Raw genomic sequence first — 68,763 nt, 5'->3', positions numbered from 1 at the left:
GTGTCCCAGAGAGTGTAGTATGTGTGTGTGAGGGTGGAAAGTTGAGGGGGGGAAGGGTAGATCTGAAGCCCGCAGCACTGACCCCAGCTTTCCAGGACCCCTCCCCAGTCCCTGCTCCTCCCCCTCTCTAGTTCTTTCCTTTTCGGTCAAGCGGGGCTGGGATTTCGACATACTGAGGGATGTGAGAAGTGCCTGGCTGAGGAAAGGAGACGCGGGGCCTCAGCCTCCTCACCCTCGGCTCCGATTATCTTCCCTTCTCCTAGACTGGACTGGTCTGTAAAATCCAAATTACAGCAAGAAACAGAATTTCTCTTTGGCCTTGATGGAGTCGGGTTAGCTGTCAATCAAAAATTCTCCCTCACTAGTTCAAGGAAAAGACAGGAGGTTCCCGTTCCCCTGCCGAGGCTTTCTCCAAATCCCCAGCACCTTCAGCACCGCTGGCTGGGGACCCTGCCCAGCTCTTTGACAGGCCTGGGGCAGACTGCAACCAAGAGGACATCAGGGGACAGAGCCTGAGAGAGACTGAGCCCGAGACAGCCTGAGATAGAACAACTGAAACACGGCGCCAGGCCCATAGAGGGAAGAAAGGAAGGAAAGAAGGAAGGAAGGAAGGAAGGAAGGAAGGAAGGAAGGAAGGAAGGAAGGAAGGAAGGAAGGGAGGGAGGAAAGAAATGGAGGATTAGGATAAAAAGGAGAGGGGAGAGTTAAAGAAAAGAGGGGAGGCAAGATGAAAAGAGATAGGAGAGCAGGGGAAGGAAAGCATGCAGAGAGGAGCTGGAGGAAGGGCGGTGATAGGCAGGCAGGATGGGGTAGGGTGAGAGCTGGCGGAGCAGCCGTGGCATTGTGCAGTCCGCTGCTTGCTGGGCCTTTGCCGGGGACCGGCTCAGGCGCAGCGGCCACTTCTGTCCGGACACAAAGGAGGAAGAGGCCTCCTCTCTTGCCCCTCCCGGGCAACCTGCTCCTGTGGGTACACTAGGCCTCAGGGATGTAGAACCCCATCTCAGCCCAGGCAGCCACCCAGCAGCTTGGGACTGAGCCGCGCTCTAGTCAAAGAGCAAAGAAGACATGACTGAAGGAGAAGGTTTTATGTCCTGCTCCACTTTTACGTCTTCACCAGGCAACAGGGCCCATCTGCCCCAGTCATAGTTTTCCTAGAAGAAAGATACCCCTTAAAGACCCTCTTCTATGGGCCTCTACTATTTGGGAGAGCTCCTCAGACACAGTGACTGTAAAGAGATGCCCCTTTCTCTCCTTTGGTCACTGCCTTCTTTTCAACTCTTGAGCAGCCTGCCCACTCGGTCTGCCCACCCAGCAGAGGCAACAGGAGCAGGGCAGCCAGCATCACTCAGCCCACACTCCCTGCTGCCATCAAATTCTCCGTGAAACTGAGGGGAGATTGTCACCTTCGTTTCAGAGGGTGAACTCAGACCCTCCCCACCCCAGCACAGGCACAGCTGTGGATCAGGAGGTAGGCCTCGCCCACAATCCCCTCCCCACCCATGCCCCATTTTGCCAAGGCCTTGCTGAGAGAGGCAGCCTTGGGGAGGGGGGCTAGAAGAGGCTGGGAGCCCCTGAGTTCAGCAGGCCAAGGTTCCTGGGGTTCCACAACTACATGTGGCTTGTACCCCCTTCTCTGCATGTGGAGGTGGGGTAACAGGTCAGGACTCTGCAGCAGACCTTCAGGCTCCCCCAGATCCAGACCTGTAGGTATGGGGGCGCACGGATGTGGACGCACAGGGATGTGGAGGCACCAAGGTACACCTTGTCTTCCCAGGTTCAGTTACTCCTGCTGACTCTCCTGCCAGATTCCAAGACTCCCTCTCAGCCCCACCACTGCCTTCAATTTTCCTCAGCGAGGATTGGGAAAACCGGAGAGACTAGAGGCCACTGGGAGTCCCTGTTAGGGAGGGGGGAGCCCCAGTTTTAGCTAGCCGCTCTGCATTTACTCTGGTTTTTAGAACTCCCCTCCACCCCCAAAAGATTTCACTGGGCACAGGAGAGCCCCCTAAAGGAGAGGAACACCCTTACTCCATCACCTCAAACCTGGGCAGCTGTGACCATAACCAAGCTAGCACCACCATGGGAAGGACAGACAGAAAGACTGACAGGTTACAGTCATCCCCTCCCCTTGCCCCGCGCCTCCTTTTTAGTGATTTAAATTCCCTTCGGTTCAATCCACACCGTCAAGTTCGGATTAAATTTAAAACAGGCTTTCCCGGGTGCCCCCAGTGGGCCATCCCAGCCGCCGCAGGCAGGGAGCCCGCTCCGGGGCTCGTCTGCACCCGCCCGCGCGGAGGAGGCCGTGCTCCATTTGCTTTCATTTTCCTTCTCCCCCTGAAATGGGCTCATTTCACCCCTCCGCTGCCCTCTCCCCCTCCCCGCCCCCTCCCCGGTTCCCCTCTACTTTCCCCCCTTCTCTCTCCTGATCCCTCTTTGTTGGGAAAAACACACCCACACACAACTCCTCCTTGCTAAGGCCTGCGCTGGAAGCAGAAACTGAATTCTCCTGGCCTGCCGCGAGGAGACCCGCGTCCTGCCCCCACCCCAGGTGGGTATCCGGGATCCCTATACACCAGGAGTCAGGCCCCTAAGCCCAGCAGGAGTGAAACCCCTAGGGCCTGTGAACGTGGCCCTCTCAACGCCACGGCCTGCATTCCCGCCGGCCCCCTGCCCTGCCGCCCGGCAGCAAACGGGGCTATTTCCGGCTCCCCCAACCGGTCTTGTTTCCCAGCCTGGGGAGTGGCTGGAGGGGGAGGGCCCCAGAGCTAGGGGTGCTCTTTGCCTGGAGCCCCCATGGCCCTGGGCGCCTTATTACCTGATCTTTGTGTGTTGTGTGTGTCGCAAGGAAATTTGCAGTGACTTTGGAGCCCAGACTGAGGAAGCAGAGGTGGCGAAAGGAGAGACAATAAGGTTCCGAAGTACAATTAAGGGACCAGAGCCGCTAGTCTCTCCCCCGCCCTCCTTGCGCGACTGGAAGCTGTCTGGCCTCCAACCTCAGGGCAACCCGCGAACCTGGAGCGGGAACTCAGCCCATGGCGGAGGAAATCAGAGGATCAGTCTTCCAGGAGGCTGGAGGCAAGCTACCTTCCAACTTGGGGGCGCAGCAACCAGCCCCGCTGAGTTGCATAGAAGCCAATGAATGAAAGTGCACATTCCGACGAATTTTCTCGATTTTTTTTAGCCTTTGGAAGGAGAGCTTAGGGTTTGGGACGTCTCAGACAGACAGACAGACAGGAAACCGCATCTCTAGAGGCAGACTCACAACATGAGTGTGAGCCTGAAATCAAATACAGGTTCAACATTCCCCGAGGCCTCTCTGGCAAGCCGGCGGGCGCGGATCTCCCTACCTTCTCTCCCCTCCAAGGCGTTGGGCAGAGACCCGGAAGACTCGGTCCCTCTGGCTTGGTCCAATCCCGCCTCGGGAAGCGCCTTCATTACCTGCTCCTCGGCTCCCCACGGCCACAGATGCAGGGCAGCCGCCTCCCTCCGGGGGAGGGAAGCCCCGGCCACCGCAGCCGCCGCTGCCCGCCCTCCTTCCCTCCCTCCCTCTGTCTCACCCTCCCTCCCTCTCTCCCTCCCTCGCGCGCTGCCGCTCGCGGGGCCCTCCCGCGGGCAACCTGTTCTGGACCAAATCCAGGTATCTCCGAAAAAAGAAAGGACCTCTTATGTGGAAAAGAAAGACCTTTAACTGCTTTTCTTTTTCATGCTCTGAGCCTGGGTGGGCCTCGCTTCCCACGTCCTGGCCTCGGCTCTGCCCCTGCAGAGGTGTGCGGGGCCTGTTGCCTCGCCCACGCGGACCGCCGCGCCCTGCGCACTGCATGCTGCACACTCTGGGCCGTCACCCCCGGCAGCCCAAACACCACTCAGACTCAAGGTCCTTCCTACAGACTCAACATCCGGTTGCCCGCCACGCTGCGGGCCTCCGCCCGCAGCCCGCTCCGCTCCGTCCGCAACCAAAGTCCACAGGCAATCCACCTCGTCCGTGCTCTCGTGCCCGGCCCGGACACCCCTCCCCGCCAAGGCGCCAGCCGGGCCACACTCGGTTTGCGGTCCTGCCCGGGGCTACCAACCTCCTCCCCAGCATGGAACCCACACAAAGCCCCATGCCTTGACACTCCCACCCGCAGCTCCAAGTCCCCGCCGCCGCTGCCCTTCACCTGTTCCTGAGAAGGGCTGCATCTCCGTGCCGAGGCCAGGCCGTGGGCCCAGGAGGAGGGTGCTGGGGAGCTGAGCTCCCAGGGAGGCCATAGAACCATTGAAGATTGGCCGGTTTCAGCCGGAGCCCCCGCAGCCGGCGAGATATCTCAGAGACCAAGGCTCCCCCTTGGCGAGCTCTTGCCTTTTCCTCCTTCTCCCACAAGTCTTAAACACTCACACGCCGAGAGTTCAGCTCTATAAATCCTGCTCCTCTTTCTCTCATATCATAATTAAAAAAAACCAGTAGGGGAGGTTTTAACTTTTATTGCGATTTCTGGAGTTGGGCTGCGGAGCATATATTAAGTTTACGCTTATGCGCTCTCGGCGGGGAGGGTCCTTTAAGAAATAAAAATCCATCTTAATATCCACAGACGAGAGAGATAATTTTTCCCTCCTCTTCACGCTGTTTCTTTTGAAGACTCCCTTCCAGCGAAGCGAATAAATAATTACCACTGCCTTTGCTATGATCCGTGGCCCCAGAACCCCAGGGTGGACGCTGGCCACCAGACTGGCCCTCACCTTGGCCCTATGAGAACTCGCCCCATTCCCCAGGGTTTGGGGGGGACACCCAGACCCATGGTTCTCTGGACACCCCCCTCCCATAAGCTCTCGGGTCTGAAAAGGAAATGGGGGCAGAGAGACCCAAAGCGCAGAAGTCGTTCATTGGTGAATTTCGGCCCACCAGGGACCCTGTCTCCAAGCCAGGCACTTCTAAGCACCCCGCCCCTGCGTGGGACTCCCTTCACTCCAACTGGCCCCATTGCTTCTGATTGCCTTAAAACTCAGAGACTGAGAGGGGCTCCAAAACCTGGGGTGCCCCTGCCTGTCTTGCACCAGCTGGCCTTCCTCTCTGAAAACCTCTCCATTTTCTGGGGAGCCATAGAAAGATATGAGAACTTCCGTTCAAGGGAAGAGATTTTTTTTTCCCCCTACAAAAGGATGAGGGACAGACAGAAAGACAAACTGACAAATTCAGCTGGGGAGAAAAGCTCTATTCCCATTTTCTCCTCTAGCCTCCTTGGAGGCAAAAGAAATCTCTTTATGTAAGAGAGAAAAATAAATGAGTATGGTGTAAATATATACAGGGGATTTGAGAGATACTGGAGGAAACAGAGATGTAGAAATAGAGATCCATACTCATACAAGGTTACATATATCTCCCAGTAGACAATTGCAAGAATATAGAACTCCATGTATATATTTTGTTACATGATTTTATTTCCTTGTCTGAAAGTTTATAATGTTTTAATAATCATAATAATTCCAAAGAGAATCAAGAACCTGTCCTTCTCCTTTTGGCTATCTCTTTCCCAGTCTCTCTGAGAACAGAAGTGTATCTCCCAACTCGCCTTGACACCCCTCCTGCCCCCCCCCCACTTTTCTCCGCAGTCAGAGAAACCTCTTTTGAGAGCTTTTCCCTAACAACCAGGGCCAGAATTGAGGGACCCGGGCGTGAGGAAGGAGAGGAAGAAGCTTTGCAAATTTTCACATTGCTCATATTTCTTCTCACCCCATTATCGTTCCCTCCTCCCCCTGGCATCAGCCAACAACCATCCCAACAATATGGTAGTGGTGGGCGCTGGCAGCTTCAATTCACCTAGACATTTCCACATTGCGCAAAGACAAGCAGCTGCCTGACAGCCACAGACACAACAGACCAAGGCCTATGGGCCACAGACAGCTAGACAGAGACCAGAGCCAGGTTCTTGCCTTGATGTTTCCCAGTAGGGTGTGTGTGGGGTGGTGGTATTTCTACTTGGACTTGATGGCTTTCCTCTAACCTACTAACACCATAAATATGCCCTTCTCCTGGGGATGGAGCTATAGGAGGGGAAGGGGATGTGGCTGAGCTGGAACTCAGAGTTCCCTAACTCATGGGACCCCCCAGGCACCCCACTTTTCTAAGGGGAAGCTTCAGCCTCTGCCGTCTGGAGGCATAGTTTTTCCTTGGAAGTGGCAGGTGAGAGAAACCAACGCTTCCAGAGATTCCCTTATCTTTCTGTGCTCTTCTCTCTCCAAATGATCCTGCCCCACCCTGGCCGGCCCGCCAGGCCACCTCTAACACAAATTCCTGAATTTCCTTGGAATTGGCTAGAGACCTTCTTTGTCTGTCTCCATCAGCTGAGTCCAGGAAACAATAGCTGTAGGAGAAACTCCTCTCCCAGAGCCACAGGGAGTGGGACAGGCTGAGGAGTGGACAGTACAAAGAGGGGTTCTCCAGACTTGTCCTATGGCCCCACTCACAGCTTGCCCTCCTCACTCTGTACCCACTGTGCCCTATCGGGAAGGGGGCTGTGGGGCAGTCTCACTGTGGAGGGACATAGCAGGATAGGTGGGTTGGGGCCCTCGACGAAAACCGACTGATGTAACTCAGGCAGTTTCTTGTTGCCGAGTTCAAAACTCAATCCCAACAACATGAAACTACCTAAGCCACAGATCAGCTGAGCAAGCAGGGCGGGAGATTCGGCTTTGCATCTAGCGGGAGGAGAAGGGAAGGGGGTTGGTGAAGGAAGAAATTCAGCCCCGTCCCCCTTTCCACCCCCACAACCTCCCTAAGGACTAGAGAGTAGACTTTGGGTGGCTGGGTGGGTAGGAGATCTGACTGCCTCTTCAGCTTCTGGTCTAAGCAAATTGCTCAGGAAAACTCTGGTGAAATGGGACCTCCAGCCGCCGCCAACCCCCTGCCCAGCCCCCCATCCCACCCCCCCGCACCGCAGTGGACCTATTCCCCTGCCTCTGGCCCTGGGCGAAGCTGAAGTGTCCTTCCACTCTTGAGCTGGGTCCCCTGTCCTATCCAGCTGGCTCTCTTGCACTCCTCCTAGATTCCCTCTGCTCCTTTCCCTCTCTCAGCTCGACTCGGGCTTCCCTGCATCTAAGGGTGGCCGAACCACAGAGCCTGAGCTTCAGAGCCTCTTCCAGTCAGGCCACTTGCCTGGCAAAGCCCCACAGCCAGGGAGCATGGGGACCGAGAACCTGGATAAGGCTTGCATCCAAACCAGCAGAAAGCAGAAAAACCTAAGCTTCAAGCTCCAACCCTCTCGAACCCACCCTCCCTCTGCTCCCCCAGGCAGACAACCAGACTAAGCAACAACTAGACCCATGTGTCAACCTCGAGGCGACCCTAAGTGCCCGTGTAGAGAAAGAAGCCAAAAACCACCAATTTACCCCTTTAATCGCCAAGCCCCACAGCAACGGGCGGATGAGGGGAGGAGAGGGAGCTCACAGCCACTGCCCTCCACTGCGAGCCGCCACAGGCAAGCCTGGGCTCTCAGCAAGCTCCGATGTCCAAAACACCTTCCTTCCTGTTCTGCCCGCTGCGCCGCCGGGCACCTGGGGACGCCGCTACTCCCCACTCTGCCGCCAAGAGAAGAACAAGAAACCGCTTCTCTTACCTTGTCGCCGCTGCCTCCGCCTGCCACTGCCCGCGCTTCTGCTGCTGCTGTCGAGGGGAGGTGGCTGAGCTCCTCGTCCCCCTCCGGTGGTTAAGTTTATTCCTCTCCTTGGATAGGTGGGGAGCTCTTGGGGTTCCCCCCAGCAGTGGTGGGGGTGCGCCTGGCCCAGCACCCCAGGCAATCAGATCCGTCTGCTCCTCAAGATTGCAGTTTGCTCTCTGCCTCTTTCCCTCCTCCAGTCACCTTTAAATGCATCTTTTACTGCAGCACCACATTATATTTGCAGATCATAAAATCCACCTCTCGCGCGCACCAAGACCGTCCTGACATTACTGTTTTATGACCTTGACTTATTGTGGTCACCTGGATAATATTTAAATCAACGTTATGGTCTCTCACTTACATTAAACCCGCCAAGAGACGTTCTAGAAAGGCTCTAGGAGATGAGTCAAACACAAAACACACACATCCACACACTCAGCCTCTTGGGGGGTGGTGTCGCTAAAAAACACTAAAAACAAAAAACCACCCATTTGAGGATTATGATTTTGGAAATTTATTAGGATTTTTTTTCTCCATTAAGGAAGCTACATGCAAAAGATACAACATACAGAATATCTTTAAATAACACAACTGCCAGACAGGGACAGGATGATATTGGGGGGGGGGGTCTGTCTTTGCTTCACTATGTTCTATTTTTAATTTTAATTTTTTAGTTCCTCTGGATGGAATTTCTGAGATGTCAGTGAATGGGGGGTGTGGGGGTGCTGGGAGATTGGGAGAAAAGCAGAAAGCAGTACAAATACGAGACTTCAAGCAGATTCTCAGAGCAACTGGGAGGTAAAGACACGGAGAGGGTTTGGTGGAGGCGCTGGGCGCTACGACAAACACACAAACACTAGCCGAACTTTCCAAAAGGTCTATTTTTCTAAGGAGGAAATGTAGCAAGGAAGAAGTATTCTGACTGTGCTCTGCGAGATTACAGACCTACTCGGGTTGATTTTTATCCTCTTCCCCCCCTCTAATCGGGTGGATTCAACCTTAACTTTGCATGGAGAACAGGGTGTTGTGTATGAGTGCGTGCGTGAGTGAAGGGTTGACACACACACCAGCCACACTCCCACCCTTGTCTATGAGAGCACACCACACCCAAACTCTGGCACCCCATTTCTCATGCTTTAGGTGGACGCATCTTCGCAGCATGAGCCATTGGTCCCTTGGAAGGAGAGTATGAGGTCTTTGCCTTTTTTTTTGCAGGCGCGTTGCATTTATACTCAGGGAGGAAAAAATATATACCACCAGGCACAAAGGGAGGAGGGGCGGGGAAAAGAAGGAGGGGGAGAGAGGGGAGGGGGAGGGGAAGCCCCGCGCTCAGGTGAAATTAAAATTGGAGGTCAGTTCCCGGATCCGATTCTCTCGGTTCATTTTCTTGAGTTTCATTCTGCGATTTTGAAACCAGATTTTGACTTGTCTGTCTGTAAGGTTAATGGTCTTGCTAATCTCCAGGCGGCGCTCTCGCGTCAAATACATATTGAACAGAAATTCTTTCTCCAATTCCAGCGTCTGGTGTTTAGTATAGGGGCACCTCTTCTTCCTTCCGCTCTTTGCTGTCAGCCAATTTCCTGTGGTGTTTTCTGCCTTTATCTCCTCTGTTAAAAATAACATTATTTACATAAGTATCGCTGAAGAGGCAAACCCTCCAGCTTGCTGCAGCCTTTGCCAGCCTGCTGTTGGGAGGCTGACCCAGCACGGGGGAGCTGCTCTCGCCCCCACAGGCCTGGCTGGTGGGGGTCCTCTCGGGCTCAGGGCTCTTAGAATCTCTTTGGGGTCTAGACTTACAGGGGAGAAGGACAGAAGGTTGTTGCTTCCAAAGCATTATTAAACTGAAATTACCCCAATCCACCTTGACCTAGCAGATTCTGAGTACTCCCTGCTCTCCCTCAGGTTGCTGACCCTGGTGGGCACTCAAACCCTCACCAGGCCCTCCCTCCTTTCTGCTCCATTCCAGTTTTGGAAAACTCCAGAAGGAAAAGCATTTTTCCAGGCCCCAGACTGGGTTGCAGAGTCCACCCCGCTCTCTAGAGCAATTCCCAGAGAGCTCTGACTTCTTTCAACTCAGTGGAGGGATGCCGCCCCAGTCTCTGCAGCCAGAGGCCATTGCAGTTGTCCCTGCACCAGATCTCTAGCCCTTGCTCACACCTGAAGTGCCACAGAGCAACACTACCCCCTTATCTCCCATTGCCAGCTCTTTCTCATTGCCACTTCCCCCAGGTGTGAGTAGCTGAGGTAGGGGAGCTTGTGCAAGCAGCAGAGGTCAGTGGCAACAGCTGAGCGGTCCTCAGACATCTGCCCTAGCCATAATACCTAAGGTCAAGGGAGAGAGCTATCCTGAGGAAATGCAGCCTTTTGGAAATTTCCTGCCTAGTCTATGTAGACATGTATGCCTGCATGTATGCGTGTATTCTTGCGGATGCACACTCCTACATATATGCACACACACATAGATATGCACACGTGTTTATCTAAGGATATAATATAAGTATAGTGTGTATTTCCCATTATCTTATTGACAGTTTCTCTCCCTGGACCACATTCTTGCTGAAATGGACCGGCCTTGCTCCTCATGCAGCAGAAGAGACCTTGGCCATCTTTTCTAAGGAAAAACCCAGAGTCCAGACACCGGAGAGGGGCATCCAGCAAAGGACTCTGCTGGTGGCTCTGCGCTCTATCTCCCCCCTGTGCCAAATGAAACTTCCAGGTTTCTGGATCTTATTTTGAGGAATGGGATGGCGGCTCTAGGGGAACCAAGAAGCACGAGAAAAATACAAACTTGAGTCCGCAGTTTAAAACATCCAAATGTCCTTAATTCTGCTCTCACCTCTGCACCTGCAGCCTCCTGCCAAATTGCTTAAAGGCTGTCCACATCTAACTGTAACTCTGTCCCATTTATTTTCTTATTAGGGTTTTTAGGTTTTGGGGGGAGAGGAGAAATTACAAATGAGGAAGTCTGGCTTGGTGGAGACACCAAAATGGGAGAGGGGGAGGCAAGAAGGGCACAGGCAAAGTGCAGACTGAGAGGGATTAGTTGGGGGTGGGAAGGCTTAGGTTGTTGTGGGGAGGGCATGAGAGAAAGGGGAGCCTACCATGGGGGGCAGCAGATCAGTTAGGAGGTGGACTTGTTAACCTTGACTTTGCTTTGGTGGGGCTTTTCCTACCCTAAATCTGCACCCTAACCAAGCCCAGGGTCTGGGGAAAGGGCATAACATTAAACTTTCATGTTGCACACATGCCAAAATGAAGGCTTTGTGGTTTTGTGTGCCTTACTCTCTCCCTCACCCTTATGAACACACCTCATCTTCTGGCCAGGGTCTCCATGAGCTGATTTGCCAAGGCCAACTTTTCAGAGGAGATCCAAGAGGGTGAGGCTCTGCCCTTGCCCGCCAAAAGAATGCATGTGCATGTGTGAGTGGGCATATGTGAGTGTGCGCAGAGCATGTGAGAGGGGTGTGTGTGAGTGTGACACAGGTCGCTGCCAGGCATGCATGTGCCCGCATCCATATACAAAGCACCAAAGATCCAGGCTGCCCCCAGTCCTCTCTGCTCTCACTATTCCATCTGCCTCTATATCCACTGAGCCCCTCTCAGATACAGCCTCCAGTAGCCAGTGCCAAGGGGAGCAGCTTTATTCTTCCCCTCAAGTTGGGCCTTTTCTGATGTTTTTGGCTCCAACTTTTCAGGGAAAGTCAGTCCCCTCAGCTTCAGTCCACTCACTCCTGTTTCCTCCACATTATTTCTCCAGGTGTCAGAGAGAGGTATAGAAGGCCCCCAGTTCCTGCAGCAGAAATGGATCTTGAACCCTGAGCTTGAATTCTGGTTAGGTTTTCTCTCTCCAACCAAAATCACAATGAAATCCAAATAAAGCCACACTCCCGTTCAGGAGAAAACCGCTTGCCATGCACACAGAAATTTCCCAACCACTCATTTGTAAGCTGCTTTTTGGAAACCAACGAAAAAAACATTTTTAAAAAATTTAATTAGAAAAAAAGAAAAGAAAAAAATGTTTAAAGGGAGAGAAAAAACTTACAACATTTCCAAATGCCCCTTTCCAACGCCATACCCAAGCTAGGCGTCTTGGGGAGGGAGGGACGTGGTGGGCAACCCTTCACCTCTACCTCTTCCGGCCCCTGCCCCGCAGCCTGAGGCCCCTGGCCAAGCCAAAAACCGCAGGAGCCCAAACCAAACGCACAAATAAGACCCACAAACAACAAATCGCGCTTTGCAGGAAACAATTTCAACTGGGAGAACGCAGTAAAGCGAAATTTCCTTTTTCCGCAGCCTTCCCTTGTCCCTGGCCCAAGATCGCCATTTTAAGCTTTTTTCAAGCTTCGAACCTGAGAGGGGACATCAGCCCCCCAGGACAACAGCGTGGAGCAAGCAAGCCAAGGCCAGCACGCGCCCAGGAGCGGTCACCCGCCCTGGACAGCAAAAGGCGCCTGCAGGCTGTCCGCGGTGCGCACCGCCCCCGGATCTCGGCGCCCACGGCTGCAGCCTGCCCCGCACCTCCACTTCGCCGCTTACCTTCCCTAGCCAAATAACGCTCCACCAGCCTGGCGCTCAGCAGACACGAGACGCAAGCAGCGGTTGCATTCCCAGGACAGTCCAGGGCCTCCTCGGCCCAACCCTCTCCCTTCCCCCGCCCCGGCCAGGAAGACCCAGCCGGGCCACGGCCCAGGCGGCCTTACCTTTCGCTTCGTTATCGGAGGTGTCTGGGCTGCAGTCGGTGGTTTTGGCCCGCTCCTTTTCACTCTCCAAGGGGCTGCCTTTTGGGCCCGCCAGGCTCTGCTCGGTCTTGATTTCACTGGGGCTGGGAGTCTGGCTGTCGGACTTGGGGGTCTCAGGGAAACTCACTTTGCCACCGAGCTGGGGCGACTCCAGATGTTCTGCGCGCGGGTTGAGACTGGCCCGCTGCTCAAAAGGGGCTTCGAAGTCGTTGGCCCCGGCACAGTGGGGAGGCTTATCCAGAGCGGAGTAGCTTGGGCTGGCGCGGTAGTAGCTGGGCACCGGCACCTCGTGCTCCCCGAGGCAGGACTCTTGCAGGGGGTGGGAGTAGAGAGCTGCCTCGGGGCCACTTTTCGCCCGCTTCTCTGCGCTGTACATGCAGCAGACATTCTCCTCCTTGACACTAGGTGGGTAGGAGCAGGAGGACAGCGGCCTGCCAACAGGTTGTTCCAGACGGTAGGCGGCTTTGGGGTCGCCCCAGGAGTCCAGCTGCGAGAGGTAGGACGGGTAGGTGTTGAGGGTGAGATTGGGGCTGCTGCCCTCGTCCCTCTTGGAGAGCGAGGGCGCGAGCCCGCAGCCCCTCATCACCCCGCAGTTGAAGTCACTCCCAGACTGCATATACATGCCTGCGCTCCGACTATAGCGCTCTCCTCCGCCCGGCGCAGCCAAGGGCTCCGCGTAGGAGTTCGGAGTTACATTGCGAGGGCATGTCATTTTCAGAGAGAGGGGTTTTTAAGGAGCAATACTACATCGGAGGAGCTGACATCTTTTTTTTTCCCCATCCGGGGGGGGGGCGGTTGGAGGGGCGGGAGGGAAAAGAAGGGGAGGGGGGAAATATCAGCTCCATAATTATCCGCGCATTCAGTCCTCACCATGTGACGGCTAGACCAATGGGATTTGAAAATGGCCTTGATGATTCAGACGGCCGTGACGTCAGCGGGGTCAAGTTGTCGGCAGGCGGAGCGCACAGCGTGGAGTAACAGCGCCACCTAGCAGCCACCTCGGGGTAGGGGCGCCAGAGCCTTTCCCTGCGAACAAAGGAAGCGCCCCAGGGGCGGCAGGGGCAGGAGGGGGGTGGAGAGGGATGGAGGTGGGGGGGGTTATAGGGAGAATGGGGTTTGTTTATCTGAGAACCAGACTGTAACTCCTGGGGAGAGGGGGCTAGAGAGGGGGAAAATGCGAGAGAGGGAGAGAGAGAGGCAACTCGGGGCTCAAAACAGTCAAATTCAAATTAAAAGGTCAAGAGACGATTCAGGTACTTCTTCCCCTCTCCTCATCTCTCCTTTACTCTCCTTGGCCCTCGCCCTCGCTTCTTCCCTTGGGTTGGGAGTGGGGTAAGGTTTGAAGGGAAGGGCTCCAGTGGGCAGAGGAGGGAAGAAAAGTTAAGGAATCCCAAACAGAACTAAAGTTTCTACTCTCCTGCGTCCTCGTTCGTTCGTCAGGCTTGGCCCTTGGGGCTGAGAGCTCAGTTCGGGGACGCCCGTCATGGAAGTTAGTTGAATTGCAAGTTCCCTGTGGCGGTTAACGGGGTGGTGGTGGGGGAATATTCAGTGTATGGTGTGGGCCAGGGAGGGAGGGGGTCAGGATCACTTCAGGGCTGCTGGGGGAAAGGAGGTTCTGAGGGGATCTAGGGGTCAGGAGAGGAGGAAGCCAGCGACCAGAGGCACGGTTCCCCGACCTGGGAGTGCAGCCTGGGCCTGGTTGGGGGGGGGGGCGGTTCCTGGGTTACTATCTCAGGATCAGGAAGGCTTTGGCCTTGGGGTCCATTCAGCTGCTTTGCTCCAGGCCCTAGTGGCCCTTGCTTCCCAATTGACCTTGCTCCCACTAAAACAGGTAATATTCCCAGAGAAAAAGAGGGAACCCGCTGGGCCTCAGCCGATTTGGGGGAGTCACGTATCATACGGGAAACCAGGATACCATACGCGACAAAATCTGGCCCAGAGAACTTACAGAATGAATGAGTTGGGGCATTTTTGAAAGGAGAAAAGGGACGAGTCTATTTTTGTAGTTATGTTTTAATAAAGGGAAACGAGAAATAAGGAGCAAGGTATGTCTTAAATAGTTCTTTCCATTTCTCCATCGCCTTTCTCCCAAAGCGAACTAAACTCTCCACGCCTTCCTTAGGAAACGGAATCAGGAGAATAACTTGTTTTTCCGGTCGCCCCACATTTTCCCCTGGATGAAGCCTCGGGTTTTGACTCTCGGAAGGGCTGATGCATGGCGGGCAAAGGGCTGGAGCTCCCGGCGCCCTGGCGTGGAGGAGTGAGGAGGCTGGATCGCTTCTAGGAAGGCCCGCGGCTGTTAGAAGGGGACTTCAGAAAGAAATCCGTCGGATTCTCTAATGTAGGGGGCCAGAGAGAAGGAACAGAGGTCCCCGAACCCCGGAAAAACTGGAAGAACATCTGTAATGTGTGACTTTCTTGCCGGGCCAGCCAGGGGAGATTTGAAATGGTTTTGTGTTTTGATTTGCAGGGGTCGCCGTGGGCTCGGCACAGGGGTTGGCCCAGGCAAGGTTAGGCTGTTTAGGCCCCAGAGGAGACTTGGGACAGCCTGGGCAGCAGTCAATCCAGGGAGCCATTTGTCCCGCCGCCCACCCGAGGGAAATGACTGAGACTTTATGGCCACTCTGTTTGTATTATCTGCATAAGTCTTCCCCCACCAGTTTGATCGAAACTGTTCGCTTTTACGAGGACCCAACGAAAATTCCTCGTCATATTTATCAGTCGGGGATAAAAATTTAGTATGGGAACTGATATTTCCTCATTTATGGGGCGATGAAATTAAAGACCAAAGCAATTGAGAATTATATGGCTTTGGGGGTTCCCTCCCCCCTCTTTCACATCTCTTATTTTCCTGCTTGGTGTGCCTGTCCCTGGAGTTAGGCGTCCCAGTCCCCTGCCCTTGCCCCCTGTTTTGGGGTCTGCTGGGCCCTCTCCCCCATGCCCAGGTGCCCCTTGGTCACCAGCCTTTCCTGGTGTTTCTCTCAGTGTTAGTAGGTGGGGGCCAGGACAGCGCTACCAGAGCCTCTGTCAGGCCAGGCTTGGATCTGGCTAGGGCGGCAGAAAGATTTCGAAGAGACTCACAGAGGAAGGGTCGGAGCACAGCCTGGGAGTGTGTGAGGGAGGCAGAAGAAGAGGGCGAAGGAGACAAACTCCAGATTACCTCTCAAAACCAGCGAGCCCCTAGGCTTAACCTGGGGGAACCTGCGGGAGAGAAGTGGAGGCGCTGGCCTTAGGACCTGTCTCCCCCTACCAGCCTGACCCCCATCCCAAACTCACTCCTTACCTCAGACGTGGGAGGGAAATGGAGATGCTTCAGAATCCTTGCCATTATTAATGGAAGTAATCCTCGAGGGAGAAGGAACCTCCCGCCTCGACTCCCACTTCCTCACAAGAACGAATAGTGTTTAAAGTTGAAATAATTAGAAGTATGATAAACACGGCCCATTAATGAAAAAAGAAACCGAATTCATCAGCCTAAGTGGGACCCCCGGTGGGACAAATGTTTGCCTTTAATTACGCAGTATAAACGCAAACCCGGAGCTGTTAAACAAGAGCCTGTGCGGACGCAGACTTGCATAACTTGTTGGGTTTTTGCAGACTTTGGGATTCTGCCCCAGTGGGGGCGAAGAAGAAAAATATGCGAGGGTGAGGACAGGGCAAGGGGAGCATTTGTGCGGGTCCGGGAAAGTACAGTCGGAGGTGGGTCCCAGCCCTGCCCCCTTGGGCTCGGTCGTTCCCCGAGGCCAGGAGCAAAGGCTGTTTCTGTCTTATTGTTCGGGCCTGGCGTTCAAAGGCACTCGAGCTGCCATGGCCGTCCCGCCTGCTGCCGCTGCCAGGCGCCCACCAGCCCTGCTTCACAGGGCCAAGATCCTCAGGCCCATGCCCCTGGGGAACTAGATTGGGGTCCAAGAAAAGTCTATTGCTAGAATCGCCCTGTTAAGCCATTTCACCAACTTTCTGGGAGTACCGAGAGACCTGAACCTATGCCTGACTCGGGGGCTCCCCCTTTTTGCTTCAACTGGGGGATGTGAAAATCCAGAGGCTGCAGGCCAGGGTGGGACTGAGACTATGCCCATGTCTAGACAAATCCCACCTACCCCAAGAGCCCCGGCCTCTTGTGCCCTTCTTCCCGGTACCTAGACCCTGGAATGGCAGCAGGGATAGGTGGCTGGGCCTCCTGCCATCCCGTGGGACTGTGAGCTCGGCGATGGAGAAAGGTGCTCCTTACATACTCCAGGACGATCGGGTGGGTTCCAGAGGGCAGGCCAAGGGCCAGGGAACTAGGGGCTCCCATGTGAAAACAGAAGTAAAATGGAGTGCTCAACAAACAGAAAGGAATCTCGGCTGTTTTCTGGGCTCTAGCCCTGGAAAACGCCCTAGAAACACTCTAATTTCTCCAAGGAAAATTAGCGAAGTTTCCCCCAAGAGGTTAGAGGAGTCATCGGGGCAATTCCAAAGGTGAAGAGAAAAAAGGAAGAGTCTCTCTCCCTTTGGGGTAAAATAATAAAGTGTGTGTATTGAAATCTCATCAAACGAAATGGAAAACAAAATCACACAAACAAGAAAATCGCAGGCTCTTTTCCTCTTATGGAGGCCGAGATCAATCATTCTCTTTTCAAGACTTAAAGGAAAATATTTGCTTTGCTTTTCGCTAACATCGGTCTCTGCCCCGCTTAATTGGGAGCAGGGAAGTCCCAGACAAAATGTAAAATTCTCAGAAGCCCAGAAAAGAGCTTTTCAGACAGGTACGAGAGGGAGGTGGAAGACCAAGGACGCTTAGAGGGGCCTCTGGTTTCCTCGGGTCTCGCAGCCACCCCGGCAGCCCAGCTGTCAGAGTCGATCTCACGTCTGGACGGTGTACACAAATTTGCACCCAGATGCTATGCAGTTTACCATCTACACACATGTCTAAATTGTGCTTAATTGTGTGTACAGAGCCACAAATATTCACCTTTACCCCAAAAGTGCTCCCTGCGATCCCTGCATCCCGAAGTCTGATAACCTGAGCCAGCACAACTGCTTTCTTGCCTTTTGGAAGCCGACCAGTTATTTAACTTTGCCTCCTGAATCGAAACCAGAGACCAAACACATCTGAGAGAAGCTTTGGGAGGAGGAGATGGATGGGAGGATGTCTTAGGGGTAAGGCCTTGCTCCCCACTTTAATGGTTTTCTTCCAAGCTGCCCCAGTAGGTCAGATTTCCAGCCAGAGCCAGGGCTGTAGTTGGGCCGGCTTACTCGTGAGAAAACGCCCGCTCCTTCCTTACCGGCTAAATTCTTTTTCCAAGATCTTTGTTTTCCATCGTTCTTTCTCTCTTTCATTCTCCTCCCTTCCTTCCTTTTCTCCTTCCTTCCCTCTCTTTATTTGCTCCTTTCTCTTTTTCTTTCCTTCTCTTTTTTCTGCAATTCATTTTTCCTTCTCTTTTTCTGATCCTTTCTTTTTCTTCCTTAATTCGTTATCTTCATTTCCCCTTTTCCTTTCTTTCCGTATTACACAGTTTATTCCTTGCTTTTTTCTTTCCTCCTCAATCCTTTCCTTCCCCCTTGACCTTCTCCCCTAGGCTTTCTTGTTTGTCTCTGTGGAGCTCTTCTTAGTGAGGGGAGAGCACCAGGCTCGGTCGCATCCCTCCCCAGCCCAGCTGCTCAGGCTTGGAGTTGACCTTCTCCCGCCTTCTGTCTTAACTCGGCTCCTCACAAGGCGAAGTGTAGGACTGCCAGCAGCCGGAGGCCAGGCCTCAGCAGTCGCCATTAGAAAAGGAGTAGCAGGCGCTGGGGCACATCTCTACTGACTCGGATAGCTCCCTGCAGTGCCGGTTCCAGAGCGCAGGTATTTTCATTTCCATCGCTCCAAAGGACCCATGTCCACCAGGCCTTCTTTGGAAAAGTCGCTCCATCCAGACCTCCAGAGCTGAATATTAAAATAGCTCCAATTTGAGCTCTATTGATTTCTCCAAGGCTGGAGTCATGGGAAATAAAGGAGAGGGGTTCTGTTAGTTTCAGGTGGGGGGCAGATCCAACGGGTCCTCGGTGGGCTTAGCAGCCCAAGGCCATGTCCCCATTTGGGCACCTTTGTTCTCCGAGCTCCAGGACCACAGCCCTGCTTGCTGTCCTTCTCCTTCGGTCCTCCAACCACTGCAAACTCTGGGCAGGAATTTCTTGGCGCTTAGAATTCTGTCTTTCTTCAAACCCATTGTGGACTTTGCAAAAGGCAGGGATCCAATGGCTGTGTGTGCAGAGACCCTCTCAAATCCCAAGTTAGCGGTCTGAGTCAAGGTTATGGGTCTCCACTTTATGCAGTGGGTTGAGAGTTTGTACAGGGTTTTGTGTGTGTGTGTGTGTGTGTGTGTGTGTGTGAGAGAGAGAGAGAGAGAGAGAGAGAGAGAGAGAGAGAGAGAGAGAGAGAGACCGGTGCCTGCAGGCAGGAGAACAAGGGGGCGTGATGGGGGAGGTCTCCTCCCGCTGACATTGTCTAAACTTTGGGGGTCTGTAAGGGTGTATCTCAAGATTATAGTGGACAGGTCTCTCCTGGAGACCTGCAGTCTCTGTTGCCTAGCAGCCCCCAAAGCTGGGTCCAAAGAGGGCTTCAGGAAGAATTGACCCCAAACTCTACGCCTTGTTTTGCCTTAGGTAAGTGAGGCAGCTCCAGACACCACCCCCCACAGAGACCCCAGAGCCTCTCTCCCGCCAGCCAACCTACCCAAAATCCTAAGATTTCATTCCATGGCAAAATAAAAACTTTAAGTTTTTTAAAAAGGGAGGAGGAATCTTGTAAAATTTTTATGCCAAACAAAGTTATAAAAACTTCCCAGGCGTTGCCTTTTCCAAAGGTTTATATGAATAATAAAGAGTGTAGTCGCGTGCACAGGGCTCGGGCAGACTCTGAAAAGGGAGGGTTCAACAAACAGTATTATCCAGCGCTGGGGCACTAGGAAACCCCAGGGGCTGCCCCCTTGAGGGAATATTGGCCCAGAAACGAATTGCCCTACAGATTCCTGAAAGGGGCGGGGAGAGGGAAGGGGTGGCGCCCTTGACTTCCTTGAAGTTCAAAGTTCTTTGCCTTGGTGAGAAAAGCCCTCTCTGCCTTCAGCCCACTCGAGAAATTATTCCAAGGTAATTCCTCCCTCTCACGTTAAAAACTGGCCCCAACTCTGTTCACCTTTCAGACATCTGATCTGCAACTTTCTTGTCTCCCCAAAGCAGAGCTTCCCATCCTCTCCGTCTGGGACGCCTAGCACCTATGGGCTTCCCTCATGGGTGCTTGATGGGGCTTGTGTGAATCACCTTCCAAGGGGCCCTTGCATTGCCATTCCCCAGCAACCTAGAGGCCTGAATGACAAAGACACCCCAAACTCAAGGCTGGCCCCAATCCATTTCTCCTTTCAAGTCCCCCAGGTTCACCCTGCACCCCCAAAACCCATAGTGGGAGGGGGAGGGGCCCAGAATGCTCTCTCTCTCGGCCGACACCACTTAATACCCTTGTAAACTCCCACGTGCGCTATAAACTTGGATTTTTACAACCAACATTCCTCCTTAGCTCCGGGAAACTTTGAACTCGGCCTCGGGTTTATTTACTGGGGGGGGGGGGAGACGGGAGGCGGGAAAGGGGGTTGGGGAGCAGGGATCTGAGAAAGGCTAGAGAAGAGGGAAAATGCGGAGCAAGGGGGTGATAGAGTTGGGGTCTGGGGAGTGTTGGGGGTGCCAAGACCGTCCACTGCAGGTTTGTTTACTATTTAGGGCGGAAGCGTTTTCGAACACAGGCCAGACTGGGTCGTTAAGAGCGAAATGAAACTGGGTTTAGAGGCACGCGGAGGGGGGGCTGGGGGGCGCTTTATGGCGGCGTCTAGACCAGGATCTTTTGTTCCCGGGCAGTACTAAGGCTGGAGGGGATTACCCGGAGAGGTTGAGCCCCGAGTGCCCCTGACCGGCGAAAGGGGTTGGATATACCGGGGCCCAAAGGTGGGTTTGTTTGGGGGACAGAGACCCCTTTTTTCTCATTTTAGAGGATCAACAAAGACTGGCAGGTTCCTGGGCCTGGGTCGCAGAAACCTTTGTTTTTCTTTCACTATGACCACCCCTCAACCCATCTTTCAAAATTCCCTTCTGGAGCTGAGGATCTTTTCTGGGCCGCACATTGCAGGGAAAGTGGTAGCTGTGGATTTAAAATATTTTTCTTCGAAATCAGGAACCATTTGGAGATTAATATTTTGCTTTATAACAGGTTCATTATACAGAGTTATCTTCATCTTATTTTATTGGAAACATGGCCGGCAGGCAAATATTCTTTGATATGACTAGTGGATAAACATCACATATCTAGAGAAATCTCGCACACATACACGCGCGCGCACACACACACACAATCACACACACAGAGGACCCTCAGTTGCATTTCTGCCAACATTGAACACTGCCAGTGGTTACACACCACAGAGAACACAAGCCCTAAGTGTGCATGTGGTCAGGTTTACTCCATACAACAGGAAAAGCTTACAAGAAGTAATATTCCTTATCATGTCACCATAGGCACACTGACTTAAAGAAAACATTTGTGTGTGGGCACATGGTGAAACTGTGGGGCTGCATATACAGCCCAGTTTGCAAATTTTGTCTCAAAACCACATTTACAAGTTAGAGATTCAGATACCTAAGCTACAGGGATTTTTGTCATCAGAAACAATGACGGAGCCTAGATGCAGTAGTCCATGGTCTTTCCTCCAACAGAATTGTATTGACAAAAAAACATTTTCTTTGAATTACATAAGAACAGTTCCAAAGAGAGGGGAAAGATGAGAGAATTAATCCCAAATCTCTGCCCCCAAATAACGAATTTGGATCAGAGACTGCCAAAGTGGTCTCATTGCAGAAAGCGCAGAAAAGGCTATAGTTATCTTTCTAGAGAAGAAACATGCAACAAATATTGATGGGTGTGGTGACTGTCCCCATGGGTCATCTTCTTCCCCACTGCCCCACCCCATGCCAACCTCTTAGAGAACAAATCTCTGGGGCTTTCTCCTCTGGGACACGCAGTGTGTAAACATCAGGGTGGCCCCAGCCTAAGGTCTTGTTGTGTCTGGAGGAGCCAAGCCATTTGTGCTTGAGGAAGGGGCCCAGCCCCACCTTCCCACCCTCCAGTATGGCCAAGATGAGAAAAGGGAGGGGGCTAGTTTTTCCTCCTCTCCCCTCCCACCTTCAAAATTGTATATTAAAATTCCAATACAGTCTTCTCATAGAGAAAAAAACGAAAGCCCTTCCCTCAATCCTACACATTTAACTGCAACAGACGGAGACATCTGGCGGGAGGGCGGCGGAGCCAAGAAAATTCCTATAAATTTAAATTCGATGATGGTTACAATTAACTCCACAACAAACGTGTACTTAAACGGAAAGCATTGCTGGGTGTTTGGACGCAGCTTGGGCTGCACGTGAGAAAGGAGAGCTTTAAGAGGAGACTTAGACTGTCCTCAGCTTGAGAGCAGGAGGAAGCTATCGCCACACTCTTGCCCTTGCCAGTGGAGAGGGGGTGCAGTACCCCCAGCTCTGGTCTACCTCACCTTCATGCAACCCCCTGTGCTCTGCCCACCTGCCTCCTCCTCTGCCTTGGGAGCATTGAGGGTTTTAAGAAGAGAGGGGCTAATAAAAAGGTCAAATAAAATAATAATATCGAACAGAATGAAATATCTTTATTTGCCACCAAAAAAAAAATTTCACAGCAATCCCTCTGGGACAGGAGTACGGTGGGGATTGCACATGTACACGCACTCACGCACATGGAGAGATGGGTGACTCGAATCTCATTCCAGGCGAGGACTCCCCCCATCCCCTCCAGGTAAAAAGAAACGCTTGTGAAATTTATTTACAAAAATTCAGGCCCCAGCATGGGGGAGGCGCCCAATCCCATCTCCCTACTGCCTCATCCATCCCAATCTTTTTTTTTCCTTAAAAAAAAAAAAGGGAGGTAACAACTGAGAAGACTATAGCTATAAATCCATGGAGTGGGTCACGACTTGGAAAAAGGTTGAGAAACCTCAATGCACCAGTTAAGAAATTTCAAATGAGGGCTCTACACATTCAAGAACGAACAGCTAGGCTCGGGCAGGGCCTGGGCACAGACGGAGGTAGGACACGGACTTTGCACACCTAACACCAGGTCGAAGGTACAGAAATTTCACAGCAAGGCAGGATCACATTTAGCTGCCCCCTAGCAGTGGGGCAGGTGGGGTAGGAGAGGGGAGCCCGAGAAGTCTCCCCTCGCAGACATGGTGTCTTAGCAGATCTTTTCACTTGGGCAAGGGAAAGCTTTTAGTTCAAGGATTGTTCGGCTCAGGCGCCCACGACTCTCGCCCCTCCCCCACCCAATCCGAGCAGCAAGACATTGTCGCGAGGTGTGTTTTCTTTTAAATAAACAGTCTTGGCCTCGGCGCCAACGGAATCCACTCACTGTGGGTCAGACATTTCCCTTTACCCTCCCCCCCTTCCAGGCCCGGTGCCTATCCCACAGTGAGAGTCAGACCGAAGGTGAAGGAGGTTCCGGAAAGAAGTTCGGGCAACGGCAGTGGGGGCCAGCCCTGGCCACAGTCCAGTTTTCCACCCGCGGAAAGAAGGCGAGTTAGGAAATAAAAAATAAAAATAAAATAAAATAATTTCCCCCTTTTCCCCCTCCCCCAAAAGGGCCCGGTCTGCGGTTACAGCAGAGGATTTCCCGAGAAATACTGCAGCCGGTCTCTGCTTAGTTTTTTTTCTTTCATCCTTCTGTTCTGAAACCAAATTTTCACTTGTCGGTCCGTCAGGTTCAGCATCCGGGACAGCTGCAGCCGCTTCTCTTTGTTGATATATACGTTGAAGAAAAACTCTCGCTCCAGTTCCCGGATCTGGAATTTCGAATAAGGGCAGCGCTTCTTGCGGGTGCGGGGGGCGTCTGGAGGGGAGGGGGGGGCAAGTGCGAGGAGGGGGGAAAGAGACACGTGAGACCCGGGCGACCCCTGCCCGCTGAGCGCTCAGCGGTCCTTCTCCCAGACCCACAGCCCTCCCGCCAGGCCCGCCGGCATCTCGGCGCGGGCCGCAGCGCGGGGGCCAGCCACGAATTCCCTGCCAGGTCTAGCTCGTCCCAATCCCAGGCCAACGCAGGACCCCCCTCCCCTCAGGCGAGAACCCTAGTTGATGGAGTCTGGGGAAGAAGGAAGCCAGCCGGGGCCAAGTGCGTCCCCGCCGCCCCCTCCCCCGCTTGCTCAGCCGCCGGCCTCTGCCCTTCCTCGCGGCCCTCCTAGTGGCTCTGGAAACCCACCACCCTTCCCCCAGAAATCAGGGGGTAACCACGGAAAACAAGCGCGCAGAAGATTAGCAGGCGAGAGCAGGGGGAGGAGGGGAGGAAGCGAGCGAGCAGGCACCAGAGACACCCGAGAGCCGTTTCCGGGGGCCCTGGCGCCCCGGGACGCCCGGCGGGCCGCGCTTTCCCTGTCGCCGGGTTAGGCCGGCGCTGAGGCCGCGGAGCGCAGAGAAACGCCGAGACTCAGGCCTGGAGCAGAGTGGCGTCCAGAGCCGCCTCTCTCCAACCCCCCGTCACTGCTGACCCCGGGTGGCTCCAAGTTCTGCTCAAGGACCCGCGAACACACTAGTTTGAACATTTCAAAAATAGTTTTTAAAAGAAGCAGAGCAGCCCTGGCTGGCCTCTCGGATCTGAGGTTCTGCTCCATTGCCTCTCTCCCCCACCACTCCCCCTCTCTGAGTTTCTCCCTGTCTTTCCCTCGCCCTCCCCTTTCTCCCCTCCACCCCTCCCCTCCCTCCCACCCCCCAGCAGCCCGGCTCCCCATCCTTCCTTAAATGCTTCTCTAAGTTCACGATCAAAGTTAATATCGCCCGCGATGGTGGCGCTTTTAAAAATTTCACAGACAGAGGGAGATAACGGGGAGGGGGGTTCACCCAGCTTTTGCAAAGAGCCCTTTTCCCTCCCTCCCCACCCCTTCTCCATCGTAAAAAGTCGAGTCGTTGGGAGAGAGGGCTTTGTAGGTTATAATAAAATCCTTTGAATGCTTATAAAACTCCACATAAAATCGGACTGACCCAAAACACGAGGCCGTCCGCGCTCCTCTCGCCTCCCCCCTACTCTCGCCCTCCCTCTCTCGCTCCCTCCCTCGCTGCCCGCGGGTTTCCCCGCCGCTGCTACCTACTGGGGGCGGCTCCCTTGGCCGTCTCCTTGGCCGCGGAGTGGGCTGAACCGGACGAGCTGGGATTTGTGTTTTCCTCCTCCGCCTCGGCCTCGGCACCCGCCTCAGCCCGGGACGCTAGTCCCGAGGCCGGGGGCGCCTCGGGCTCCCCCTTGGCCTCACCCTTGCCTGGGCAGGGGGGCTCGGCAGGCGCGTCGCCACCACCGCAGTAGGCGTTGTCGAAGAAGCGGTCGAAGGCTTGAGGCAGGACGCTGTTCTTGTTGACTGAGGAGTAGAAGCCGGCAGGGGCTGCGTGCGGGGCGCTGGGGTGGTGGTGGCCGCCGTAGGAGCCTTCGTTTTTCATGAGGATCTCGGTGACGGTGGAAGGAGGCAGGCACTCCCGGTGCATAAGCTCGTCGGCCGCCGCATAGCAGGAGGAGTAGCTGTTCCGGTGGTGCCACTTGCCGGATGGCTCCAGGCCGTAGGAGACCTCTCGGACCGGGGGCACTTGGGCCGAGTAGGGATAGGAGATCTGACGAGAGGGGGCCTGGGGCAGGAAGGAGGAGACCGTGGAGAATTCGGGCACGTAGTAAGTGCAACTGGGCAGATAGAGGTTGGAGGCACAGCTCCCTCGCTCGCCGAAATCAGCGCCTCTCTCCTTGCGCGACGGCGAGCAGAAGTTGCCCAGGTTGACCGAGTTAAACATCGTTCTCTTCTCCTGCCGGCTCCAGATGGAGGTTTTGGACCCGGTCTAGCGAGGGGGGAAAATTTGGGAAGGCGAGATGACGCGTTATCCGTCTTAGTCTCTCTCCCCGAGCACGTGATCCAAAGTAGATATTGTCATATATCAGTTCGGAGCACTTCGCAGACGTAGGAGGGGTTCTCTCTTAGGTAAGATGGGGACGTTCAGGCGATTGGTTTGCAAACACCGCAGAAACATTATGAAAATCAATTGCAGATTTGTATTCGTTTTTCTCTCGTCACTCCCCTCCTCTCCATTCCACAGAGCGAGCAAAGGAGGAGAGAGTTGGGGTGGGGTGGTTGGTGGGATGGGCGGGGGCGGTGGCGGTGGCTGGGAGGGGGTAATTGTATTTTTTTTTAGCTGCCGCTTTCTTTTTCCCCAGGATTGGGTGAAGGAGGAGGGCTCTCAAGTGTGGAGAGGGGGGTCTTGCCTCCTCCCCGTGATCAGCCCGAGACTAGGGTGGGGACGAGGACCTCTTTCCCCACTGCCTGATTTGCCAGAGAAGTGAATCCTTTTTCCCAACTCTCATAGTGTCTTACCCAGACAACCCGCAGAGGGGCCAGCGCCTGTTTAGAAGAGTTTGAAGAAGTCTCTTCTTTTCCTGGCCAGGGCTGGGTGTCACGACTCCCTTGCGCTTTTGGAGACTCCTGGGAAGAGTATCTTAAGTTTCCCAAAGGTGAAGCAGCCCAGTAGCAAGTCAGTGTCCCAACTTTGTCTGGCTTGCTGTGCTGCCGGTGGCTAGGGACTCAGATTAGTCATAAACGAGTGGTAAGCAGTGCGCCAGCCGCCCAGCCGGTGCCTGGTGAAGTCTGGGAAAAACCTTCTCTAATGTCGTGTTAAATATTTAGTATGAGAGAGTGGCCCTGGGTGAATATTTCATGCCTGCCTTTATTGTCAATCAATGCACAGAAAGCTTCATCCACCTTGGATTTTTAAATCTCAAACCCCAAAGAAACAAGTTGGAATGAGAGCCATGTATCTTCTCTTTGTGTTGGGGGCCCAGCCTCAGCGTGGGGGCTGAAAAGCCCAGTGTCAGGGTCCTGGAAGGATGTGGTGAGGGGCTGGATATGGGGCTTCTATCCTTAGATGATTTGGGGGGCTGTGAGGTGGGTGATGGGGCCAGGCATAGGTCTCCAGAATAGACCAGCAGGGCTGTGGAAAGGAGCTGAGGAACCTGGTCGGGCAGGGCAGGACAGGACCAGGGGCCACACCCTAGTGGAAGCCCCCAGCCCAGCTCCTGGGTGCTGCAGCCAGGCCTTCCTACCTCTTTCCTCTTTCTCTTCCACATCTGCCACCCTTCTGGATGGCTGTGGCCCAACGGGTGGACTCAGTGGTTCTGCTCTCCCTTGCCCATTCCTCTGGGCACCACAGGACACATTTGGGCAGTTGAAAATCACTTTATTAAAAGGTTCTGAACTGAGTCCAAGGGACCAGAGCAACTGCCTCAAGCAGAGAGCAACCTTGGATCCAAGGAGGAGCTGCTGGGGCACCATTTGTTCAGGTAGGAGGAGAGGAACTGAAGCGCCCAAGGACTCAGCCCATTGCACTCTCAGGGAAAGCCAGAGTGGCCCAATTCTCTTTACACCTTACCTCTTGGTTAAAATTGGTTTCCACTTTAAAAAATATCATTTGGATTTGATTTTCCTTGCAGAACACGATGAGGTACTGAGACCCAAAATCAGATGTGAAAGACACAATTTGCCTGTCCCCAAATACAACCTCCCAAATCCATTCCTTCTCAACCCTCCTGCCTCCCCAAAATTGATCTACCTTTAGAGCAATACCTGCGGGGCGGGGGGAGCCGCTGCCACCATGGGTCCCTTTCTTGGGTGGCTCTGGAATATCCAGAGATAGGCCTCCGGCACCCTCTACCCGTTCATCCATCGCTGGGTGCTGCTTCCCAATCCCTTCTTTAGTCCTGACCAGATCTTAACTGAGGGCAAAGAGTAGCTACATTGGGGCTTTGCTAAAGTGTGGGTCCACTCCATCGGTAAGGGGCTACAAAAGAAAAATCTGTTACTTTTCCTCCTTTCTCTACCCTTTTTTAATAGAGTGAGCTGGGGCCAGCGCTTTTAATTATAATGATGGGGAACTATGGACTATGGCTTTTATGGGGTTCATACTGACCTCATTAAACTCGAGTTTATAGGAGGCAAAATGTTCCCCAAACAGTGATAGGAACCTGCAGGAGGGAGGTGAGAGGTACCACTATTCCTTGCAGAGGTGTGGATGAGGGCTCAGAGTCTCAGCTCAGGCTTTCCCCACTTTCCCCGAAGGCCCGCTTCCTTCCCCATCCTGGCCTCCAGGGCGAGGTGGGGCCCAGGCCCCAAAGACGAATTCAGCTCCGCCAGGGCCGACAGTGGGGAGGGGGTGCGCTTCCTGTGAGGAGACAGCTGTGGGCCTGAGCACTTGAATTTGACCACCAAAGTTTATTCCAGGGCCACCATAAAAGTGAGCCAGGCGGCTGTGAGGAGCTGCTGGCGGCTTTATTTCCTTAAAACAAAAAAAAGAAAAGAAAGACTGTCCAAGGAGTTCATGTCCAGGAAACTCTAGGGTCTCCCAACAGAGGCTTCTTCTCCGTAAAAATAAGGCACCAAGTTCCATTTTTCCCCTAGTTTTGGTCTGACGTTTAATTTTTCAATAACTTTTAAAAATCCTAGCAACTGGAGGTTGCTGCTGGGGCCAAAGAGAGAAGGCCCTGGCTGCTGAGGTCAGCGAGGCTTTGGTTGGGGAAAATGCCCATGGTGTGGGCTGCCAGCCTCCTTGCCTGGCCCCAGATCCAGGCTACCCTAAAGCGTAGATTAAGCTGCCTGCCGCAGGCTACCCCCCAGGGCATCAGTGCCTCCTCCAACACGAGACCCATCTGTGGCCCCAAATCATTTTCCAAGAGCCTGGCAAGCCCCACTCTCTTCCTCATCTCATTGGCGGTGCCTGTGATCCCTCTACCATCAGCGTCCCAGCTTTCACATGAAATCCTCTTGGGCAGGACCACCCTGTCTGCCCCATGGCTCTTGGTTGGCCTCAGCAAGTACTGCCTACCCGCCTGGCTGCTAGCAGGCAGCTGCGGTCTGGGCAGCTACCGCGGCGGTACTCTGGCCAGGGCCACGGACAGACTCCAGCATACTTCTCTTCCACACATGGACGCACCAAAGGTGGCTTCAGGGGGGGGCGGGGGGGCACTATCTGCCAAATTCCAGCTTGGGAGACCCCAGCACAGCATCCTCCTCACAGCCCTGGCCATCCTGCAGCTTGACCACCTCCTCCTGCTGCTCTGGACTCTAGAGTAGATTGTGGTAGGGAAAAGGGTCCACCCCACAAACCATGAACTGGGAGAAAAACCCATGGAGGCGAAAGAGGGCCGTTAGAGCTCTGGTGGGCTTGGTGTAAACTCAGTCCTGGGTGGAATCAATAAAAAGATAAACAATAAGCACATGGACACCCTCAGCAGTTCCAAGGCTGGGATGGCAAGGATGCGCGCTCTGATTAGAAATCAGCTGGCATCTTTTGGCACGTGCTTACTTATCTTAGAGCAATACTGTGTTTAATAATTCCTTTAGCATGCTAGGGAACTAGAAGGGGGTGGGACTGCCCATTCTCAGTCCCCACCTCTTCTCAGCCCTGGCCGTCTCCCCAAGCCCAAAGCCCCAAGTCAGGCCACCTAAGCAGATGGGTGCTGCTCTGAGGCTTCTCAGGCTCCTGGATGGGATGTGGGGGGAGAAAGGCAGCAACTCTGCCCTCCACAGCCCCACCCACCTTCCTGAGAAGAGGGATTGTCCCAAGAGCCTAGCAATGTGACCCGATTTCTCCCCATAAAAGTCCCATTTTACGAGCCAGTTTCACTGGCCCCCCTCACCAAATGCTCTAAAATGAAGGAAATGTCTTAAAAGCAGTCTGGAAATGGAGCCGTTACGTTTGGACTTTGGTTTCCAAATTCAGTTGCAGCAAAATAGAAAATGCTTTTTCTGGGCAGGATTGCCCTGCTGGGTCACCGGGATCTCCAGGCTCCTGGTGAAGCCGAGGCCAGGCTGGCCTGGACGCCATTCCCCGACTTTAGCGCCTACTTAGGCTCGGACCCAGTTCACGCAGATCAAAGTGAGCTCACGGCATTTTTATGAGATCTACTTCAGTGGCTCTTTACTTGTAATCAGATGCCTGGGTCGAAAATTGCGGGAACAGCCCATCAATCCAAAAAGGAAAAGGGGAGAGAGAAAAAGAAAGAGAGAGAGGAGTAAGGTGAAAAATTTTAGGCGACACATAGCAAGAAGATTCCGGTCACCAACAAAAAAGACTCTCTGCCTACAGCAAGAATGGTTTGTGGGTCTGTCCCAGCCTCCAGGCTCTGCCATCTGCCTGCACATTTTGCCCCATTTCCGGGAGCCAGGGAAGCCTGACTTGCTTGTGTTCTGAAGCTTAATGCGAAAGCTTCCACAATGTGGACAGGCCACATGGGGCAAGTGTGGCTGCCTGCACTCCCTGGCCCCAGCGGGGAAGTTGCCTTCTGCTCACAATGCAAAAGTCTCTCCCATTTTTCTGCTTTCCTCTCTGTGGTCTCGGTGGTTCACTCGTCATTACAGTCAGAAGTTGAGTTACAGGAAGATTCACCAGAGATTTATTGCCTGGTCCCAAACTTGGAGAGCCTCGTTGTCATAAACAGCCATCTATTGTCTAGACTTTTATCTCTGTGTATGAATCGTGCATTATTGAGGCTCAGGAGACATGGGCCTGGCTCTGTGGGGGGTGTGTGTGCAGTTGAGTGCTTGCCCCCCCCCCCCCGCCCCCGCAAGGGTTTCTATGGATAGATTTAGAAGAGTGCACAAATTTGTGTGTGCTGGGCAGATACACCTAAGTGTTCATGGGTGAAGACCCAAGATGTGGAAGGTCTCTGTGCCTGGGAACATTCTGGTGCATGCACTTGTGTGTTGGGTGAGAATTTGTCACGGTATGCTTTGTTTCTGGGGCATTTTAAGTGTTCCTGTCTGGGCTTTTGGGGTTTTATTAACCTGCATCCGCTTGGCCTGTTTATGTCCCTTCGAAGCAGATCATCTGGTGTTTTTCAATATTGGGGCCCATTGTGTATGTATATTTGCTTTCTCTGGGCTTGGGTGGTAACTTTTTAGTCTTGTTCCCTCAGATTCCTCCATCTATCCTCAGTCACACCTCAGCCTCTGCCTTCACCAGAGAGTCTGGCCCTGCTGCACTCTCTGAAAGTCCCTAAATCTCCCAAGCAGCTACCAATTTTCTGTCACAGACATGAAACACATTTTTTTTTTCAGGATGAGGTCTGGCTATCTCTGTCTTTCCCACACTAGGCGGAAATGTCCCAGCTCATAAACGCCCTCATTTCCTGGAGCTCTCCTTACTCAAGCTGAGGGGGACATCAGAAACAGCCTCCCCAGTCCGTTTTGACCTTTTAAAACACTCTCCACACCAAAGAGGACCTGCCACTCCCTCCCTGGGGCTTCTTGGCAGCAAATGTCTTCACCCTGGCCACCCCTCAGCCCCTTGAGCCCAGGCAGTAGGATGTTTGACCAGATTAAATGTCTGTGGGAGAGACAATTATCACCTTAGATCTCGGAGTCAGATGCTGTTTTCAAAAGCCAAGATACTTTAACACCAGCAGAAATAATCAAATCTCCCCTCCTTGTTTTTCATTATTAGAACAGAGTGGGAGGGCTCCAGACATTGAGGCCTAGGAACTCCAATGACCACCCCTACTGCTCCTGGCTGTTCTCACCCTGGGCCCCAACCCTCACTCCAGGCCCCTAATAGCCCTTGGGCACCCCCAACTAGGTAAGTTAAGTAGGAAGGGGCCGATCCCAGAGGTTGGTTTTCCAGTTGAGAAGGGTGCAGGTGACAACAGCCAGGAGTTTGCAGAGCATCAGATTTAACCAGAAGCCCCCACCGTTGCTGTCTGGGCATCCTTCCTTTCCTTTGCCTCTTAAAAAGCAATGGTTAGGCCTAAAAAAGAGCCCCATGGGCACAGAGAAGTGGAAAACAAGGTGTGAGGTCCAGGAAAAAGGAGGTGAGCCCTTCACAGACACCCCCACACCATAGTATTCATACTCATGTTCGTTCTATCTATCTATCTATCTATCTATCTATCTATCTATCTATCTATCTATCTATCATCTATCTACCTACCTATCACTTATCATCTCGGCCTTAGTACTACCCTGGAGGGAAAGGATCAAGAATTCCACTCAGGTTCTTCTTCTCTGCTTTTGGCCGAGCCTGGCGCTGCCGCCGCTCCGGAACTCACTTTCCCTCTGGCCGCGGGCTGTGCCCTCGCCTTACTCAGTCTCTCCCTGCTTCCCTCCATCCCTGCCTCTCCCCCACCTCTCAAACCAACAAATATCTAATATACTTGTTTCTCCGCGCGCAAGGCCTAAGCTGAGCGGGCTTGGCGCTGGGGTAGCGGGGATCGCGGCCGCAGTACCCGGTCTTTGCGCGGACGCGCTTTGCTCTTAAGCCCACCCGCATCAGCCTCCTGTTTTGTTAGTTGCCGGGTTAAAACGCTTCTCCCCAGCTTTTCTGCTTCTCGCCCTTTCTTCCCACCTCTGGATCCGATAAACAAATAAATCCAAGACTCCTACCTCATCAGCCCTCCCCGCCCCCAACTCGTGTTGCCTTACTTCTCCTCCTTACCGAGTGTACCGCCTTGTTTTCGGAAGGAAATCTTAATAGTCAGACATTTAAGCTGTAATGAACTTTTCTTTGTGATGGCTAATTTTCTCTCCAGTTCTTTCGCCTTGCTCCGCTTCGTGGTGGAATGGAACAGATTTAGAAGTCTGCTGTAAGGGAAAGGGGGAGTGGAGAGAGACGGAGCCCACAGTTACAGACAGTGTCGAGAGATACCGAGGACCGAGAGATACAGAGAGGAAAGAGGCGTCGGGGTGGGGAGAGGAGAGGGAGGGAAGAAGGGAGGGAGAGAGGGAGGGAGGGGGCCCCAGCTGGCGGGAGCGGAGCCAGAGAGAGAGAAAAGGAGAGAAAAGTTTCCCATAGTCTTCATTAGTTGACTTCTCTGTCCGCTGCTTCCCCCAGCCAGCGCAGCTCACCCCCAATAAAGGAAGGAGGGGGGTCTTTTTTTTTTAAAGGCCCCAAAGAGTCCAGTGTTTACAAGACCAGAAATGCCACGGCCACGTCTTGGCAGAAAGAAAGGGTGAAATGGAGGACCAACGCCTTCCTTATAAGGTACGATGCTAACTTGACCTTCACTTTGTCACGGCGCCCCCCGCCCACCCAGACTGCTGCAGGCAGCCAGGCAGAGCCAGAGGCACGGCAGACCCTGGCCTCTGCCTCCCTCCTTCCTTTCTTCATCTTTCATATCCCTCTCTTCTTTCCTTTTTTAAAAATTCTCCTCCTTTTTTTCTTTCTGCCTTTTTCTTCCCTTTATCTACCTTTTCCTTTTTATTTCCTTCCTTCTTACCCCTCTCTACCTCTTTTCTTTCACTTATTCCCTTTACTCTTGCCTGCTGGTTACATGGTTTCCCTTGATTATCCCTTGCCTGCCTCTCTACCGCAATCTCTCCCTCTCTCCCTCTCTCTCCCCCTCTCTCTCTGTTTTTCTCTCCAGCCTTCTGATCTTTTGAACCCAGAAACAAGAAAAATATTTTTAGTTCTTTCCCCACCCCATCCCAACTGATCTCCACAGCTTTATCCTGGTTTCTGCCCCCCCCCATCCAGGTGTCCATGGGGAAGAGGGTCCAGGAAAGAAGGCCAATTTAGGATCAAGCGGGGCTTCACTCGGGGCTCAGTGCCCAGTTGGGGATGACAGTGAACTTGGTTTTGGTAAGAACTTTGCTTTCTTCTCACTGGCCTCACCTGCCAAGTCTCTGTCATCCTAGTGGTCTTGAACTGAGGGCAAAGCCCCTGATTGTGTGTGTGTGGGGGGGCTGGGATGGGGAGAACAGAGACCACTGCTTCTGATACTAAATGGGAGATTTAACTATAAATTGTTGTTTGCCCTTCTCTGAGCTCTCGGCCCCTAAAATCCTAAAGTTTTCCCTTAAGACATCTGGTGGAGGGAATTTAGAGAATTAAGGACTTCTGGAGATTCACACACATAAAAATAGGAAAGAGACTATCGGGGCCTCTCTACTTCGCCTCTTGCTGCCTCCAAGACGCCAATAGAATCTCCAACGTTAACTCTAATCATATCGTGTGAGGCTATAAAATAAATATTATCAACACCTCTATAATTGTCTGTTATTCACTTACTTGTGATAATTACAGTACTATATGTGGCATTTTTATGCAGATAAAGGCAAGCAATGTTCTAGAAAGTGAAGCTGGATCACGGAGGACTTCACAATTTCTTGTCCCTTCTTGAACATGCTCCAGAATCTGTAGGCTTCTGTCTAAGACCTCCTTGGTTTAGCAGTAGCCATCTTGTAAGGGATAGGGTGATATTGGGAGACCCTACCACCTCCTTTTCCTTTATATCTCATATACCCCCACCCCTGCTCAGACGCCAGAGAGGATCAGACAATAAAAGGAAAATGCTTTCTCTCTCTCCCCCTACAATTATCCGGATAATTGCATGAATTCTTCTTTGAATGCTGCTGTGTAGTCAGGGTTGGGATTTCAGCAGGAAGTGCAGGAAACAGGATTCCAAATGGAGGAAGCTGAGAGAGCCCTACGTTCCTACATTCCCAGACTTTATAGTTCTGTCTAGTGTTACATTGTTTCTTCAGGCAAAGATCTTTGTCCGCCTTCAGTCATATTTCTCCCTCCCCCCTCTTTTTCTTTCTCTCTCCCTCCCCTCTATTTTAGTCCCTTTAAAGGAGACTCAGATCATCTTCTGCTTTTAATAGATGACTATAAAAGTAAAATTAATTCCCCCCTGCCCTTTAATATCAATATCTCTCCATTAAGTATGCACATTGGTGAGAATAAACAGAATTAAGTGCTGCAACCCAAACCAGCAATTACATCCAAGGGTTACCCCCCAGTGGGTCTGGCTTATCTAGGGGTGTTCATGCTGCTGCAAGATAACCAGAAGGTATTTTTTAATTTTTTTACAAGCTCCTTGGGTCCTGAGTCAGCAGCAACCCTGTTGAAAAAGCAACCATGCAGCAGAAAGAGAGAGCCACAGGAGGGAAGCGAGTACCAAACCAGACGGAGTCAAAAAGGAACCAGAAGGAGAAATGCAGAAAAAGGAGGAGCCGGCAGGTCCCGGAACAAACGTGGCAGAAGGGAAGACAGGAACTCAAGGACAGAGGTTTATGTATTTTTATTTACAGAAATTTTTCTTTTTAAATTTGGGGCTTGATGATTGAAAGAGGAAATTCAGGGAAGGGGGGAGGAGAGGGAATTATCAGAGTCAGGGCACGAACGCCCCAGAAGGGGAGAACGTTGGCTAAACATCAGCGGGCACCCAGAACAGCACCGGTCTGCCGCCGCCCTACAGACTGCTGGGCTGGGCCCTCGAAGAAGCCCCCCTTCGCGGCCACCAGGGCTTCTTCGCTCTCCTTATCATCTTCATCTTTATGACGAGGCTTGTTAACAAGACCAGTGAGCTGGCCATGCACATCTATCTCAGCCGCTCATGCTCAGTGAAGCAGCGGCCAGCGGGACCGGCGAGGCACTAATTAATTGATTCTTTTGGACAGTAAAATATGGCCGCGTCTACACAGAACCCATTGCCTCATAAACAATATCTCTGCTGGGTGTGAGTGCATTGTCTCTCAAAGAATTTTTCCATAGGCATGTGTCATGCAGTCCTGGATTTTTCACGCTAAAGAAAGACTCAAATGGGACTAATTTTTAGGAGCCAAAAATCAGTGCCAGATAATGCTTTAAGTTACTACTGCCTTGAAAATATTGGGAGTAGTTTTTGTTGATAAAAGCTTGGATTATAGGATACCCTCTCCCTGCTGCTTGTGTAGTCCCAGCCAAGGTTAAGGATGGGAAGCAGAGCTAAGAAGCTGGGTAGGCCAGAATGCTCTCGCTGTTGGCTGGGAGGGAGTGGGGCTGCTGCAGGATTTGAGAGGAGCATAGAAGATGAGGTCCAGCATTTACTTCATGCTACTCCTTAGACTTGAGATGTAAAGATAAAAATTTAAAATTTGAACAAACTTTCACTTTCAGGAGGCCTCAAGAGCCCAGCACACACTCAGAGCCTGCGTGTTACACATCTCACCAGGCCATTGCATTTCCTCCTTCCCCCCGTTTCCTAACTGGAAGCCCAGCGCAACTCTATAATATATTTATATTAGGTCTAGAAGAACGTGTCCTGAGACACAGGGGGTAACCTAATTATGTAATTCTAATTCCATACAGGCTGATTATGCAGTCAGACCCTGAACAGGACTTAGAGCCCTAAATATAGACCTTGGCTTCAGACAAAAGATGCAGTAGGGAAATAGAGCTGGGAGACCACTTATATAAATAATCCACATAGATATAGAAAGGGTTTAGAAAAGATAGAAATACGGAAGGACAGAAAAGAGGCTAGCCAATGGAGATTGTCGTTTTCAATGCCCGAGCTTCCTCCCACTACTGTTTAATATTGCCAGAGAAATGTGTATTTCAAATACAATGATATGTAAACCCAAAGGATATGCTTCAATTGTATTTGGTACACACAGTTGGAATGCAAAATATATTTTTGTAGAATATATTTTTCATACATTGGGTAGACATGCACTTTGTGAAAATATAACAATACGATGTATTTTTAATGCAGTTTTTCATGTGGATATGTAAATATATGGATGCATTTTCTATACACTGATTTTATATGCCCTATGGAATATATATATATATATATATATATATATATATATATATATATGCATGTAGCTAAATAGATGCAGGACTGTAATTCCCTGTCTGTGTTGGATATATGCAAGTGTACTGTTTATATATGTAAATGAATTTTTACATGTGGTGGATATATGTGCTTTATGAAATCTTTTCTCAGGAGGTTGCTTTCCCATACAATAGATAGGACTCTGTATGTATATTTTCTTAATAAATATATTTTCCATGCCCAGAATGTACATGTAATATAGATATCTGTATTTTAGACTGTTTCAATATATTGGTTATGTCGGCAGCATGGCCAAGTGTGCATTTTATGGAACATCTTTTCCCTGCTCTGCATGTGGACTATATACATCTTTCATAGGAAGCTTTCCTAGCAACAAATACCAGTGAGTTCCATCCACACAGACCTGTCCTTGAAAGAAGTCCCCAGTCTGGGTCAGGAAAACTGATAAAGTGGAGGCTTGTCGCCAATCTCCAGGGAGTGGCTTCAGCTCAGAGAAGAGAAATCACACGCAGGCAACTGACTGGTCACACTTGCCAAAGATCCGGCTGTATTTGGTCTCATCCAAACCCAGTTCCTTGGCTCCTGTGCGAGGCTCCTAGGGGCGGTACCGGCTTTAGGAGCCTTGGGGCAGACCCGCTGGCGGGGAGAGGCGCGGCATGAGGGCGGGCCGCTGCAGTGGGGACACCGCGTGCCCAGCAGAGGGAGGGCACTTAGGGGAAAGGCCTGGTTCCCGCAGCCCAGCAGCGCCTCAGACTCAGACGAGTCTTCCAGGTCTCCCACAAACTCACTGGGCGTCCCCAAGGCCTGGGGTGCGCAGGGACGAACGGCTGAGCGGATCCGGGTCTCGGCAGCCTCTACCGCTACCGCCAGCAGGGGTCATCCCGTCCCTCGCGGGGGCTCGGCGACCCTCTGGCAGCGACCAGGGCTGCCGGCGCTGTGGGGCGGAGAGCTCCAGGTCAGCCAGGGCTGGGAGGCGCGCCGGCTTTCCTCGCCCCATGACCCTGGAGCAGACCGGAGCCGGGGCCGAGCCGGGCGAGGAATTGGACCGAAGTCCCGGAACCCTTGCCACCGTGCCAGGGTTGGGAGTGAGCGTCCCAGGCGCCCGCGTAATCCCCCAGCGGCCGATTCGCCTTTGTCTCGGGGCGTCCCCTGAACAGAGAGCGCGAGCGCGGCGCCGGCTGCCGCGGTGCGGGACGTCCAGGGGCAGCGGGCTCCGGCCGCACGCTTTGCCGCGGAAAATCGGCAACTCGGTCTCGACGAAGACAGACATGGAAGGGTGGCTGCTCCAGCCTAATGCTCTGGCATATACGCGGCTGAAGGATCCGGGGCCTGAAGCCCATCTCACGCCGAATTACACCGGAACCATCGGCGCCTCCATGTGCCCGCCACGTAGAGAGGGTTGGGGGCTTCGGGGTGCGTTTCCCGCGCGGGCCCGGGGCCTAAGAACAGCTCCTACTTTCCTGGTAATGGCGGGGAAGATGGGCGGGGACTCTGGCCTGTCCGGAACCTAAGGTCTGGGGGGTTTGCTTTGTTCGCAGATCGGGGCCCGCGGTCCATGCTCCCGCTCTGGGCCTGAGCGATCGATTGCGCCGGGTTTTCGGCTTCATTAGCATCCAACAGAACCCGGGCTGCCGGGCGCATCTCCCGCTGTCTGGATAGTGATTTTAAATACCCGAGCTACGTTTATGCAGGTCAGAGTGGAGTAGAACTGGGTGGATGATCAGGGCCAAATACACAACTCATTTGGATGGTATAAGCTTACAGATACACAAGAGTGGAATTGTTCAGCTATTTCTCCTCGTGCTCCACAAGACCCAGCTGGAGACACAGGATGCTTTGTCGTAAAGTCAGTGGAGTACATTGTAGTTTGAGAGCTTAAACCAGACATATAGTTGTGAAATAGATAAATAGATGCAATCTTTGCCCAGATCCCGAGCATAGCCCTGCCCTAAGTATTTGGGTTGCGGTTCAACCCAAATGAACTTCTCTTTGACCAGGAGACCCAAGGACTTGTTTTTTAGCCATTGGGAAGAGGCTGTAGTGTCTTGCCTTTTCTGACAGCTTCCCCAGTTATTGAGTCTCAGGGCCTGCGTAAACACCACCCACCAAACCTCTCAGATCTGCAGTGTCTCTGGGAATAAATCAAGGGACTAGATTAAGGGCCAGTTATTTCTGACCTCCCTAAATTCCTTTCTTACTTTTTAGCCAGAAATGCCTTCGCTGTTAACTCTTCCTGTGTAGATGTTTCTTAAAAAGAGGGTGGTCTCTTGCCTGGATTCATTAGGACTCAGATCCCTTCTCCTCTTTATCCAGATTAGGCACAATGGCCCAGTCTCTCCCCCAGGTCATGGCTGCCAGAAGCTATCCAGTCTCCAACCTTACCCACACTCTGTGAGGCCTTTGTATGGGTATCCCCAAAGCTTGAGAACTCCTTCCTGTCTGAATCCCTCAGCTTCACAAGACAGCTGAGGGTAAAAGGAAAATGGGATTTGATTTAAATTTGCTAGTTTTTCTAGTTGCAGGAGTAAGGAAAAGAAGAGAGGGAAAGTTTTCAGGGCAGGAGGCGTGGCTTGGAAGTTGGGCTTAGTGGGGGCCTCTGCTATTCCAGAGCAGGCCCAGGAGGGTGGAGGGGGAATTTAGAGGAGACTCCAGGATGGGAGCCAGGCTGTGAGAAAGAAACTGACCAGAGGTCCAAGGGTGAAGGCAGAGGGAGGGCATCCAGCCCAAAAAGAAGGGGTGACGTGGAGGTGCAGAGGGCTCATGGGCTTAGCTCCAACCCAGACTCTGGCCTGGACCCGGGCCTCTCTCTGGCATGGCCTAGTGGGGGGTCACTGGCTGAGAGAGATGGAGCCGATTTCACCAGCTTCAAGGTATTTAGTCCCCTCCCTACTTTTGTTAGTTATAAAATGTGTTCTCAGAGGGAAACCATGGGGTTAGGACCATGCGGTTGAAGTGTGAACCCACCAACACCTGCCTCATAGTCCAGGGCACTTTCATCCTCCCAGCTCCAACTTGCCTGCACCGCTACCCTGGCTTTGTTTCTTGGAGATCCTAAAGTTCAGACTTCCTTTTTCTGGCCCTGAAGGTAGTTTCGGCCTCCTCTGGGTTGTCCATGTTACTTTTACAGTCCCACGACTTCTCAGACATTCCTCTCCTCCCCCCAAGCTACCATCCCCTAGTTTTCTCTCTGCTAGTAATTGCGTGGGACTGGAGATGGCAGTTCATCCACAGATGGTGGTTGCTTGTATATTTTTGTTGCCCCTGCAACTGCTCTTCTTTTATTATTATACATTTATTATTTTTATTATTCACCTGAGATGGAGAAAATTAAGAGAAACAGCTAGGAGACTGGGAATCCCATTCTTTCTGGGAAGAGGAGAAGATGTGTGGGGACCCAGTTAAATTTTTTTTCTTAAAAAAAATCACATCATTATACAGTCACGTTTTAATTATTATTATTAATATGATGAAGCAACTCTGTACAAGGACTATATAAAGGGAAAAACGTGCTAAGACAAACGTTTGAATAGGAGGGCGCATTACAGAGAGTTGGGGAGGGAAGAGGGGAGGGCATATACCCACAGGGACTACACGAAGTACTAGCAACAGACACAGAGGACAGGACACAGATTGACAAAGAAGCTCACAGAAGTCAAGTTTAAAGCGATGGGAAGAGAATATTGCATATCCAGTCCCCCCACCCCTTTTGGGGTATTCTGGTCTCTCTTCTCCATTAGGCTGTGGGTGTCAGGCTGGAGAGGTGGAGCTCAAACCCAGCACTCTAGAGCCCATGAAGTCATAGGAGGGGCTGCATGAAAGGGTACACGGGTGACCAGGCAAAGGAGGGAGTGCCTCAAACCTGAGCCAGCCCACGGGGGAGTGTGTAGATAGCTGGAATGTTGTTGATTTCTGCAAACTTGTACATAAGAGAAAAGTTTATGTGGGTGGGAAGTGTGTCAGGTGCCCAGTGGGTAATGGGTGCATGTGATTGTATGGCCACTCTGCAGGGCTGTATTTGGGACTATGAGGCTGCCTGCTTGCAAATACAGTCAGGAGACTGGGCGGGGCCCAGCAGTGTACTGGGCTCGGCTGTGCCTAGGTGTCTGCCTGTGCCTCTGCACAATCCTGTACAGGGACTTGAAGCTGTGTGCTGGTGGGAGAGTGGGGGGCTCTGTGGATTGCATTTCAAGGGGATGTTAGGGGAGATTCTCCCCAGGCGGGAAGAACTCCAAGATAGCAGGTCGGTTCCACACTTTCCATGCTGGGCTTAACTCCCATCAGTCCCTTGCTCCTGGCAAGGGTGAGTCAGCAGATGGGAAGTTGGTGGACTCTTACCTAGAGGGATTAAAAACAGAATATGGGAAGGCGGGTGAGCTCCTTCACTGCTTCTCTCTCCTAAGGCAGCCTAGGATCTGTTGGGCTGAGGCTGGTTCCTGAAGGCGGCTGTGAATAAAAGGCCCTTCGCTGGAGGAGCCACTCTCTGGCCTCCAAGCCATTCTGGGGATGCACTCCTCCCTCTGCTCTGGTCCTTATACTCCTAGCCTCAGGCCTCCAGGACTCGGAGGTGGAGGCAGCAGATCCTGAGATGACATTGAGGAGTGGGTGGAGTGGGGGTGAGTAAAAGAAAGGAGTTGGGTGGGGGGGCTGTAGCGTCCCCTCCTTCATTGTCACCGGCCTGGGAAACACGGACTGAGGGGGGACGTTCTGTGGCCGGCAGCCCCTTTGGGGGTGGATTCTCCTCTTGCCTCGTAAATTATGCCAGTCCAGCCTCTGGCCGGCCGTGACCATGAACGCCAGCGGGGAAGGAAGAGTCAGAGGCGGTAGCCACAGCTGCCAGAAACTCTCCTCACCAATCAATGCTGTGCTTCGCAGCCTCTTTCATAGCCTTTTAGGCTTCCCAGAAGGCTAGGTGGGGGTCCCTGGGGTGGCTACTGCGTCTGCTGAATTGTCAATTAAGGGCTTGCAGCTTCCGGTCCGCGGCCCCGCGGGAGGCAGGAAAAGTGGGTGGCAGCACACCTGTGTACGAATGGACCCTCAGAGGGCTCAGGAGAGGGTTGGGGACCAGGACACCAGGCAGCCTGACCTATAGGGGATATAAGGCTGATGATCGTCTCATCTAAAGCTGGGTCTGACAAACGGCCATGTCTCGGCCTGCTCTGTCGTCCAGGCTTAGAGCACCCAGACCCTTAGGACTTGGGCATTGCTTATCATTTTGTTCTCCTAAATCACATTTCCTCCTAGGTTCCTCCACTTCCTCCTGCCCTCCCAGAGCTACCCTGACCAGGACTGCCCCGCCTCTCAGCGTTTCCTAACTCCAACAACAGCGAGTTTTGGGGAACCTTGGTTCCACTGTCCTCACCCTCGCCTACTCCTGCAGGCAGACAGACTTAAGACCACAAAAGAAAAGTTGGGGGAGGGGTGCCTGAGTCACCTCTCCTCCAGATCCTCAGGAGGCTGTCCAATGCCCCAGTCTTGCTTCAAACCAGCCCCTCCCCAGGGCCTCCACCTTCCCTGCACCTACCCCTGGCCTGCAGCTGTGGGCTTCTCTCCCTGGCTGAGTTCTTCCTTTCTTTCTGGGACCTGGCAGGGCCTGCTGGGGGTGTGTGGGAGGGAACCACGAACAAAATAGACAAGAGGGCATCCAGGGAGGGCCTGCCAGAGACTCCTGGCGTTCTAAGTAGGGACTGTGTCCCAGGCAGCGCCCCCTCTTGCTCCCTGCCAGAGACAGGCTCAGTCTGGGGCTGGCGCTGTGTCTTTCCCTCTAAAAGAAGGAGAGAGCTTGCTCCCTCAACAGAAGTCTTTTCTTTTTCATTCTCCGGTTCTGAAACCAGATCTTGACTTGCTGGTCACTAAGATTCAAGCGGTCTGAGAGTTCCCTCCGACGCTGCCGTGTGATGAACTCGTTCACCAGAAACTCGCCCTCCAGCTCTGCCAACTGCAACTTCGAATAGGGCTTGCGCTTCTTCCGTGAGCGGCTGTGGATCGGGTACCAGGGCGTGCCTGGGCGGAGATGAACCAGTAGGGTTGGCCAGAGCACTAAGAGGTGACAAGCCCAGTGCCCTGGGTCCTTCCCCAGGCCCTTTTACCTTGGCCTAATGTCCAACCCCAAGTCCTTCCTCTCTTTTATGCAGACCCCGTTTCCACCAACTCCCCATCTTTCATCATTCTTTTTTTTCCCTTTCACTTCTCCTTGCCTCCCCAATCCTACCTCCCACTGCAGTATCCCTGACCCTTCTATGTTCCTCTCCCTTCACTTCTCCCCAGACCTCTTCTTCTCCAGGGTATCCCGGCCCCTTCCTTTCACCTCCTTCAGGATCGGGTCCCTGATCGGTTAGAACAGAAAAGAGTGAGTGGCGAGAGTAAACCATGTTCACTTGCTTTTCTTAAAAGAAAAGAAAAGTAGGTAATGGGGGCCTGTGGGAAGGTGGAGGGAGAAGTCCTGGGAGGGCAGAGACCAAGCTCTGAATCTCCACCCCAGGCCCGGGGACGTCTCTCTCAGATCTCCATTCTCCGGAGCTCCCTGCTCCCTCCAGCCGCAGGTTGACCAAAAAGGGAATCTATCCGGTTATTTTATGGGGATATTTACATGTTTATAGGTCTCTCCCCCCCCACCCCCACTTCTTTTTAAAAGAGGCCTTCCTCGCCACACATTCTGTCACCCCAGGTGGCCCTAGCTCAATCCAACTATGCCCGCCCTGGTAAATTGTCCCGCCCAGAGCAAGCCTCCAGAGTGGGCCGGGGTGCTTACCGCTGGCCGACAGCCCGCCGCTGGGGTTTAAAGGCGATACCAAGCTGCCTGGGTCGCCCGTGCCGGCGCTCTTATTGCCCTCGTTGAGCAGGGACGAACTGGAGTCGGATTCCAGTGACTGGCACGAGGGCGGGTCGTGCGGGGGTCCCGCGCCACCGTCGCCACTGCCACCGCCTGCCGCGTAGTCGTACTTGAACCCGAGCGCAGGCGGCCCCGACGGCTCCAGCGGCAGCAGCGCTGCCCCGGGCCCGACTCCTGGCCCGGGGTCCCGCCCGCGCTCCTCACGCTTCAGGCCCCCGCCTCCGCCCTCCGCGCACGGCTCGCGGTAGTAACCCTTGCTGTCCTCCACGCGCGCCAGCTCGCATGTGCGGCCAAAGGGCGGGTTGAGCGACACTGGGCTGCCGAGATAGGGCTGCGGGTAGCCATTGCACGGCTCTGCCGACGGCCAGGGCAGCGAGCACACGTTGTCGCGACGCGGGTAGGACAGCGAAGGCAGCCCGGGCAGCTGCGCCCCAGACGCGCGGAAGTTGGGGAAGTAGAAGGTGTCTCCCGTGTGGATGTTCACCAGCGGCCCCACAAACCCGGGATTCAGGAGATTATGCTCGCCCATTTCCGCGGGGCCCGACCGGCAGCTTCTACTTTATTGCTATCTGACATTAAACATAGTTAAACCTGCACCGGCTACCCATTGGCCGTTCAGCTCACGTGGGCGCCGCCACCAGGGGATGGGTGGGGACAGCGAATCCCCCCACCCCGCACACCAAATCCAACTTCCCCCTTCCCCACTCTCGGGGTGGGGGGGTGCTGAAACACGGGGGCAGATTTATTCGCTGGCTTCTGGCTTTTTAGGGAAAAAGATCATATAAAACCTAATGCAGAGGGTGAGGCAATCGCCCGACACGGGGCAAGAGGAAAAGAGCCGCACCAAAAATACCCGCACTTACACACTTCTGCACTCTGCACCCCCCCAAATGTATTATCTTCTCGACAACAGCTGGCCAAGCACAGCCCGTCCCTCTTTAATTAGCTCCTTTATTAACTAAAACCGTTGGAATTTACAATATCTCCCCAATAAATTACTATTAGATATTGTGTCATATAAAGTTTACTGGCTGTTTAAGGAGACGGATGAGCCCTTTGGCTCGGGGTTTATTTACAGTAGAGGTGAGGTAGGGATAAGAACAGGTTTTCTTGCCGCTATCTCTCCCAGCCCTGTGGCAGCTGTGCTCCTCTTCTTCAGCTCTTTCTCCTCAGGAATTTGGGGCCCTTTCCTCCGGGAAGGAATCAGGTCGAATTATTAATGTGGGGTCTCCCTCCCCCCAAGCTGGGAACTACCCCAGACTCACACCTCCACTCAACCGTTAGAAAAGGGAGGCAGGCGAAGGCAGAAGAGGCAGAAAAAAGGCGCCCAACTCGATGTGAACCTTCCTGCCTGCTCTTGGAAATCTGGGGTCTCAGACTACGCTTCTCTGTGACTCTGTGGTTCAGAGGGGCTTCTGAGGGGGGGGGTCTCCCGATGTCTTTGCAGCAAGAGGCTCTGGGCCCTCAGCAGACCTTGGTTGGCGTGGGAGACTCCTGATTCCCACTGGGGAGAAGACACCCCCACCTCCCCCCTGAACCGGCCCAGCCTGCTACTGGGAGCATCAGACAGAAGCGAGGAGCGCAATAGGTGTGCTGGGAGTAAGGGAAAGAACTCCAGAGAATTATCTTGTTGTGGGATTAAAATTATATTTATGGTGCCAACCTCAGCAGCTCCTTCCTGAGAAGGCTGAGAACTCACTGCTGGCCATTAGCAACATTCATCGATGTTTGGAAACCACAATCTGATCTCAATGAAGTCTCCAGAACACAGCCACATGGACTGAGAAACAAAACAAAATCCTTCAAAATTAGGTGTATTCTGTTGGAGTCCAGTAGACAAAATACTCGCATTGCTATGTGATTATTTTGGGCTCCTAGCCAATGTGCAGTTTTGAGTAAAATAAGGTGAGATAAATAGTTCATGAAACGCCTAATGAGAAAACACCAGAAGATTTAGAGAAAATTAGAGAGACAGAGAGTGCAAGAGAATGTGGGAGAAAGGAACCCATGTAGGTGAAAATTAATTGTCTGAGCATGAACCGATGCAGTCCAAAGCAAAAAATTCTCATCTCCCCCCTTTTCTCTCTCTCTCCTCTGCAGGATGCAGCAGAGTGAAACGCAGATTCTTTGAATTCCACAGCTCCCGGCGATTTCATATCCCAAACCATAAGGGCTCACTCGGACAGAAATGTGTCCGCACGGGCGTCGCCTTGCCTGGTGCAGTTCGCAGCTCAGCGCCACCCCACGCCCTGCTTCCCCTTCTCCGCCCTGGCCGGCCAGGCTGCCTGGCCAGGTTCCCCCCCACCCCCATACACACACCCCAGGAGCCCATAGGGCCCACTTGCCAGAAACAGAGCCAAGCGGTGGGATGCCATCCCTGCGCAGTCACCTGCAGTCAGGACCCTGAGAGCTGAGGAGCGGGCAGGAGACCGCCTGGATTGCCCTTTTTGTGCCTGATTGATAAAGGGGCTGCACGACAGCAGAGAGGAACATCCCTCAGCTGCAAATCCCACGTCACAGCACCTCCAACACCTTATTTATGCCCCCTTTTCAAGGTGCATTAATAAGCGCCACTGAAATTTTAATTTAAAAAAAATTATTTGGGGGTTATTTTGGTTATAAAGCTAAACAGGGTGTGACTTTAATATTATCGCGGTTTTCAATAAGAGCACTACGCTCGCGGCGAGGTCTGCAGGCCTCCAGGCCTCAGAACTCAGCAGCTATTGTTGGTGTGAGAAATGCCGAGCTGAGCTTTGCCGAGTAATCACTAGTTTTTGTGGGTTGGAGGCTTCTCCCCTTAATGCTCCCTCCCAGATGGCTACAAATTCCTAGAAGGGGGATCCCAGTAGAATGGTCTCAGCCTCTCCCTATCCATCCCTCCCCAGCTCGAAAATCTCAGGCGCAACACTCTGCCCGCTGCCCTCCCGCCAGGCCGCCGAGCACACAGAGCAGCGGCCACAGGGCAGCAGATGCCAGGCCGGGGAAATGAGGGTGCAGTGAAGGCTTCCTTAACTCACAGTTTGTCCTAGTCCGATTTGGTCCCATCAGAAAAGGCCATTTTCCCAGGTTTTGGACTCGGGGCACTGACACACGCATAACCCTCTCTTCCTTCCGTGCAGCCGACCCTGAATCCTCTCAGGGGAGAGCTGCAGAGAACAGTCAGCAAAATCCGCATCCCCAGTGTCCTGCTTTCGCGTCCCAGTGTGAACCTAGGGATTTTCAGGACCCGGGCGAGGACCCAGGAAATCTAAGTGCCCAGAGTCCCCTTGCACCACCGCGCTTCTGTCCTCTTGTAAGGTACCCGCTGCACACGCAGCTCGGGCGCCCCTTCCGTAACCGGGCTCAGACAAACAAGCCCCCGAGCGCCGCTCCCATCCTGGGTCCCCGGGGCCGGCGGGAGGCTCGGGTGCGAAGCTTCAAATCTAAATCCAGCCTCGTCAGGAGCTGCTCGCCAGGAGCCCAATGGGGCTGGTGCGGAGACTACCGTAGGAAGGACTGGCAGCCCAAAGAGCTGGACAACCGCGTCTAGATAGGTTTAGTCCGCCCGCACCTCGCAGTCTCCATACAAAACCATAATTGGCCAGGATCCCCAGCTCTGGAACCGCGGAGCGATCTGCGCGTCCACTCTCCAGTACGTTCATTAAATCACGAGGTTAGAGGAGGTGGCCCGCCTGCTGGCGCCTGGGCCACCGGCTCCTGCTGCAGCTGGCCTGGTTCAACCATGCCCCGCTCATTAACTCAGGGGTTAATTAAAACTGAAAGCCAGGATGTGGTCCAAGGCTTTTCCTGAAAACCCATTGCAGCCCTCGAGCTTCGGCTCATCCACCAGCTGGATGCCCTTGCCGCCTCTCCCGCGCCTTCTCTGTCTGAGCCTCCAACCCTCCCGCATCTTGGCGGCCTCTGCGTGGGGCCTTGAGTCCGCGCCACCGCCGAGCCAGGCGAAAGGCGTTAATTATAACATCTACGCCGGTTGTGATGGCAGGGGCAAAGCAGCGGCGGGAGTCTTAGGCCACCGCGGAGAGGCTGTGAGTGGCTGTGTTTGGGCTTCCCCACCAACCCGAGATCGGAATTATTCCGCGCGGCACGGCCTTCTATCGGGTCAGTCAAGAGGCAGCAGTGGCCCAGTTCAAGGTCACTGTCTAGTTTGCAGAAAGCGGTTCTGCCGCGTATGCAAATAAAGCAGGTCCTGGGCACTTGAAGGGATGTGAGTGGGGGCTGGGCTGGCAGTGGGAGGGGAGATGAAAAGCGCCCCACTCCTCAGTCCTCTGTATTTGGCCCCTTTGGGGCAGCTCAGGCTTGTGACAAGACCTTGGTTGGGTTCTGACAAGGCTAAGGGGCGGAGGCAGTGGGCTCAGTCTCCTCTTTCTTTGCTTCACTAGCTCCTCCAGGGTCGGAGTCCACCTGGTTCCCAGGCCTCTCTTCCGGTCCCCAAGACTTAAGAAGAAACTTGGGAGACCCCTTCTCCAGGTGCTGCCTTCTAGGGACCTGCAACCCGGGGGAGGAAGATTTAGAAGAACCTTGGGTGAGGGGGTCCAGTCAGGCTTTCAGGCTCAGGGAAGCGGCCTGGGCTCAGCAGTGTCCTTAAGTCCTCCAATCCTGCGGCTCCTCTGGGCTCCCTCCACCGCAAGACCCCCGCCCGATTGCCACTTAGCAAATGGGGAAGCGGTGGGGAGTCCCAGGAGGACTGGGAGACCATCTCTCCACCTCTCACCTGAATATCCCTCAATGGGTCATCTTCCCCTTTTTCTTTGTCCTTTCGGCGCGCTAATAGTTAAATAGTTTCGCGGCTCTGACATTTTCCCCCTCCGCCAGCAGAGGATCTCCTCCGCCTAGTGAATTACTGAGTGTCAAGAAAGGTGTGGGGACCAAGTTAAAACAAAACAAAACAAAACACTCTCATCAAACGCCACACCCACAGCTCGTCTGCAAGTATCCGGGAGCGGAGTGGGGTGGGACTGGTCTCTGTGCACCTCGAAGCTCCACATGGGGTGAGGACTACCCCCAGTGGCCCCTGCCCCACAGCCCGTGTCTCTTTGTGATCATGGCTTCTGGTCAGGCCTAGCTCTGGGGAGCGGCTGAGATCTGCTTAGGGTGTGCTCTGCCCAGCTACCCAAATGTTTCCCAAATCCAAGCCCCCAGCGCGGGGCCGGGGGCGCGGGCGTATTGGAGTGGGACCAACTCGCTTAGGCGGCTTGTGGGGGTGGGAGGATGTGCTGCTTACCCCGGGGCTGGCTGAGCTGGGAGAGCGGGAGGCCACCTACCTTTGGAGACAGAAGAGGTTCAGAAGGCTGCTGAGCGGGGGTTCTCAGCCTCTGGAAACCTTCGGGGTCCCCCCCCCCACCCAAGGCCGCCCGCAGGCCAAGCCGAGGTATCTGAGGAGGGCGGGGCAGAGGAGGCGGAGGGAGCGGCCAGCGGTAGGCGCACGGGAGCTAAGTTGCAGAGCATCTCTGGAGAGGCCGCCTTTTATGGGCGTTATTAGCGCCCCTGTCTAGACTGGAGACGACACCTCCTCTGTGTGTAAACAGAGGCGGCGGGCTCTGGCAGGAAGGGGGATGGCGCGTCAAGGGGGCGAGCGGCCCTCCCCTTCTCTGACCACCGGAAGATCAAGGCCTTTTCCACCCTCCCGCTTCCCTGTGCTCCCAGTTATGTCAAGGTCAGAAAGACCTAGTCACGGTCAAGGCTAAAAGAGGAAGAGCCTGGTTGGTTACAAAAAGGCTCTGACCCCCTCCTCCTCCCAGAAGCCTCTCGCTCTCCGGGGGCCCCTCAATCCTCCACTAGCGCAGGTCTGGATACCCATCTGCCTGAATCAGCAGTTGTCGTTTTTTTTTGTTTGTTTTTTTGTTTTTTGTTTTTGAGGGGTGGGTTTCCAACACCATCCAAGTCGCACCCAGGTGGATCCTAGGATGGAGAGTTCTGTTTTGAACAAAAGGAGCTGCCGCAGGGTTCCCAGTTCCAATCCTCTGAGAGATGGAGAATGTCCCAGGGCTGTCCCTGCCTGATGACCACACTGGCCTGCTGACCCAGCCTTATGTGGATTAGCCTCAGGAGCAGATGGTCTGGAGACAGTCGTGGCGGGATCTCCTGAAAACCCAGTCAGGTGGGTTCCTGGCTGTGGGACTATAGACTGAAAGGCCCAATCTGCTGGCTCTAAGTCTGGGGACTAATATGTGGGTGGGGAAGGGTTTTCCCCAAGCTCAGGAAAAGGTATTACTGAGCCCTCCCTGGCAGCCTGGTAGAGTGACCTTCAGATGGAGAGTCCTGTGAGGCTCCAGCCCACTTGTGTCCCCCAGTTCCGGCCTGGGTGTGGCATGAAGAGTGGAGGGTGCCATTGGCTTCTAAGAAAGACAGTAGGAGCCTCAGTCACAGACGTGAAGGGCAGTTTCCGGGGAAAGCCTCTGTGCTCACCACCCTTCAGACCTTTTCTATTCCCTTGCACCCTCGTATTTATTGCAGCCTCACCTTCACACAAACACTAGGAGATTGGCCTTGGAAAGAAAGGCTTTTTATAGATTTAAATAAAGAAGAGAAAACACACTCCACACTGCGATAAGTGCTGGCTGACAACACTCCTACTTACATACTTGCACACACAGGCAGTAAAGGCTGAAGAAATTCTGCACTGGTCAAAGGCTCTATACATACACATACACACTTTTGAGCATACACATATACCTTCACAGGAATGTCTCAGAGTCCCCAGTGAGAATGCCGACTATTGGAGGAAGGAAAGGTAAGGGACCAACATGATCAGGAAAAGAATAATACATTTTCCGAACTTTGCCTCCCCAGAACACATATCACACAATACCTGTCTTACAAGAGAGGTATTTCCATTCCCATGCTTACTTCCTCTTATGGGAGAAGCATCTTTAAAATTGATCCAGGCGTGATCATTCTCCAAAATCCATCCAGACATATTTAATCCAGGGCATGAGAGGGATCTAAACAAACGGTCACACTGGGATTCAGAGGGACTCAGAGGGACTTCAGTCTTTGGGTTACTGGGGTCCCAATGCAACCCCAATGAGTCTGCTCAGGCTTTCTCTTTCTCTTTTCCATCTCCCTCTTCTGGGGCCTTAGCCTTCCCACATCCCTCCGTGTGTGGGAAGACTTGCTCATTAGACTATGTGTGCAGAAGTGGAGGGATCCCTAGAAGACTCTAGACTTCTCTTTCTCCAGTGAGTCTCCAGTTTCCATGGTGTCTACACTGTGTGTTTTCGGACTACTCAATGCACCCTCAAGTCACGAAGGGTAGATGCCCATATCAAGGGACCCCCCCTCCCGCCTCTTGTCTACTCAGTTCCTTTTTTTTTTTAAGATTTTTTTATTTTTAATTAAGGAAGGGGAACTAGGACTTTATTAGGGGAACAGTGTGTTTTTCCCAGGACCAAGTCAAGTTGTCCTTCAGTCTTAGTTGTAGAGGGTGCAGCTCAGCTCCAAGCCCAGTCACCACAGTGTTCAATCTTAGTTGCGTGGGGGGGGCGCGGCACAGCCCACCACCATCCCACGCGGGAGTCAAAGTGGCAACCTTGTTGTTAAGAGCACACTGCTCTAACCAACTGAGCCATCCGGCCGCCCCTACTCAGTTACTTTTCCTGACCAAACACATACCTGTCATCTTCAACTCTTTCCATCTCAGGGGGAACTCAGGGGGTTTGGGAGAGAGGTTAGGTTAGTGGGTGGGAAGAGAAAGGGGAGATGGAATTAAGAATGAAACATTCCTGGGCGATTCACCGATTCCCTCCTAAATCTCTAGTGCCCAGCATATGATTGCTTGGTAGTTAACCCAGAGTTGAAAAGGAGTTGAACAGGACTGGCGTCACATCGTAGCAAAGCCTCCACAGTGAATTCTTCAGTCTCTCTCTCTCTCTCTCTCTCTCTCTCTCTCTCTCTCTCTCTCTCTCTCTCTCTCTCTCTCTCTGTTTTGTCACCCAGAAACATTTATTTAAATAAAAATTTAAAACTTCAGCCATCAGGCAAAGGGAAATCGGAGACCGCTGATTTCCAACCCAGTGCCTCCAGTCTTGTGTGTCTCCGGAGAGGAAAAATATTATATATAAATAAAAATTGCTGCAGTAAAGATTTAATCTGAAATAACATTGTTTTAGGCTGTATTGCTTTTTAAGTCTCTTAACCTGACAATTTAACGATCTCATTAACTCCGCCAGATAGGGAGATAGGCATGGCTGGACGGGATGCAACGGGAAACAAATTAGTGGCAGAGTCTATACGGCTCCCGATTGCTTGAAAGATTGGGGTTTCCAGGAATGCTGGAGAATAAAAGTGGGGTTGGCTTAGTGAACTGGAGGTCCAAGGGGTCCTAGCCTCCTGACCTCTCTGCATAGGTTGATGGGGGAATAAAAGAGTGCAGCCTGGGAATGCTGAGCAGGACAGGCTGTGTGGACCTCTCCCTAGCCCCAGCCCTGAACTGACCAGAGACATTTGGGACCCTCTAGGGGCAGTAGGGCCTCAGGAGCCTAAGGTTAGCTGTCCACTGTTACCACCACTACAACACCTGGCTTCCAGCTGGGATGCTACCTTCTTAGCACCCAGATCCAGATCGAAGCCCCAACTATTTTTTTTTCTTTAAAGTTCATTGGGGCGACAATTGTTAGTAAAATTACATAGATTTCAGGTGTACAATTCTGTAATACTTTATATCTCACATTGTGTGTTCACCACCCAGTCAGTTCTCCTTCCATCACCATATATTAGACCCCGTTTACTTTCTTCTAGATACCTGCTCCCCTTTTCCCCCTTACCCTCTGGTAACCCCTAAACTATTGTCTATGTCTATGAGATTTTGTTCTTTCAGTTGTTTGTCTTGTTCTTTTGTTGTTTTCGGTTTATATACCACATATCAGTGAAATCATATGGTTCTCTACTTTTTCTGTCTGACTTATTTTGCTTAGCATTATAATCTCAAGATTACCCCAACTATAACTGAAGTGAACAGCAACACACTTTTCTCACTTACCTGCTTTCAGACCTTTTCAGTCACTGATTACATTCTTCTTTCCCCAACATATGCTTGTGTATTTTGAGCATCAGGATAGGAAGGAATTTTCTCCTGTCTAAATAGTTTCAACAACTCAGTTTGAAAAACTTCAGTGGAGCAAATTATGAGCTTGGGATGTTTCCAGCTAGGGGGTGATAGCTATTCTCATCCCCTGCCCATTCTGGCTGAGTCAGGGCATCAGAGACTTCCCTGAAGAGCCAGTGAACAGAAGGGGCTTCAGAAAGAACCTGAGCAATAAAATCAAGGCCAAAAAAAACAAAAGAGATTTTATTTTAAAAACAGGTTTGTGGGTTTTTCCTTTTTTGCATTCAATTCATTGTCATTCAGACATCACAATACTATATACAGATACACAACATTTTTAAAAAGCCTATTTCTGATGAACATTTCATAAGAACACTGTTTTGTAATGTGTCAGTGGGAAGGGAGAAGGTGAGGGGGCCCCCCAGCACCAACTTGGCCTTTGAGGAGGGAAATGTTAGGCAGCGCCTATGTTAGCTACTTGGGGGCCGTCATTTTGGCCTCTTGGAAGAAAACTGCTTTCCTCTGGGCAATCACTAAAAGTGAAAGTGTAAGGCTTCTCTCTGCTTTGTGGTGATGGAGAAGCAACTGGAGAAGGACTCTGCTGGGGGACCCACTCTTCATCCCATTGGGAGAGAAGTTTGCCCCTTTTTTTAAAGAAAAAACTTCTATTTCTATGTCTGTCCTGACTGGGGGGTGGGGGGACTAGAGAGAGAGAAGACGAAGAAGAAGAAGAAGGAGGAGGAATCTTTAGAAGCATGGTTGAGTTTGTCCTTCGATTTCTACATGTTTACTGGGAGAGCAGAACAGAGGAGACAGTGGGGGCAAAAGGGGCTCCTGAGAAATTCAGTTTCTTGGTTGAGGTTGGGGCTATGGTTTTTGTTGAAACAGATAGGAAAGAAAGAAAACCTATGCGCTGTCCGTACTCCAATCACAATGCCAGATCCCTAGTAATTATCATCAATATTAACGCGACTTTTAAAATATGCACAGAAAGTCTTAACTGGGAAATCTTGCCTAACTAAGGAGTGCAGGAGGGACAGAGACGAGGGGGAGGAACCGAAAGGAAAGACTGAGCTCACCAGGTCCGGCACCGAGGCCTCACCCTAAGGAGGGTCGTCTATCTGCCTGGGCAAAGGAGGAGGCAAGAATGGAGTCATTCGGGGTCCCCAAACCCCGTTTTGGTTGGAATGATCCGGCTCTTTGCTGCCACTCGGCTTTCTGGCAAGGAGAGGGGTGAGGGCAAGGGGGAGGGGGGGGCCGGCAGCCTTGCTCCCACGGCCCACTCAGACCCGCCTCCAAAGCTGTTGAGGCCTGGCAGGTCCCATATGGATGGGGGAAGGGATTGAGGATGGGGTGTGGGGGGTCGGGGGCGGCAGAGCTTGCCCTCTGATCCTCTCTGCCTTCTGGCGGCGCGGTTCCTCTTTCTTGTTAACGTTAAATATTCGTCTGCACCGACGAAGCGTCCTTCGTGGGTTCTGTTATGGTACAAAGCGGCGACATAAATAGACGGGGAAGGCGGCCCGGTGGGCGGTCAGGTGGAGTGGAGATGAGGCGCTTTCGATTTGCTGACCACCTTCTTCTCTTTGACCCGCCGATTCTGGAACCAGATGGTGACCTGGCGCTCCGAGAGGTTCGTGGTGGCGGAGATGCGCCGGCGCTTCTCTTTGGTAATGAACTTGCTGGCCGCGTACTCCTTCTCTAGCTCCTTCAGCTGCACCTTGGTGTAGGGCACCCGTTTCTTGCGCCCGCGCCGGTAGCTGCTGACTTCCGGCTGTAGGGGAACCACGTCTGAGGGGAGAGAGAAGGCGGGCGGCAGCCAGTGAGTTGCCTGGCTGGACCCCGACCAGGCTACGGGCCGGGAACCAGGCTAAGGGCCCTGAGGCTGCGCGGCTGTGGAGTCACAAGGTTCCTGCAGGGACTCAGAGGGGGCCGGCAGATTGCCCCCCAATCCTTCGCACCTCTGTTACGTATTAGCAAGGCCACTGAGATATTAAAGGAGGTGTCGTAAATTCAGTAATCAAGATAAATAATATTTTAATACAATGTTTAAAAAATAAAAATAAATGCAAAAAAATCCATGATGAACAAAATATCAAATTTTTAAATAAACACGGGAGCAGCATTACTTATTTTAACTTTTGCCTTAGGCTCCAGTATGGCTCGACACAGCACTTCTTACCAGGATTGCAGGTATTCTTCCTGCACTTAAGATTATTTGGGCATCCATAAGCTTATTCTTTGCCCCAGTATGAGAAAAAGATGTTCTGTTGTACATTTGAGGGACGACATGGTGGGCAGGGAGACAGCTTCAGTGGGCACAGACCACCAAGTGGCGGCTCACGTTGTTGGTCACTGGCTCTGCTCTAAGACTCTGAGGCCTGCACCAATAGATAGAGAGAAGAAAGGTGTCCAGGTGAAGCGAGCCCAGCTGGGAACCAGTCACTCTAGGAGCCCAATGTGTGAGCCACTTAACATCCAAGGTGGGCGGTCCTGGCCCTGAGCTGTAGACACTCAGGTCCCTGGAAGTAGAGGGTCCATTCCCCAGGGTCTGCCCACAAGAGGAGCTACTAGAAGAGCCTTTCTTGAGGTAAAACCAGCTGTTCACATAAGTCTTCTATAAAGAGGACACAAGGCCCTCCTTACCCCCACAAATGTCCACTCACCAAAACAGAGCAAATTCTGCTCCAACCCCCTCTCCTCTCCATTCCTCCAAGGCTGAAGGAAAACTGTCTTCATTCCATACAGGAATCCTAACCCTAAATCCTAAATACCTTGTCATCATAACCACTAATAGTTCAATTCTTTATACTCTGAAAATTTCACAGCAACTAAAAACAATAAACGTCACTTATATCCCCTTTCCACTCCACCCTCACCTCTGTCAATAGAAAGGTCATAGCAACACTTTTAAGGGGAACTGGGGAGGGAGATCATCTAAATAACTCACCCTTTAATTTTTAAAATGTAATTATTAGACTTCACGCAGAAGCTAATGAGGAAGACTGAATATTTGGGGTTTCCCCTTCATTTATTCTTTCTACCCTTTGGAAGTATAGACACCTTCCAGAATGAAGACACAAAGCTCTTCTTGAAATGCTTCTCACCCCACCCTCATAAAACACCTTCCCTATACCCATTCCTGTTGGGTCTGTGTTCTCTCAGGGACCCTTATCTATACAGGAAGGGGAGAGAAGGGGTCACAGTCAAATGCAGGGGGGAAATAAAGTGCTCAGGAAGAATATGGTAGAGAGTGGGTTACAATGGCCTGGTTTGGCCATCTTCATGATAGTTTCTCAGGAAAATCGTTGGACTTGTCACTTTTCTCTGCCTATGTAGGAAAAGGCCAAGGTTGTTTGTTTTGTTTTGTTTTTGTTTTTTAAATCTGAAAAACAAAACAACTTCACTTTAACAGAGCAGATCTTTTAGGTTAAAAATGAGTTTTTTGTACAAGGTAATTAAAAAAAACCCTCTCAGTTCTCAAATTTGTTTTACTTTTACAGAGGTAACTATGATTCAGGAAATTGATGATTCCGGGACAAGAATAAAAAAGAGAAAGTAAATAATGATACCTTGAGGACATTGTGAAGTTTTCTTTTTGTTTGTTTTAATCCTTAGAACAATTTTTTTCAGGCTTATTTTATTAAAGGCTTATTTATTACAAGACGAGAAATCTGAGGCTTTGAGTGGGTAAAATAACTTAAATGGAAGAGCCAGATTTTAAACACAGATTTTCTGATTCAACATCATGATGCAGTAAGTTCTAAAATGGAAATGGGCCACCTGGTACAATCCAGTTTTAAAATATACCTCCTTTTCCCTGAAGAGAAAAATAGGATGAAAGTGGGATTTGATTCCCGAATTAACCAGGTAATTGTCCCTGTTTTTTTACCTCACCTTCTGGAACAGCTTTCAATTACATACTCAATTCTGGGTCCTCTAAACCCCAACTCTAAATTTCCAATGAGGTTTAATCAACACACCCTAAAAAAAAAAATCACTTGAAAAACAAATAATTGATCTAAACTGGTTCTTTTTCTCTGTAGAATGCCAAGAATTGATTTGGCCAAGTTTTTCATGGGTCAGACCAAACTGGTGGGGTTTTTTTGGGGGGGCCTCCTGGGGAAATACCTTCAGTCTGTCTTCTCAAAGTCCCCCTTCATTGTCTGCTGTCTTTTCTGAAAAGGAAGAGGGATCTACAGATGTGGAAACATCTGAAAGCTTAGAACTGTAGTTGTGTCTATACTGCCTAAAGTATGTAGGGGACTTGGCTATTAATTTTTACAATCAACCCTTTTCTAATCTCCCTCCAGAGCATACACGCACACAAACCACTTTATACCAGGGAACCTAATAGACACCTTTGAGGAGCAAATAAAAACCCAGATCAATACTCAGCCATGGCTTTCTCTTGGGGCTCTCTGTACAGATTCCTACTGCCCACTCGCTCTTGACCACCCACTGCCACAGCAGGGCTCTGAAGAGGATCTTGCCCAGCTAGAAATCCTAGCTGCTCTTCTCAACCAAAATCCAAAAGCTTGTTTGTCAGTAGATACTTCTGGTATGGTCCAAAGAACCCACTATTTATTTTTCTCTTTTGCTCTCTCCCCCAATCCTATCTGTCTCTGTCTCTCCCTGCCTCCTTTCTTTGCTGGTTCTCTCTTGGAGTTTCCACCTCTCTCTGTCAAAAAAAAAAAAAAAGTGTCTACACTCACTATAGGAAGAAAAAAAAAAAGAGCAATGAAGCAAGGGTCTGTATAATTGGGGTAGGAAGGAGCCACAACACATCTTGGCCCTAATTATCTGGATCTTTCTGAACAATTGCTCCATCTCCCACACCAGCCCAGACTGCCATAGATGAGGTTTCTCAGAGCCAGAGGCGCTGAAGAGAGACAGTAGTGTTTATGCCTAGATGCTGCAGAACAAACCACAATTGCATAGACAGAGTTATCTGGAAATCTCACTACTTCTAAAAGATCTCTGTGTGGGTAGAAATATGGAGGGTGTCTGAGGATCATTTCTTTTTCATCTGCCTTTTGCCTGGACCTCTGCACTCACTGAGATACACTAGCCCGATTCTTTTTCCACACAAGGACTGTGTGAGCACGTCACTGCTGAGACACACCGGGTTTTATGTCCATTTCCATGCTGTAACTTGTAAGTGTATTAAATCTCAGTTGGGCTGTATTTTTTTTTTTATTTCAAAGACATTTTTCTGTAGGAGGCTGTGATCAAAAGTGTTTTTTTAAGCAGGTTTTTTTCCTGGGAATCTTTAAAATGTTTATTTTGCTCAAAGATATTTCTGACCTTCCCTCCAATCCTTCAACCCCACCCTGCTCCACATGCATACGCAGGGATGCCAGAGCAGCTTCCTCTCTTCACTTCTTCATATTAAATCCATTTCTCATTGCTCTAGACCAGCACCTCTGCCCACAGTGGTGGGCATCTGCTCCCCTACCTTCAGCCCGTTAGCATGGTCTATCAGCTTCCCTTGCTCCAGGAATTCTTGCTAGGCCCCCATCTCCAAAGAACCTTTCTGTTAGGGTAAGATGGGGAATTAAAGGGCCATCTCTTTACATTATTGGATATCCATATGTGAATTTCCAATCTGCTAGAAATGTATTATTGTGAATTTCATATTAGGTAGTTAATAACAGAAATCATATTATATAAAAATATTATAGCCAATGCAGAGCAGGTAATGCATGATGCCATGTACTAAAATTCTAGTATCCTTAAATCTTCTGGCAGCCAGAAATGGGGTGCCTAGTGTGGGTCCCACCCTGGTATATAGTTGTGTCGTACTGAGTAATCTCATAATATTTACAAGAATGTTATTTGCTACATTTTCTAACATCATTCAGTGATTTTTTTCACCATCTGCCCATGCTCCAATCCCGGATACAGAGGAATTTCAGGCCCACCCTTAGGAGGTATTCAGGTCTACACTTCCTAATGAAAATGTCCCTGGGCCCACATGCAGAGCTGGGGGACCCTCTAGGTAGTATGAGGAGACATCTGTGGCTGTTCTGTGACCCCCCCCCCAGAATCCCTATGGGCATCAGAAGGAAGCCAGTCAGCCCTCTCCCACTGAGCTCTGCTTATAGCCAGAGCAAACTCAAGCTCTGGATTCGTTAGACCTCAAATCCCGATTTCTCAGCGTAGTGCTGAATTCAAAGCTCCTGATGTGATTTTGAGAAACCTGGAACTGCTCTTTTCACCCTGGGGGGCGATGAGGGTTACAGGATCCCCTCCGGCCCTCCGGTTCAAAGATAGCCTCAGTTGGAGAAGAAACAGGACATCGGTGAATTCCACTCATCCTCCCACACATAGCCAGAAAAAACCCAGGGGTCCCCAGCCTGGGCATGGACCCCAGATTCTTCCAGCAGAGGTCTTCCTCCGGCCCCACCTCTCATCCTTACTCCTATCTTTCTGTGTCTGAGGCACGGGTAACTCTTTCTCCCCCAGACTTGGGAGAGTTGGCAGAGGAAACACCTACAGTATTTGAGCTTAGTATATCAGAGAGGGAAATCAAATTTATATCCTAGGAGAGGGATGCAAACTCTCTTCTTTCCACACCTTCTCAAGATATTTTAGTTTTCTGCTCCTTTAACAATTGGGAAATTCGTGGCCAAATTTTTTAAATAAAGAAAGAAAATAAGTGGGGAAAAAAAGAAACATTCTACGTTTCTATAGACCCCGGCAATTTAGACCCCTATTAAAAAAACAAACAAAAACACAACTAGTGCCTGAACGATCTTGGAAATTCAGGCAAAGAAAATGGTGGGGTTTCTTATCTCCCCCCACCCCAGTTATTCGGTGGGTTGAGGGTTTTGTGCTGGTTGTGGATTCCAAGGCACTCGAGGCCCACCCCAACCCCATTCCGAGCCAAAAGCAGGTTTTGGGGGCCAAGAGCCGTGCGTGAGACCTGAGCCCGCTGGGGGAGGAGGAGGCAAGCTACCGACTCGAGCTCAGCCGGCAGCCCGGCGTTCGGGCGCCTATGATTGCTTCACTCTCAGCGGGGCAGCTTCGGGGAACGTGTCGGAGCAGATTTCTTCCCCGGCGCATTCCACAGCGCAGCTCGCCCGGCCGGCTCCATCGGCAGCCCAGCAGAGCCGGCGCGCCGGGGCCAGACGGCGGGGGTGGCTGGGGCGCGGAGCCCCGGGGCAGGCGGGGCTGGGAGGGGTCCCTGGCGGCGGCAGCGGCGTTCGGGCCCCTTCCTTACCTGGAAAGGGAGACTTCCAGAGGTGGGCGGACTGCGACTGCTCCTTGGAGCAGTACACCTGACTGTCCCAGCCGTTGGAGAGAGCCCAGTGCTGATAGCCTTCCACCGGGATGAGTGCGTCGTGACGCGGCTCCGGGTGCCCGCTGATCCCAGGCACCACCGACACGTCCAGGTAGCCGGGCATCGCCTGGTAGGAGCTCGCGAAGCTGGGATAGAAGGCGAACTCCTTGGCCCTGGAGGACAGGTCGTCGCCGGGCAAGGTGCCCGACGGCTCCGGGTACTTATCACCCGGGTGGTAGGCGCAAGGCTTTTGCTGCAGGTTCACGTTGTGCGATAGGCGGCAGCCGTAGTAGCTGCCACCGAACGGGTAGCCGTAGCCCAGGGTGGCGCTGGACGAGGTGGGGGGCGCCGGCGGCGGGGCGCACTGGCGTGCCGCCTCGGGGGCCTGGATGTCCGTGTAGACCGCGCCCTGAGGGGCGCCCAGGGGAGCGGGCGGGCGGCCCAGCACCGGGTGCGGAAGCAGGTCGCGGCAGTGGCTGGCCGGGCAGCTGCTGCCCAGCCCGTCCATGCTCGGGGCTTTGCCAGGGCTCGCTCCGCCGCAGCCGCCCCCCGCTCCGCCCGCGCTGCCGCCTCCCCCGCCGCCGCCGCTGCCGCTCTCCGCCGCGCTGTCCTCATAGACGTACATAAGGCTCTCCGGCCAGCGCGGATGCAGGAGCAGCGAAGTCGTCATGACATGATCTGCTCCAGCTTTTTAAAAACTCCACTTGCCAGAGGCAGCGAGCTAGGGATACACCTCGCTCCCTTTCCCCCTCCCCCATCCCTCCTCCTTTTCTTCCCCACCCCTCCCCTCCTCCTCCTGGTGCTTTCACCTCCCTCCCCACATTCCCTCTACGCATGCGGGGACAGTTCATTAAGAAATCCGCGCGGCTCCCGCCCGCCTCCCCTCAGCAACCCTCCAGGGCCCACGTGACCGCGGCCAGCGCAGTGGCGCCCAGGCCCAGTCTCCTGGGGTTCCCACCCCTCCAGGTGGGGGCGGGACGGAAGGGAAAATGTCTATGCTGATTGGCTTTCAGGAGGGGTAAAAGAGGAGGGAGCTGGGAGATTTAAAGGGACAGGGCAACGCCCCCTGGCCTGCCCCAGGGAGCGAGAGGGTGGAGGAGGAGGCTGAATTTAGCCGATGCAAAGGTGTCTGGAGAGAGCAGGACTATTCCTGGATGCCTCTCCCTAGGCTTAGGATGTGTATGGAGGAGACAGGTTCCTACCTCTCCCCGGAAAAACAAAACAAAACAAAACGATCCCTGTGACTGGATTGGGGCTTGGAGCTAAGGGTGAGGGAGAAACTGGATTTTTTTCTTAGTAAATGAAGAAACTAGAAAGCAGGCGAAGCACGCGAGGGCAGGACGTGGGGAGCCCTGGCTGTGGCCCTGGCAGACTCCTCTGGCGCTCGCAGCTGGAAAGAACTCGATGTTGCTCAGCAGCGAGAGAGACTTTGATGCCGGGATTGTTTCCATTTCCTACTTTCATCCACTTATCCCAAAGCTCCTGTTTTCTGGGAGGGACTCTCTCGGTTCCTTGCCTGCAGGTCTTCCTCAAGAGGAGTAGAGAGGGTTGGGAGAATGTGATAGCCCACAAACACACACAACACATAGAGGAGAGATTCCCTCAGTGAAAAATGGAGAGAGAATAAAAGGCGGGAAATGAGGGCGATAGAATAGGCTGATATTTCAATATACATTAGAAATAAAAAGCCTCCGAGTGAGATTGCTCAAAGAAAAGGTGGAGCAAGTATTCGGTCTAGGAAAGCTAAAAAGCCCTGGATGTGTATAAGAGCACGCGCGCTCTCAGATCACTATACAAAAGGAAACGTGAAATGTGGGAGAGTCAGCAGCACTGCCCCTTTGGAGGGGTCTTTTCCAGGCGCAAGTCTGGGAGTCCTCAGTTCACGGGAGGCCAGCCCTAGGTGGTGGCGGCAGATGAGGGCCAACAGGCTGGACAGAGCCAGGATTAACACAGTTCCCAGCTGGACAACCCCAACTTTAGCTCCCATGTCTTTCTTGGGTTCACTCCTTTTTAGTGTGGAGTGTTTTCATGCTTTAAAATTACCCTGGGATATTGCAAAGGACAAATTAACACCAAGTTACTGATTTTTCAAAAAGCTCCTCTCTTCTTCCCTCCCAATATCCTGACTTTAGGGCTTTCCATGCCCAAGCCTCTATAATAGAGACACCCCTTTCCAGGGCTCATCTCCGTGGAACTGAGCCAAAGTTTCTTTTCAGCACCAGGGCCTCCCTGAGGAGAAGCAGTAATAGAGAGAGGAAAGGGGGGTGGGGGGTGGGAGAGGAGCTGCAGAATCTTCTTTTTTCCTGCCTCTGCCTCATAGTTTACATGCTGGGTGCTCCTGTCCAGACAGCACATAGGCAGTGGCCACACAGTAGCCTGAAGCTAAGCACTGGACCCCTCCAACCTGAAAAGCAAATGTCAAGGTCTGAACTGAGATCCAGCCTACTAGCCATCCCCCTTCCTTTTGTAGGGGAAGGTGGTGCTTGACAATGGAAAGAGCACTGGCATGGGTGAGTTAGGATAAGAAACTAATCTTTATCAGTGTGATCTTCATCTGGAAGAGTCACCTCAGAGTTCAGAAAGCAGGCTTTGGGCTGGCTGGCAGTAGGAGGAAAAATACAACAAAGATTTGAAACAGAAGCAGGCTGGCTTGAGTGTATGATGATGGTAGAAGAAGGGATTAGAAGGAGGGATGAGCCAGAGAAAGAGGGCTTGCTCCCAGATGGCTCTTTGCTAGGAAACTGGCTTCCCTGCCTCAGGATTCCAAGGTCAAGGTGAAATGAGGAGAGCAAACAAGCCAGGCCAGTCTAGACTGGGTCGTGTGACCTTGGCCCCTAAGCCAGCCTGGGGCCTGGCTGGTGGGGGTAGGTGGGTGGGAAGATCTGCTGGTTTCCAGCCGCATATGGAGAGGTGGTGCTGAGGCCCTGGCTTCCCCTCTGGTGAAGTGCGGGTTCCCCGTGGAATGAAGAAGCCTGGGCGACACGGATCAGGCTCTATGGGGCCACCAGGAGAAACAAAGGGCCTGAAACGCCCCCTCCATTCCTGGGTCTTCCTCCTCGGTCCAGGACCGCTCTAGTCCAACGCTGGACTCAAATTCTGCGAGTCAGAATCCACAGACACGTCCCCCAGCATTTGGGAGTAGGGAGCAAAACGGCGGGAAGGATCAGGGTGCAGGGCTGCCCAGCAATAAGTAAGATTAATAGTATGTTTTTTTCCAGGTTTATATAAGGCTATTCACTACTCCTATTGCACCGAGATATAGATTTAATTTACCCGACAATTTTACAATTCCATTTATTAGGAGCACTATGTGGCCAAAATTTAGCAACGAGAGTAAAGAGCTGAAACTAAAGTTCACTTCTTCAAGACCAGCCGAAGAAGATGTAGCCCCCCTCCCCCCTCCTGCCTCCAAGCCCCCAAGAGATTTTGGGGAGTGGGAAGGCTGGAGGAGAAAGTTCAGGGCTAAGGCATTAAATGCTGCTGGAGACGTGTCCGCATTGTCTGAACGATCCCCCACTCTTTCGTTGGGTTCCCCAAGACCTTCTGCGCCTGAAACTGCCAGCTCCACGGCTGGGGCGCGCCCCGAGCGGGGAGGGAGGCGGCGGTGCCAGAGCCCGCGGGCGGGCGGCGGAAAGTAAAGCTTTGTTGGTTAATTAACTTTAAGCCTGGGGTCGCTTCTCCCTCCTCCCCCGAAAAAAATGTGGATCTCGCTGAGACACAAATAAAACCAAATTAAACACTCCAGGAGAATATGCACCACTGGAAACGTAGTAATTACATCTCCGAGAGACGATCCCGCCCTAGAAAGCCGGGCGCTGAAACCCGCGGCTTCGCGCTCAGCCCCCACCGCACTGACACACCACGCCCCGCCGGGCTGCGTGGATGGGGCGATGGCGCTTGACTACGAAGTTTACAGAAAATCAAAACAAATGAAAAGGAATGTGGCTCCTCGATCTCTAGCTGCCCTGCTGGTGTAGGGAAAAAGACGAAGAATTTCCTTATACCAAAGGAAAATGCAAAATGGTCCCTCAATCCCGTCAGGAAGCCCAGCTCTGCTCTAGGCTTTTTACAAAGGGACAATTGCAAGGATCATGGGGAACCAGGCTGCCCTCAGCTTCCTCTACGGACCAAGGTCCCAGATAAGTTCAACTCTGAAATTTTTTTCTCAAAGGCTCCAACATGTAAAGTAGATATCTCATGTGCCTCACTGGACGTGTGTGTGGTGTATGTGTGCACGCTTGGCCTGTGGGTTTGGGACTGTGTGCAGGCTGCAAGCACTGTTCCAGCATATGCCTTTGTGGACACAGCCCAAATGTGTTTATGAAGACACCCAGCCCTCTGCTGAAATCCTCTACATGCAAATAAAGATCTCTGCTGGTCTATTTATTTCTCTGTATACACACTTAATTTACATATTCATCTTCTGCTCAGACATCTCCCAGGAAAATGCTAGGAAGAGGCAGATGCCTGTGTTTTTCCTGAAGTTGAGGGGTGGAATTCCTGGCCCACTGTATTCAAGACAAAGCCAGAGGTGTAAGTTCACAGCGTTTACAGCAAGAGGGTGCAAGCTTGAGGCACACACCGAGGGCTGGGTGTAGCTGAAACACCAGGCCTAGGGAGGATGAGAGGGATGAGGCTGGCGTGTCCCTTAGTCAATACACGGATTGCTTTTTCTGGAAATTAAGCATCAGTTGGTTTCTTCCCCCCCTTCCTGTTTCCTTCATATTCACCAGAAAAAAAGAGCTTGAAGCTCAGAAGCTCCTGCCCCCCTCCATGCTTTTTTTATGGGACAAATTCCAGTTATAAAAAGAAGGGGGTGGGTTGAGGCTGCAGGCAAACAAAGAGCCTCAGCACCGTGGGGTCTGGATTCCGGCCCAGACTTGGGGCCTTGGTGGGCAGGCAAGGAGTTTGGGGGTCCCTTTCTGGCCCAAGGTTAAGCCTATGGGAGGGCACCCCTGAGAGTGTGTCTGAGTGGGAAGAGCCTCTCACACACTTGGAAGAATTCCTGGTGGGTTGCAAAGGGTGGTATTGGTGGGGAAGGAAAGAAAAATGGTGGATCCTAGGGCTCCCTGGCCTCTTTGCCTCCACTTCTCTGGGCCCCGAATGTTGGGGGTGGCCCAAGGAGTGTACAGGCACGATGCCACTTCCCAGGGTCCCGGATCCCTCTGGACCCTGCTCCACTTCGATCTCTCCACCCCCACAGCCTGGCCTCAGAGAAGGGCCACCCAGGCCTCTCCTCCCAGTCTGGGAACTCACCTCCTGAACAGCGGCTGCCATCCAGGCGGCTTCCATCTTTATTGTTTTCCTTCCCTGGACCCCCAGTTTGAGGGAAGATGGGACCAAGATGACTGAAACATCACTTTGAGAGTTCTCTACTCTCAAACCCAAACTTGCCTTCCTCCAGGCCCTATTCACTTCCCCCCTTTAGACATCAGGGCAAGCTACTCCCTGCTGCCAACTCAGGACTCCGAAGTGCTGCAGTGCCGAGGGTTTGGGGACCCACACCAATCTGTCCTCTCTGGTTCTGCAGGGACCCTCACAGGGGTCCCCGTTTAGGTCACTAGTCTTTTCCTGGGTTCTCTTCCAGTCTGCCTCAATCACAGATGCTGCCAGGTGGTGCACTGGGTTTGGGCAGGGCAATCAGGTAGCCCCTTCCACGAGGAACTCTCAGGAAACCTCCAGCGGCCTCCAGAATCCTACCCCAGCCCTCTTTCTTCCACTGCTTCCAAGTCCCACCCTCCCAGCGCCCCACCCAAGTTCTTCATAGAGAGAGCCCTTTCCCACCCCCCATCTTTCTCTCCTTCCCCAACCCCATCCCTTTTCTGCTCCTTCTCCCTTTTCTTTTCCGTGGCATCTCATCCACGAAAGAAGTTCAGGGAATAAACACAGAGTTAAGAAATTAACAAACTATTTCCTCCCCCTTCTTGCCTCCCCAGAGTCCCTGCCCCCACCCCATCCTCTGCTATGAGAGAGAGTCCTCTGTCCCCTCCTCTCCCCCCAAAACACCTCCCCCTTTTAGGAAGCCCTTCAGAAACAGACAAATAAAATCTCTCCTGGTTTTAGGGCCTGTCTGAGAGGGAAGTCCAAGTTCATTTTCAAGTTAGACAAGGGAGCTGAGGGGGGTTGGGGAAGAAGTGGAGGAGTGTTGGCTAGGGGCTGGATTTGGCTTCCTTGCAGAGATGTAACAAAGGCCCCTTTTGGTCAGAAAGCCAACAAACCGAATGCTTGGAAAAGGTATTTATCACTTTCAATCATTTCCTCCATCTTTTAAAGTTTAGATTTGGGGCTCCTAGAAAGGAGGTAGACCAGTCTCTCTCTCTCTCTCTCTCTCTCTCTCTCTCTCTCTCTCTCTCTCTCTCTCTCTCTCTCTCTCTCTCGTCATTTCTAGTTATTTTAAAAGAAGATATGGAAAATAATGAAGATAACATTTTTCCCTCAGGGAGGGGTTGTGGACCCCTGGGTAAAGTGGACTGTTTAACCTGTCCCAAAGAATGATTAAATATAAAAGGCATAGAGTTGAAAGGCTGGACATTTCAACTCTAACTAGGTGAGAGGCACACTTAAGGCCACCATAGTGCTGGGAACTGGAGTTTGATGGGATTCTAAGAGGCAGATGGTGGAGATGTATGTATATTTTATCATGGGGAGAGGAAAAGTTATACCCCAAATGGATCACAGCCTAGTTCTCCCCCTGACCAGATACCCTTAGAAGTCACAGAAGATACATTCTAATCATTCGAATTTGAAAATCATTGAGCAGAACACAAGAATTTGAAGGATCTTCAGAAGATGTATTATCAAAAGAAAGAAAATTTAATTTCCTCATTTCCAAAAAAGAGAGAGGTCAAGACCCAAGATTCTAATAAGGGGGGTCGGGGGTGGGAAAGAAACCCCTCTTTGCTAAAATGGCCAACCTTGCTTGGGTTCTATGGAGCAAAAAGGCAGGAGGGTACTTAGGACAAGATTCCTGCTGGAGGTGATGAATTCAATCTTCCTAAAAGGGTTTAATTTGGTGCAGTTTAGTGACTAGAGGAAAACTATCCCTATCCCATCCTTGGGGAGAGGGCTGTTGGACTTCCCTTCCCCCACGGCGTCCTCCCTCTCAATTTCCGCCTTCTCCAGGGAGTATTTAGAGTAATTTTTTTCTCTTAATTGTGGTGTTGCCTTGTACACGCAGCAAAGTTAATAAAATTTAAAGAACTAGAAAGGATGATGGGGACATCCATTTTCTCTCTTCCAAAGATCACTGCACTCACTTGCATACCTGTGCTTCCCCGAAAATAAGACCTAACCGGAAAATAAGCCCTAGCATCGTTTTTTCAGGAGGACATCCCCTGAACAGAAGCCCTAATGCGTCTTTTGGAGCAAAAATTAATAGAAGACCCGGTCTTATTTTTGGGGAAACATGGTAGGCAGAGAAAATTTAACTCAGATAAGAAATATCTTTTAAGGCACAGAGACCACCCCAGGCTTGTCACACTCAATGGCCTTCAGCATTTCTGGGGAACGTGATTGTCGAGTCTGGGCTTTTGGACACTACCGGACAGTACATGTGCTGGGGAACCTGTATTGCAATGAGTGTGCCTTGGACTTGTATAGCATGGAGACATTTTCAGGTCCGTGGTGGCAGGGGTGCTGGTTGAGGCAGAATGCTGGGGTAGAGGTGAAAGGAAAGGAAACCTGGGTAGGAGGTGAGTGTGGACAAGACCCCATGAATCTACCCACTCCTCTCCTTCAGCTGAGCCACTATAAGCAAACGGATGGGAGAAAAGACAATCCTCAAGTGTTTCAGAGATGTAATACCTAAGGCATGGTGAGGAGGGGAACCTTGTACGAGTTGTCTCCTACTCTGAGGCCTTAGGAAAATTCTTTTCTGCTAGAATCTGCATTTGTGATTTAAAGCACTTTTCAGTGCTCGGCTTATTAATGAATTTCACTCCAAAGAAGTAACACAGATTTACTTCTCTCTCATCTATTATAGACCTATCATCTCTAGACAAGCAAGTACGTAATATATGCTTTGTTAGGTGTTAAGGGAACTTCAGATAAACATTAACAAACAATATGTGTCCACGGATACCCATATCCATATAATTAGGTAATCATTGTAAAATTTTAAAAAAAATATCCCCTTGAATATGACAACATAGTCATGTTTAATGTTAAAATTTTAAAAGGATTTAATTGTCTATGCCACGCTAAGATGTATGAGGGGGGTTTGGTGGACCTATAGTTTTGTGGACCTCCAGTTTTGTGGGTAAAGATATATGTTGTCACAGACATGTTTTTAAATCCGCCTCTACCACTGCTTTCTCTGATGCAGTTATCAATTAAGTGGAAATGGTATTCAGGCATATATAAGGCAGAAATGCTTTTTAAGCTGTTATTTTTAAGAGAGAATAAAGACACCAGGTCTGAGGATACCCAGGAGCAACTTTGCAGATCCATTTCACCCCAGCCATCTTAGGGAAAATTTGTGTCTGCCAGAAACCAAGTTGCCATCTCGCCCAAATCGGAAGGATTCTGGCTTTGAGTCTGTGTTTCAGCACTTTTTTTTTTCCTTCTGCACGTATTTTAGGAGATTTCGGTCACTTCCGGAGATTGAATGGCGAGTCCCCGCAGCTGAGTCCCCTCAGTCGTAGCAGTCACCGCCGCTTAGCTCTCCAGGAATGAGGCGCTAGCATCTAACTCATTTCTCTATTCTCTCTAGATTGCTCCCAAGATTTCGAGAGTTCTTTATTTATTTTAATAGGCTGATTTTTAAAAATGTGTAGTAATTATTTAGTATTTTATTTCACTAAATCAGACCAAGCTTAAGCTTGGAGAAAGCCGCTTGCACACAGGACAATAAATGGCCGGCACGGAGGACAGCGGGTGAGAGCCGGGGTTGGGAAGCGCCGGCTCCATTCCCCGCGGCGCCAGAGCAGATCCTGCGAGCCAGGCGCAATCGCACCCGTAATCCTGATTGATGCGCTAGTGTGCGCCCTCTGGGCCCCTATAGCGGAGCTCACAGGTGGGTACCTTTATTTGTGGGGTCGAGCAGACTCCAGTGAGATCCCTGAGAGCTCGGGTGTGTGGGGAGGCCCCGGCTTACCCGAACTGGGCATTCATGGGTGTGCTTGTGTGAACTGATTTGGAGGTTTGGGGAGTTAGGTCCCTGTATCTCCAGGGTCTTCTGTACTTATCCAGAGGGACACACCCTGACTGCGGATTTCTATTGTCAACACCACCGCCCAGACCAAGAATCAGCCAGCTTTCCCTTCCTTCTCTCTGTCTGCCTGTTCCTTGGGAAGGACACCTCCCAAATGGGGGGGGGGAACTATTTTTTTTTAATGTCTAGTCTTGGGATACGAAAGTGGTAAAAGAAAAATCACACAGCTACAAAGGTTTTTCAAAAAGGTTGAGAGAATCCCTGGTTCAAAAAATAAAAGGGGGGGGAGTGGGTGGGTGGGTAGGAAGAGCTGGAGCCAAAGGCAGAGAAGTCATAAGAACAGACTCTGCAAAGCTTGCTCATCTAAGCTGGCATAAGGGTAAAGAGGAAAGCAAATTATTCAGATGACAGGAATCTCAGTATTAATTTCTGTGT

General features: G+C 52.0%; 4 protein-coding genes across 4 annotated transcripts; all 4 read right to left on the bottom strand.

The window, feature by feature from the left end:
- Positions 1–8,121: 8,121 nt before the first annotated feature.
- Positions 8,122–13,193, bottom strand: HOXC10 (homeobox C10). The gene is made up of 2 exons (XM_033117893.1): positions 12,332–13,193; positions 8,122–9,238 (listed from the first exon to the last, which is right to left on the bottom strand). Exons 1-2 carry the CDS (start codon positions 13,080–13,082, stop codon positions 8,961–8,963), a joined length of 1,029 nt encoding a protein of 342 aa, XP_032973784.1. The 5' UTR covers positions 13,083–13,193; the 3' UTR covers positions 8,122–8,960.
- An 8,836-nt stretch (positions 13,194–22,029) lies between these two features.
- Positions 22,030–25,327, bottom strand: HOXC11 (homeobox C11). Its single transcript, XM_033118261.1, has 2 exons — positions 24,532–25,327; positions 22,030–23,282 (listed from the first exon to the last, which is right to left on the bottom strand). Exons 1-2 carry the CDS (start codon positions 25,211–25,213, stop codon positions 23,050–23,052), a joined length of 915 nt encoding a protein of 304 aa, XP_032974152.1. The 5' UTR covers positions 25,214–25,327; the 3' UTR covers positions 22,030–23,049.
- A 16,457-nt stretch (positions 25,328–41,784) lies between these two features.
- On the bottom strand, positions 41,785–43,381 carry HOXC12 (homeobox C12). The gene is made up of 2 exons (XM_033116016.1): positions 42,772–43,381; positions 41,785–42,023 (listed from the first exon to the last, which is right to left on the bottom strand). Exons 1-2 carry the CDS (start codon positions 43,379–43,381, stop codon positions 41,785–41,787), a joined length of 849 nt encoding a protein of 282 aa, XP_032971907.1.
- Positions 43,382–52,164: 8,783 nt separating this feature from the next.
- On the bottom strand, positions 52,165–59,961 carry HOXC13 (homeobox C13). The gene is made up of 2 exons (XM_033117888.1): positions 59,118–59,961; positions 52,165–53,683 (listed from the first exon to the last, which is right to left on the bottom strand). The coding sequence occupies exons 1-2, from the start codon at positions 59,845–59,847 to the stop codon at positions 53,427–53,429; spliced, it is 987 nt and encodes a 328-aa protein (XP_032973779.1). The 5' UTR covers positions 59,848–59,961; the 3' UTR covers positions 52,165–53,426.
- Positions 59,962–68,763: the final 8,802 nt, after the last annotated feature.

Source organism: Rhinolophus ferrumequinum, chromosome 10, assembly GCF_004115265.2.
Source record: "Rhinolophus ferrumequinum isolate MPI-CBG mRhiFer1 chromosome 10, mRhiFer1_v1.p, whole genome shotgun sequence".
NCBI lineage: Eukaryota > Metazoa > Chordata > Mammalia > Chiroptera > Rhinolophidae > Rhinolophus > Rhinolophus ferrumequinum.
This window is presented reverse-complemented; position numbering and strand designations above follow the sequence as displayed.

Bases quoted from the DNA above. Each gene is read 5' to 3' on its own strand.
- HOXC10 (XM_033117893.1), bottom strand. From the start codon at position 13,082: ATGACATGCCCTCGCAATGTAACTCCGAACTCCTACGCGGAGCCCTTG. The intron at 9,239-12,331 runs GTAAGGCCGCCT...TATTTTTAACAG, and splicing joins CTCCGATAACGAAGCGAAAG to AGGAGATAAAGGCAGAAAAC.
- HOXC12 (XM_033116016.1), bottom strand. From the start codon at position 43,381: ATGGGCGAGCATAATCTCCTGAATCCCGGGTTTGTGGGGCCGCTGGTG. The intron at 42,024-42,771 runs GTAAGCACCCCG...ATCTCCGCCCAG, and splicing joins CGGCGGGCTGTCGGCCAGCG to GCACGCCCTGGTACCCGATC.
- HOXC11 (XM_033118261.1), bottom strand. From the start codon at position 25,213: ATGTTTAACTCGGTCAACCTGGGCAACTTCTGCTCGCCGTCGCGCAAG. The intron at 23,283-24,531 runs GTAGGTAGCAGC...CCTCCCCTCCAG, and splicing joins GGCCAAGGGAGCCGCCCCCA to ACGCCCCCCGCACCCGCAAG.
- HOXC13 (XM_033117888.1), bottom strand. From the start codon at position 59,847: ATGACGACTTCGCTGCTCCTGCATCCGCGCTGGCCGGAGAGCCTTATG. The intron at 53,684-59,117 runs GTAAGGAAGGGG...CTCTCCCCTCAG, and splicing joins CTGGAAGTCTCCCTTTCCAG to ACGTGGTTCCCCTACAGCCG.